General features: G+C 42.8%; 2 protein-coding genes across 2 annotated transcripts; both read left to right on the top strand.

The window, feature by feature from the left end:
- The first annotated feature begins 18,516 nt into the window (after window positions 1–18,516).
- Window positions 18,517–38,870, top strand: LOC120541052 (B-cell receptor CD22-like). Its single transcript, XM_039772317.1, has 12 exons — window positions 18,517–18,540; window positions 22,864–22,980; window positions 26,767–27,114; window positions 27,316–27,597; window positions 27,857–28,120; window positions 28,746–29,012; window positions 29,238–29,504; window positions 32,222–32,488; window positions 34,165–34,264; window positions 36,411–36,420; window positions 36,510–36,581; window positions 38,242–38,870. The coding sequence occupies exons 2-12, from the start codon at window positions 22,932–22,934 to the stop codon at window positions 38,293–38,295; spliced, it is 1,980 nt and encodes a 659-aa protein (XP_039628251.1). The 5' UTR covers window positions 18,517–18,540; window positions 22,864–22,931; the 3' UTR covers window positions 38,296–38,870.
- A 1,923-nt stretch (window positions 38,871–40,793) lies between these two features.
- Window positions 40,794–58,534, top strand: LOC120540141 (sialoadhesin-like). Its single transcript, XM_039770648.1, has 9 exons — window positions 40,794–40,859; window positions 44,084–44,282; window positions 46,633–46,980; window positions 51,257–51,544; window positions 53,980–54,264; window positions 54,416–54,497; window positions 55,598–55,607; window positions 55,686–55,787; window positions 56,666–58,534. Exons 2-9 carry the CDS (start codon window positions 44,237–44,239, stop codon window positions 56,738–56,740), a joined length of 1,236 nt encoding a protein of 411 aa, XP_039626582.1. The 5' UTR covers window positions 40,794–40,859; window positions 44,084–44,236; the 3' UTR covers window positions 56,741–58,534.
- The last annotated feature ends 8,875 nt before the right edge of the window (window positions 58,535–67,409 follow it).

Genomic DNA, 67,409 nt, shown 5'->3' on the forward strand with positions numbered 1-67,409 from the left:
GCTGCACATTCTGGCTGTGAATCTCCTCTTCTGTCAAATCCCAAAGGTGTTGTGTTGTGGCTGTGAAGGCCACTGAAGAGCACTGAGCTCATTGTCCCGGTCTTGTAATCAGCGTGCTTTGTGACATGCTGCATTATCAGGCCTGAAGTAGCCAATAGAAGATGGGTAAGCTGTGCCCAGAAAATGAAGGCACACGTTCAGCAGCAACACTCAGATGGGCCGTGGCATTCAGGCCATGACTGATTTGGATTAACAGGCCCAATGTGGGCCAAGAAGACACACCATTACTAGACCACCAAAGGCCTGGGCTGTTCACACAAGGCCGGTTGAGTGTGTGGATCCATGCTGTTGATTCCTCCATCTGTGAGCTTCATCACAAATTGAGATTCATCAGTCAGAGCAAACTTGGGTCCTTTAAGTGAACTTTATCACAATTGTAAACCATTACAGAGACACTGTACCCACTGTATGCCACTCTGCACAGGTACTGGCAGCCACCGTGACCCAGCTAGGCCTTCTCTATATACAGTGTGTAGTTTTGTCCTCATGTGTGCTCTACTGCCCTCTACAGGTCCACAACACTTATTTCCATTTTCAGCACAGGTGGCAATGCTGTTCAGTTGTGGTCAGCCGGTGCCCACTGCAGCCTCCGCTTTCTGGTTTTGGCTGACAGGACTGGCCCTTGTTGTGGTCATCTGCTGTAATTGTAGCCCATCCGCCTCAAGGTCTGACGTGGTAGGTTTGGAGATGCGTTTTGACTCACCACAGTGGTCATCTGAGATACCAGAGCCTTTCTGTCACCTTGTACCAGTCTGACCTTTCTCCTCTGACCGCTCTCATCCACACGGTGCTGCGGTTAGCAGAATTGACGCTCCTTGGATGTCTTTTTGTATCTCATACCATTCTGAGTCAACTCTACAGACTTCTGTGTGAGAAATACTCAAATCAGCCATCATGCCAAGGTCCGACTGAGATGCCGTTTTTTCCCCATTTTGGTGTCTGATGTGAACATTCACTGAAGCTCCTGGCCTTTGTCTGCAGGATTTTATGTACTGTGCTGCCGCCATGTGATTGGCTGATTAGACAATTGTATGGCCAAGGAGGCTCCTGATAAGATGCTCAGTCAGTGTCACTTACAGTATGTACAGTATAACCTTTTAGAGTATGTTGTCTGTATTTGTCTCCTGGGTCATGTTTGGGACAGTTTCTTCATTATTTATATTTGTCTCATTTATTAAACTGAATGTGTGTGTTTGTGTATTCGATATGCACATCCACTCCGTTCAGGTTTCCCTTCTGTGTTTTGTTTTGAGGTTTTTCCCCTTTCAGTGACCACACTTGCTCTTTATTATTGAAGAACTCCGAGGAGGCATCTCTGGCACTTGGCACAAGCAGGCAATCTTCTCTTCCACAGGCAGTTTAGTCAGTGAAGTTTTGATTTGGAACCACAGAGAGTCGATTAAGTGAGCACATCTGCACTTTAGTCCCCCCTGCTAGTGTTTGTATGAAGAGGATAACATGAAGTAGGTGCTGCAGAATATGGAGTCACCCTGAACACAATATGGAAAGTGTGGCATGGCACAGGGACAGGAACAGCCGCCATAAAAACCTCCAACTGTCCCATTCCATCTCAACTGGTGTGCTGCTGAGGTGTCACCCATTGCATGGCTGCACTCGGGTCCTAATCTGGATCCTGAGTTGGTTTGTCATGTGGTGGGTGCGGCAATGCGCCATATCAGTGCCCGCTCTCTATCGATGGTGTAAATCTTAGCTGGACTTTAGTCTGCTACTCTCTCTTGTGTTTCCTTTCAGATCAACCCTCAGTTCTAATAAACTTTTGTGCCTGCAGCAGGAGATGTAAGCTGACAATGCACTGAAGGTCACGTCTCTCCTTCCCTGTCTGTTTCCATAAGAGAGCCAGTGACACGGACCAAGATGGCCAGACGAGTTGAAACTGGACTTCTGATGTTATGGCTTCTTCAAGGTCAGGCCTCCTTAATTTTACTTTCACAATTCTGACACCCTCATATTTGTGATAAGGCGCTATATCAATAAAATGAATTATTATTATTTTGATGAGGTGAATCACTGAGATTATGAATTCTGTAACAGATCTCTGCAAACACAGATCTGCGTGACTGTAAATGGCCACCCAGAATCAGAAAGGACGAGACTCTAAAGTCAAGCTGAAGCCAATGCTGTGAATCTCTGCTCCCAACCAGCCCTTCTAATAAAGTGACTGCAACAGACGTGATCATAATCATTCAACAGACTTACAATCCACTAAAATAAATGTGGAATAAACAAACACAAAGACCAAAACTTTATTAACAGAGTCGTAAACAAGACCAGTGAAACAAAATCTGACGAACGGACGAGATGTAAGTAATGAATAACAGCAGATGATGGTGGGTTTGTCTTTCCTCTGCCAAAACAGCGTCACCAAAAATAAGAAAGTGACTGGCAAACCTGGATGTTTGCTTATGCTTTGGAGTCGCGTCTCCACTAAACGAAGGGCGGCAGGTAAAATGGCCTCCACTGTAGAACTGTAGACTTGTAGAACTTTGCATAAAGTCCTGCTTTCCTGGGTCTGGAGTCTTCCTTATTACTTTTTGATTAACAAGTTGAAACGTTGAACAAATAGTGAGCCCCAACAGCCCTCTGCATGAATAAGTACAGTATAGAGTTACAAGTAAAGTAACTCCAATACCCACAATTCCGCACTCCATCCCATAATTCCACTCTTAAAGACATCACCCCTAATCAGTTTGGAAGTCGACTTTAGTCACAGCTTAACAGAAAACACAAATCTTAATACAAGACATACTGAATACTTTCGATGTGCTTTCACTACAGAGCTATGAATAAAAAATGAAAGGAGTGTAGAAAAAGACTGCGGTGGGTTGGCACCCTGCCCAGGATTGGTTCCTGCCTTGTGCCCTGTGTTGGCTGGGATTGGCTCCAGCAGACCCCCGTGACCCTGTGTTCGGATTCAGCGAGTTAGAAAATGGATGGATGGATGGATGTAGAAAAAGACGGACATTGTGAAATGAAACAGGGCTTCATCGTGGAATATTTAATGAAACGTGAGATTCCTGTACCTAACATTAAATGCCCATTCAAATTCTGGTCCCACTTTAACCAGCATTAGAAATCAGAGCCACAGTTGATGCATCCCTGGGCAAGATGCCAGTCCCTCAAGGGCACACTCACTTACACACGCACACACACACACACACACATTAAGTCATCTCAGACCAGTTTATAGTCGGCAGTCGGCAGAGAAATAGGACTGTGAAATCTGCAGGCAAACTGGAACAGGTAGAGCCACAAAACCTGACAAAAGATACGACATGCAAGAAATGAAGAATGTGACACCAATGGAGGTCCAATGTGCTGCCAACCCCAGTGCCCTGTCAGACTCATGCATTTTATCCCCCATAAACTGACTCTTTCTGTATATCTCAGATCCTTCAGTCTTTTCTTTAATGGTATCGTTTTTGTAGGTACCACTGAGCTGTTGATTACCATTAGTCACATGATTACTCAATTGTCTCAATTTTGTGTGTCACATCTGTGCTCTTTATATGCCTTAGATGTGACCACACCATTAATGATCAAATGATCTTAAAAGGAATCCCCCATTAGGCCTGACAGCAGCTCGCCCTACTCCTATGGACAGTCAGATTTAGCGGACATCTAAACTGAGGGGCTCATTAAGAAGCTTCCTGTCTCCTGAAGCCATTTTGTTAGTCTGCAGTCAGACACACTTTTATTGTGATCTGTAAACCTAACTTGTGACAACACTCTACGTGGCTGGAAGTGACAGCTCAATATGTGCAATAAGCACACCTCTGCCTCCTGAACGATAAAGGAAATGAGAAGGTGACAATGTAGCTGGCGCCGACTGTCACATCAGAGTAGAAACTGAAAGTAAAACATAAAGGGCATCAATTCCAAATTCCTTTGGTCCTGTGTGTGAGGGTGAGTGTGAGGGTGAGGGTGTGAGCCACTCGGGGCCCAGTCAGTACAAAGTCTCGTGTCCACTGTAGTGTCATTACTGACAGTCATTCCGAGTGCCACTTATCACCCATCAGTTGCCAGGGCTGCTGTTTTCACACTGAGCTGCAGGCACATGGATGGCACAAACTCAATGAGTTCAGGGCTTCCTTGTGGAATATTTAATGAAAGGTGAGATTCTCATACCCAACATTGAGTGCCCATCCAAACTCTAGAAGTGCCTTAAACAGGAATAGAAATAAGAGCCACGGTGGATGTGGCCCGGGCACACTTACCCATAGATGCACACACTTAGTCATCTCAGACCAGCTCCTCAATCAGCAGCTGACAGAGAAACAGGACTAAGAAACGGGCTACAGGGAGTGCATGAAAACCAAACAAATGAAGAATGTGGCACCAATGAAGATCCAATGTACCATGTCTAATAACATGTGCCATGTCTAATAACAGGCCAATTTACATTTATTTATTTGGCCGACGCTTTTACCCCAGGCGACTTACAGCATCTGGGATACACCTGGTTAGATTTCTTTGGCTTTTCCAATTGGAACACTGGCGGGTGAAGTGACTTGCTCAGGGTCACACAGGGGCACAATGAGTCAAGTGGAAGAACATCAAGAAGCGATAGGGAGACGAGTGAAGATTGGCACACAAGTCTGCTTTGCCGTATGCAGTTCCTGCTCCTTCGTTGTGTTTACTCGGTTTGCACTTCTAAATCAGACGGCGTGGATCGGTGCAGACAGGACTGAGAGTGGATATCAAGGTTTGGGCTGAATTGTCCTAATGTTGTGTTTTCCAGGTGCACATTGTGAAAACATGAAGTATTTTGAAGCTCTGGATGGCTCCTGTGTGTTCTTTTCATGCTCCTTGCCACCTACTGTGCCACTTGGTGGTGAAGACCAGATTGGATCCTGGATACGTAACAATCCATGGAAAGGAAAGGAGGTGTTCAGAAAAGACACTTCGTTTGACGTCTGGGTCAACGTCAGCGTCACAATCGGTGATGTCAAAGACAGGAACTGCAGTACATGGCTGGACAGAGTTGGACCTCAGCAACAAGGGAGTTATTACTTTAGGACTGAAGGAAGATTTGGATACACGTTAAGTACACTCCGCTTCTTCATTAAAGTTCGAGGTAAGAGTGAGGTTTGACATACACGTCTCTTAAATGATAACGATGACTTCTCAGTCTGGTCTCCACCATCATGTCTAGTAAGGTCAGATATTATCACGTCCCTCATTTGTCGGCGCACACACCCACTCACTAAATGACCATCGACTGTTCTCTTTGGTTTCCATTAATTTACAGTTTGCTCCATTTTTTCAGATAAGCCTCTGATCTTTCCAGTTGTCCCAGTAATGTAGGGCACAGGCACCAGTCTTACCTGCTTGGCTCCATCTTCGTGTCCCATTGACTCTTTAGCCTTGACCTGGAGTGACACTCTGAATGGGAAAATAACTCAGAAGTCTAACAATAGAAATGGAGTCCAAGCCGTGTCTTCTGTCCTGCAATTTACTGCCTCACATGTCCACCACAACAAGGTGGTCACCTGCACAGCGAGCAGCCGAGGACAGCGCTGGACCAACTCGGTCACCCTGAATGTCACATGTAAGTCACTCTTCACATAACTCTGTTTTGCTATCAGACCTGATAAAAGTGAATGAAGTTGTTAAAATTAGAGCCAAACATCTAACCACAAATCTGTTGTTTCAAATGAGTAAGAGCTAATTAACTCAGACGATCAGCCATCGTCATGTTGTCCTACGTGGTCTCACAGGCCCGATGTCTTGTGCTGCCTCCTCTTTCCTCTTTCGCCTTCACTTTGTTTTCTGGGGTCTCCTGCTTTGTGCAAACTCAGTAGGGCTCAGCAGGGCCGACAGCCCATAAGGCCACCTGTCACATAGTCAGAAGTACGTCAATGGCACCCCCTCTAGTATGACCTGACCGGCTGTATTCTACATTCTTAAAAGCCTCACACACACACACACACACACACACACACGGTCAGTATAAATCAAACAGATGATATTACAGGAGCACAGAGAATGTCCTGTCTTTGGCTCTGCCATATGTAACAGTCCAGGTGCACACACAGCAGAAGAGGCCTGGGTGACAGCGAGCCTGATGTCACTCACACTCAAGTGCACCATTAAAATGTTCAGAATCTGTGCCACCTGCAAAGTGGTGAGAAGGTCAGTAAATGGTGTGCCACTGTGGCCGTTGTATGCATACAAATAACCTGCTCGTGAAATTTTACTAACTTTTGCTCCCCTTCTAGGATGGGTTGAAATCTAAATAATCAACGCAGACCTCAACATCACCATTTGCAGTGCACCATCTATTGGAATGTAGGTGGTAATGCATGTAGTGATCAAATGCATTTGCATTTGTCATTCCAACAGATGGTACATCATACACATTTGTAGTAATGAAAAGCGATGCATATGCCTCTGTTCTATGTCATTTGGTATGGGATTAGGAAAAGCAGTGTTAATGTGTATGATGTGCCATCTGTTGGAATGACAAATGAAATGCAATTTATTATAGCAAATGTTATTATTATTATTATTATTATTATTATGATTATCTCATGTCTTTTTTTTCATTCTTGTGCTTCATAAATCCATAAGAAAGTATTTCATATGCTCTGCTGGGAGGAAGGCTGAGAAGGTTGAAATATCCTAGCTAGAGGCTGCTTGGCCCATCATATTTTTATCATAAAGTTGTGTGGAAGCTGACATGTTCATTTTACCCACCACACGTTTATTTACACCTTTTACACAGTCCAGGGCACCACAAACCCCTCAAGTCCCCAAAGTCCTGGCCTCAACAATGCCTTTGCTTCAGACAGCCTCCTTCTCTCCTCTCCAGCTCAGTCCACTCCTCTCCCGACTCTCTCCATTGTCTGAAGTGAAGCGGCCCCTCTTATCCACACCCGGATGGGCTTCAGGTGTTTCCCAGCAATCTCCCACCGACACGCCCCAGTGTGGCGGAAGTGCTGGCTGCGTACCCGAAAGCACTCTAATTGACCCCCGTCCTTCTAGCTGTGGCAGAAGTGCCAAGGTCCAGGGTTCCAAAGGCACAGGGGTGCCCCCTGGCGGTGACCACAGGCCCCTACAGGGTTGATCATCTAAGCTCTGTACCTGTGGCCCCCAAAGGAACCAGGGCGGTCGCCCCCACATGGTCTGGGGAAGGTGTAAGTCCTCCTCCGGTCTTCCTAGGCGTCCCGGCTGGGTTGCCACCCCAGCCATCTCTGACAGTTGTAAAAAGTCTTAGCACACTCCGGCACTTTGAGATCCCACCACTGCTGGACCCCAGATGTGCTGGAGTCCCACAGTTGCATATTCCATGGACTTTGGTCCTCCATAGCCCCCCACACTCCAAACTTCTTCACAGTTTAATCAGATCATGGCTGGAGCAGCGAGAGCGCCTCAGCTAACGACCACGTTCATCTCTGCCGACTTTCATCTTGGTTCTCCTGGCAGGGCCTGACTATTCGATTTCTAAAAGCAGGATTGGCATGTGGGGTGAGGCGACAAGTCGATTGCTTCAGGTGGCACCTCAGTCTCTTATGAAATTGAAACGTGTTGTAATGCGCCCATAACTACGTGGGCCTGTCTTTCAGTATAATGTTACACACCGACTTTAGGGACCTCCAAAACTCAAGATGATGTTACTTTAAGTGGAGAAGACTGGTAAGCTTTGTTGGGCAGAAAGTTCTGTTCTCATTGAAATCTTTCTAATGCCCTAACGCGCAGCTTTTGCACCATACTGGGCTACTTTTAAAATCTGTTTGGCAGCATGTGGTTTGTTTGGGCTGTTTTTGAAATGGCTCCTCACACTGTAACTCCCTCAGACCAAGCTCTCTGACGTGAGATAAACATAAAACGAGTTCTCAGCCCTGCAACTGTTAAATATTGTGTTTAATGGTCAAATCAAATACAACATTAGTTAAACAACATTAGCTGAGACCTGCCAACCATAAGCACACAAAAGAAAAAGAACAACTGGCCCTTCTCCAGTACCACAGGTACAGGCCGGACCGTCCTTTAGCTGTTCATCCATCCCTTGATTCACAGGTCCCTCCATAGTCCAGTGTCTTAGTCCAGTGCAGGGTTACTGAGAGCCGCAGCTTTTTCTGCAAGCATTGAGCACAAGGCAGGAATCGGCCCTCAACAACCCACTGATAGCATTTATTTTACTGGTGCACTAAACTTCTTCTTCAATTGTTTTCCAGATGGCCCAAGGGACACACACATACAGTATGACCCTCACAAGTGGATTCTGGGAATGTCTGCGCATTTGACTTGCAGCTCCAATGCCAACCCACCCTCCACTTATACCTGGTATACGGTCAACGAATCTGTGGTCACCTACAGAGGCTCTGGTGCCACTCTGACTGTCGATGTGGTGACCCTCAGTGACAATGGCGTCTATTACTGCGAGGCAAAGAACAAACACAGAGTGGCGAAGTCTACGGCTGTGGCCATCAATGTGCAGTGTAGGTACTCCTGACAAGCTGGAAATTCAGGGAAGTAATCGAATTTATACACAAGGACCAGTCTGATGGTTACGGCGTTTGGCAGAACACATGGAGCATCACACAGGGAGCCATAGCGTGTTCTGGACTGGGTGGAAGGCTGTACTGGTTTCATGGTCTCCCTGTGGTCCCAAAAATAAACGTTAAAGTTTCAGTTGCTAACTGTGTGACTCTAAGCGAGTCACTTAAGAGAGATAGATAGATAGATAGATAGATAGATAGATAGATAGATAGATAGATAGATAGATAGATAGATAGATAGATAGATGTGAAAGGCACTATAAAATAGATAGATAGATAGATAGATAGATAGATAGATAGATAGATAGATAGATAGATAGATAGAGTGAAAGGTACTATATAATAGATAGATAGATAGATAGATAGATAGATAGATAGATAGATAGATAGATAGATGTGAAAGGCACTATATAATAGATAGATAGATAGATAGATAGATAGATAGATAGATAAAAGGCACTATATAATAGATAGATAGATAGATAGATAGATAGATAGATAGATAGATAGATAGATAGATAGATAGATAGATAGTACAAATGTACAAATGTTAAACTTGACTTAGTCTGATGGTCTGCGGTGGGTTGGCACCCTGCCTAGGATTGGTTCCTGCCCTGTGTTGGCTGGTATTGGCTCCAGCAGACCCCGTGACCCAGTGTTCAGATTCAGCGGGTTGGAAGATGGATGGATGAATGGATAGTCTGATGGTTGCTCTTTTTGTTTTTGCACTCTAAAATGTTAATCTGCTTTATGTATTTTCTACCGCACACCTGATGTTGGCTTCTTTTCTTATGTCCTCAGTCCAACGACGACGTCTCGCTTCGGTGCTCTTCGGAGGTCTGTTTTCCACCTTCATCATCTTGCTGATTCTTCTCTTGTTCCGCAATAAAAAAAGGTAACAAGACGAACAACTGAGAATAACGTAATTAAACCAAAGGCATCTTTAAGCCGTAGAGCGCCGCTCGTGATTACATAAATATTAATAAGTGGGAATGTTAAAGGCCTAAAGTCTCCTTGCTTTCCAGGTAGACGAGAGAAAGTCGAGATCTACAAAAGAAGACGGTGAATAAGCTGTCTAATCACTTTTTGTAACTGAGGAACAATTTAAATTTCTTTTTTAAATTCCCATTGTCACCAGTTTCCAGTCGTGTGCATAAAATCGCATTCCCAACTGTGAGAGTTTAGTAAACTTATGGAATTAGTGGATAGTAAAATATGAGCGTGGACTCTGTGTGGTTTGCTCCTGAAGGTCACATTTTGTTTCATTAGAATTTTGTGTGACGTCCTTATGTTGTATTCACCCTGAAGTCACCAACCTCTTGTAACGCGGCGTCCATTTGACCTGAAGGGTTGCAGCTGAGCGTTTTCCTTTCAATTCTGCTTCATTCTGGCTCTAAGGCTACAATGACGTATCCACCGTATTAAAAGGATCAGTACCTGTGAGTCAGTCTGTATTTCCAGCCAGTCGCTATGTCTCTGTCACTCCAACAGGTGGCTTTTACGAATCCCATCCCAAATGGCCTATGACAGAGACACCTGCCTTGCATGGTGCACTGCTAACGTTAACACTGAGGTCCACGTTGATTTCAGCCCGACTTAGAGGGGTCGCCCTGTTAGTAATCTTAATAGAAGATTAATCACACAGTCGGAAACTCGACTATCGAGCTGGTTGTGACGTCAGTGTAAAGTGTCACGCTGTCACCCTGTCACACACGCTAACTTTTAAACTCTTCTCTCTTTTTCTTTTGTGTTGTCCGTGTGCAAAGAATGGCAGAGGTAAGAGCCTGAATATTTTTTGGTTCTTTATTTGTTTCAATTCTTACAATTGTGATTGAGCTGACCCTGGTCATGTTTTACAGATGGAGTCCGGCACTGAGGAGAAAGACGTCTATACTAACGTTGACCAAACGAGGTGCTCAGAAGACTGTGACAAACTACAGGTGAGGAACTCTGATTAGCACTCATGATTTACATTCAGATATCTGATTTTTTATGACATTAGTGAAATGTGACATTTTAAAGGAAAGACAGCCTGGCACGTCTCTCTGGGAGCTCCAAGGCTGAGGTCTGCTCTCCATCTTTATGGAGTCTGCTTGTCTTCCTCACTCGTGTCTCTTTGCTTGTCTGTCTTTGTCTTCTGCTTGTCATCCTCCTACCTCCCAAAGGTGCCCGAGTTTACGGTAACTGAGGTCTCTAAAGTCACTGGCGTCAGAGTCAATGGTCTTTATGACAGACTGGCAATCTGTCCGGTCTTTGGTCCTGCCTATCAGTTTGAAAACCAAATCAATGAAATCTTTGATAACAATTTCACAAATTAAAGCCTGCGTCATCTCATGGTGGTCGTCAGGAAGCTGTAATTGAGTGAAAGGCAGGAAGTCGTCTTCAGTCCCACTCACTCCAAGCTGGCGGTGACAGACCTGTGACATTGGGACACCATGGAATTGGTTATCAAAAACGGAGCCGGCGGGCACTTGTGCCCCTCTGTATTCCTACATCATCCCGAGTGTTTTTGGTTTTTCCAGGTGCAGGAGTCCGCTTATGAGGCCCTGGACCTAACAGGGGAGTCGTCAGTGTATGAAACACTTGGCATGAAGGATTTTTAAAGCTAAATTACAATAAATCCATTTGTGACAAAGGACTGCAGGTTTGTGTCAAGTTTCATTTTATTTCCATGAATTACAACTTAAGGTTTTGTTTTTTTTTTTTTTGCATGTAATGAAAATTAAGATGAGTTGTAAGCACTGAAGAGTGAAACGACTCACATAAAATTGAATTTGCTGCAAGGCCGAGGGTCCTCCACCATCTCCTGCCATTCTTACTCATGTAATCCAAGTCCTCCTCGAGACGATGACGGCTGTTGAATGTCACAAGCTCTCAGACGTAAAGTCGTGTAGTGCGATGCCAGCTGCTACAACATTTCCTTAATCCTTAACACACAAAGTAATAAAAAGACAAGCTACCCTGTGTGAGAGATACCACTGGCAGAACAGAACTCGGTTCCTTACCTGGCAGAGATGCCTATAACGTGGAAGGATTAGCGAAGATATTCTGTGCCGAGCAGTTTCTTCCCCAAAACATCAGAAGGCGATCTCCCTGGCTTTGGTTACCCACTTGGACACCTGTAGGGCATGCTGGGTATTGTAGTCCCAAGGAGCAGCCCTGTCGGGTTCCAGGGGAGCCTCCAGGGGGAGCAGAGGGCAAACACAAGCCCTACTTTTCGGGATGTGCCGCAGTACCAGCAGTGTGAAAGGGGAAGCCTGACCCCAGCCAAGGAGAGGAGAAGGACAACGCTTCCCTAAGGAGGAGTCGGAGGGACGTTTATTGGCGTATTTGCAGCGTCATACTGGATGGAGGTATTGGAGGTATTATCTTTATTAAAAGGGTCTGATTTTACACACGTCTGTTTTGTGTGGTTTTGTCTCAGGTTTTCAGGGGTCTTTTGTGCCCCCTACTGGTCACACAACATTGTTCTGTTGTCAATAAGAGCCAGGAGATTTAATGTCAGACGAACTGGCGGACAAGACGTGGTCAGAAAATATGGGCCAGGGTTGAAAACCAGAAAGCCAAACCGAACTTTCAGCAATCGTAACCAGAAATTCAAAGTATGAAAAACAAGCGGCGAGTCAGTAAGAAAGAAGACTAAAGGATCTCCTGTAGAACTCAGATCTCGGGTGGAGACGGAGCTCAAGTGATTATCTAAAAACCGTTGGGCTGATTGCGACCTCCCGGTGGACCATGGGAGCGTTGCCATAGTGATGGGAATGCTTTTCTCTAAAGAAGGCGACAGAATACACCAAAACAAAAATGGCATCGTGGAACAATATGAAAATATATGCTGTATAAACTGTATCTAAAAATGGTATTGATAGCATTTTGAATTCTTTAAAATTAACAAATTCCTGGTATATTTTGCAGTGAAAGGCTATAGAAAGCTGGAGAACAATTCAAGGAAGAATCGCGTCATAACAGAATTACAATTACAGAGTAATTCAAATATAAACAAACCATGAAAAACATCCCATAAAACAACTTAATGAAATCATTTACATAGAATAACATCATAAAAAATATCAACATGAACAAGGCAAAACAGAGACAAGATGTTCACTGTGTGGAACAAGAGTGTGTGAGGTGCTGCGTGGCGTGATAGCACCTCTCCCCCGCGTTCTGGGGGTCCTGAAGAGGTGTATGATACCAGCGTCCGAGTGACTGCTCTTACAATAAATGGTACAAAACAAACAGCTCAGCCAGTTACCAGACCAACAAGCCAGCCATAACGTACAGCACCATCATATCTGCCAAAGCCAACTTGCCTCATAATAAATGAACCACAGGCTGACCCGGGCGACCGAGACACCATGTCTGTGAGTCTCATGTTGGCATGGCAGGTAACTCAATGGATGTCACTGCTCACGGTTAACAAAACCAGCGTCATGCTCGCTAGACTTCCTTCATTGTAATATGAGTGCAGCCAGTTGCTCCGTTTACGTTAGGAGAACCAGACATGGCGGCACATTGGCATTTTATGTTGGCGAAAACAGGTTCTGTTTCGTGTGTGTGTATCTACACCATTTGAAAACTGGACGCAGCACCTCACTGGTCGGTCAATGGCTTCCAGCACAGCCCACGTGATGGAGTGAAGCCTGGCTGAGATGTTCCTGACCTGTCGGCCAGCTCAATGAGAAATGACAACAAGTACCCGACATAAACTGACGAAACTCCAAAAACGTTCTTCATTGCAAATGCAGCTGGTCTTTGTCCTTAAAAGGCAACTAAACCACAGTGTGTGCGTCATACTCATCACTTTTGAGGTTTAATATGTTTGTCATGTCAACACGCATTATAACAACGGCGCCGAGATGTAAATTATTACACCTGTGAGCCGGCAGGTAGCTGCTTTGCCTGCATTTTCCAGCCTGATCGAGGGTGTCGCCATTTGCCATCTCCTCCAAAATGTTGCGTACGCTTGGGTCTTAGTGGCTGTAAATATTCACACACGTGTTCTCCTGTCGAGTCTTCTTTCATAAATCCTGACATCTGTGTGGGAAATTCCATTTGCACGTTTCAAGCCTTTTTACACATACGCACGTTTTATATTTGAGGCCCAGGGAAGGTAAAACTGTGACAAGTTGCACTGCTTGGCCTTTAGATGTCACACAGCAAAGGACTTTCTGACACTGGCGATACAGTAAACATAACATTTTAATTCCTATTAGAAAGACTTAGGAGTCACAGCGGACAGTCAAATCAGACACTGGACAGAAGGGAGTAAGAAGGCTATCAGGGGTTTGGTTTATATAGCGCCCTGTTTGTGGAGTACAAAGGGAGGTCAATACAGTTGACAGGCCTCGTCTGCCATATTCTGATTAACAAGAAGGACACAAGAGAAGAGCAATGAGGCTCACTCCAGGACTGTCATGTCATGAGCTACAAGGACAGAGGAGCCAAAGCACCATCGGAGATTCAGAGTCCTACAGTACTTTATAATCACCCTGCTATCACCACGGAAGAGGAATGTTGGATGCCACCTTCAAGGAACATCACAACATGTCACTTCCTGGCTTTATGAGATGGCAACAACCCTGTGTTACTATCAACAATATGGCCACCGATCCCCAAAATGGCAGCACTGCCTGAACTAAAAGAAATAAAACAAAAAAATATAGAAACTCATCAATAATATTTATTTAAAACAAGCAAAATGACCAAAAGAGGTTCATAGCAGGACCTGTCCTGTTAAGACCTGGAAAACTTGCTTTGGTCCATTAGAAATTCTATTTTTTTCAGTTTACATTTAGAAAGCCGACTTTTCAAATTATATTTTCATGTCTTCATTTTTATTTTATTTTCTTGGCTATTTTTTTTTTCCATTTAAATTTTCAGTTGTCCGAGATTACGGATCTGACTTGTGAACAAGTGCGGTTTAGTGGTTTAAGTTCTGTCATTCTGGTTTATGATTCCCAGGTTCCTCGTCTCGACTTGATTCTCTGTCTTATTCTGTTTCTGTCTTAGCGTTTTGTTAAATATCGGTGTGCTAGTAGACGACTCTTTACTATTCTTGCTTGAATCCAATAGCAGTTCTGCATGAATAAGACTTCAGTTCCCATCTGCCTTGGGATCCCTGCACCGCTAGGCGGCCTCAGCTGTTTCCCTACTGGGACAAAGAAGCTTTAAGAGGTTTTAGATTTTAAAGGAAGTGTGATGGGGATTGTGATCGTGTGTTACTTCATCGACGTCAAAGCTGCAGCAACGTATCCATTGGACTGCAATTACCACACCCTGTGGCATTACAGTGTTCTGTGACCTCCCAGCTACAGCTGCTGTCCCGTAAACAGCAAACAAGGAAACAAACCAATGGGACAGACCATGAACCTTACAAATGGCCATTAAGGTTACAGGGGAACCCACTGAACCCCAAAACTGTCTCAATCGGGCCAGTCCTTCCTTGTGACCTCTCATTCGTCTTCCATCCTTAGACTGGGGACACCACAGAGACATACGATATCCTGAAATAAGTGCGTCGGCTGGACGTCCAAAGTCTTTTACAACGATTATATTGCGATCGCCTCGTAATCCACTGGAGACAAGCTGTAATCTTGATGCCTTCTGTTTCTCCTTCCTATTTTGTTTCTCCTGTTTTTATTTCAAGTTGGCATAAAATGTTTCCAAGATGAGAAGTGCCACCTTACCCTTCAAGGCAATAATGCCAACACAAACCATTTCCCCATTTCCTAATTTGACAGAAACATTATAACATAAGTGACGTGAATGTGACCCTGTCACAACCCCAAACCCAGCGGTGTGATGAAGACCCCTGGGCTGAAATGGCTGCCAAAGGGGCTGAGTAAAGAGTCTGACTCCTTGTCTCAATGTGAGATTTCAGTTTTTTACTTTTAATCCATTTGTTAAAAATTCTGAAATGCTGTTTTCGCTTTGCCCATCTGCATTGAGTTTTGTTTAAAGAGGGAAACAACGAATTTAAACAATTTGAGCACAAAGCTGCAACACAACAAAATGTGCAAAAAGTGAAGGGTCTGAAGACTTTGTGACGGCGCCGTATTTATAACTTTAGTGCCTCGCTGAACTCATCACGCCTGCTTACTTCTGCATCAGACCCCTACAGCACATCGACAGATGACCTTAATACCTTCAGGTAACACAAACAAATGACAATGAAGCAATGAAAAGAGAGCTCAGCTGCTACCAACGTCACACACACCTAAGGGCGCCCGTTGGGGTAAACTCAGGAAGGGGCTTTCGCGGTCAAACACAAATAGAGCAGCCACGCCGCTGGTGGTCTCAAGTATGCAGGCCAAAATTAACTACGAGCCTTTTGCTTCTTCGTAATTAAAAAAGAATGCTGAAGAAAAAAAGAGTTCAGCTGCTCAAGGTAAAGCCAAACGTACGCCATACGTTATTTGACAATTAATTCAGATCTGTAATTGCAGCTCTCGATGGTCCACTGTCCATTTATTTTATTCTGTTACACACAGCTTTCATTAAAATACGATGAGGTGTATCTCAAATTATTAATAAACTGAGATGGTCAATTTGAAACTTTATTATCTCTGTGCGTCCGGTTAATTGGAATATTCCATCCATAAAACTGAGGAGCTCTGATCACAGAAGCCCAAAGATGAATCTGAGGAGGGAAGTGGAGATGTTGAGAGAAACAGCGAGTTCTTATGGTCACCGGCCATGTGAGTCTAATGGGGTACACCACAGCATTGAGAACTTAACATGGAGAGTTCACCGTGTCGTGCTGAAATAGACAAACCTCAGCTCAGCACAGAAAAGCAGAAATAAGCAGAGACAGATAAAGGCGCCATATACGCTGTGCCCTACGTGTAACTGCAGCTCGTCTTTGTCCTTTAATTCTGACGTCAGGTAACTGACTTCATTGTGCCTTTTTAATTCTTTTGAGGCTTTCTGCTCAGATTGCTCTTCTCTTACACAAGTACACGACTAGCGTTAAATTAAAACTTCACTCGTTAATATGCTGTCAGGGATGCCAGGGGAAACGACCCAGTCGGGATGCCGTGAGGGACCGGATGTGGGTCTGCGCCCACCCTGGATCACGTGGGGGCTGCCATCCTGGTTGCTTTAGGGGCCCGTGGTCACCACCAGGAGGCGCCCCAATGCCTTGGGGACCTGTTACCTCAGCACTTCCGCCACACCAGGAAGTGCTGGGGGGAAGATTAAGGAGGACACCTGGTGAGCTGCCGGGAGAACAGCCGGCACTTCCGCCACACTGGGGCGTGGCCAACGGGAGAGTGTCGGAAACCACCTGGAGCTCATCCGGGAGAGAATAAAAGGGGCCGTCTCCCTTCATTCAGGGCTGGAGTCGGGTGGAAGAGGACGAGGCAGGAGAGAGAGAGAGAGAGAGAGAGAGAGAGAGAGAGAGAGAGAGAGAGAGAGAGAGAGAGTGAGAGTGAGAGTGAGAGTGAGAGAGTGAGAGAGTGAGAGAGTGTGGAGGCGGCCCGAAGGAGAAGGCATTGTTGTTTGGCCAGGACTGTGGATTGGGGTTTGTTGTGCACTTTATGCTGAGTCTGAGTGACTTTAAATTGTACATACTGTATATAATAAACGTGTGGTGGTCCGCCTGTCTGTGTCCAGGTCAAGTCCACAATGCAAACAACATTTTAAATAAATACTTCTAAGGGTTACTTTAAAACTATGAGAGTAGCTGTGGATCTAAATGGCCTATTCTGCATTATAAAAATATAACTAAATGTTGATGAAAGCTAAAACATATATTTTGTGGCGGGCGGCCGGGTCCCATGCCCGGCTGGGATACCCCTTCTACACATGTTCAGGAGGAGCAACCGTGGACTACTCAATACCTCCTCCGGGACGCTTGGTGGCAGCCTCCCTGGCTGACGATGGTGCCTCAGTTTCCTGCAGGGCTTCATGGGAGATGGAGTCCTCCACAACCCTGTTGGGATCAGGGGTGGCCACCAGGGGGAGCTGCATGGGTCCTGGAGCACTGCTGGAAAACTCTACAGCCCCACCCGGAAGTGCAACTGGAACCAGGAGGTCAAACACCTGGAACACTTCGGGGTGGGCTATAAAAGGGGTCAGCCACCACTACTCAACGGCCAGCGTCGGGAGGAGAGGACGAAGCTTCAAGGGAGGAGTGGTGGCGTCAGAAGGGCGTGTTTTGGTTTGCTTGTGTTGAGCTTATTGTGGGACTGAGTTGTGGCTGGGGGTTCACGGGGAAAGACGTGCCCTCCAGCTGAAAAAAATAAAAGTCTTATTTTATACGTTAGTCTGTGTCGGGTCAGCACCAATATAGAGCCTTTGTTACAATATATTTAGAATTCCTCATTTGGCTGATGCTTTTACCCAAGGCGACTTGTGACCTTTGAGATACAATTGGTGACATTTCTTTGTTTTTCCAATTGGAGCCGCTGGGGGTCACACGTGGTGTCAGTAGTGGGATTTGAACCTACAACCTGAGGGACTGAAGTCCAAAGCCTTAACTTCTAGGTCACCCAACAGAAACATAAATGTATCTGTACATCTGATTTCTCCATATTACACTGTATGTAGATGTGTCCAGCATGTATACGTAGCGGTCCAAGTTCTGCTGTATTAGTGTCCACTATTCTGTGTAAGTCTTATTATGCAGTGTGTGTGACAATAAAGATGTGTAAAACGTGCACCGGCAGACTCCTCGTTCAGACATCAGAACTTATTTAGTTTAGATGGCAGAGGAGTGCCCAGCTCAGCCTTACTGTGGTCCCGTCAGCCACATTGTTCAGCTTTTTGTAGTCTGTGGGCAGATAGAAACTGCAGTGGCCTGCGAGACCACTGAAGAGGCGGAAACGGAACCCTCAGAGCGTGCAGATTCACCGCCTTTGATCGCCTCGTGGTCACCACAACGATGACTTCCTGACACCTCGGCACGGACCCCTCATTAACTCTAAATGCTGCCGGACCTTCTTCAACCTGTTAGGTGAGCTAATGGTTTGTTCGACTTCTTTTTAACATTATTTGTGTTTTTAGTGTCTTGACGATTGGATTCTTTTGTGATTGTGTCAAGCCGAGGAGTTTGAGTGTGTGTGTGCTGCGTAAACAGACTCTTCATATCATTTCTGTATGATTGTCAAGGTTTCTTTATTCTTTTAACTTTAAGAGTGATTCTTATGGTAAACGTTTTGCAAGCCGACATGATAATGATCTTCTTTAGGGATGTTTGCTCCGTCATTCTAAAGTGAGCCTCTTCCAGGTCGGCGCTTGTTGTAATTGTCCCCATAAGAATTCACGGTGACACTTGAGATTAGGTGCTGCAAAGACACTTCGATTACTCAAAGCCTGTCGTGTACCAAGACTTTAAAGGCGACGTTTGGCCCCAACAAGGGGAGCTTTTCACCTCTGTGCAGTGAGGCCTATTAGGAGCGTTAGATGTGCTCTTAAAGTTACTTGTGAATACGAAGAATTCAAACTTCTTATAGTGAAGTAGGTAACATCAAAAGAAATCCGTTTCCTGATAAAGCCACCACTGCCTGTCACCAAGTGAGGTGGTTTTATTAGGACGCCTCGCTTCATGAATGCTTTAGAAGTGTTCTTGGGGCCATAGGAAGCCATTGTGACCTGACAGTACGTGAGTCACAGATACGCTTTTATGTGTTTACTGAAATCATCAAAATGTTTTTACCCTACAGACAAATGTAGTTTTCATGGCAGAAGCTGCTCAACAGGAAAAGTGTGGCTGGGGTCAGGTTACCATGCCCTTTTTTTTCAGCACCAATCCGGGTGTCCAGGTGGCTTTTACAAAACTGTCCATACGTCCAGGTCTTTCACACTGCAGCCCATCATTCCAAACCTACTTTACTTGTTTTGTCATTTTTTTAATTTTCTACCTCTCATATAATTATTAACAAACATCAGACGAGCGATGCCATAGATGATGAGTGGCTCTCAAACGGTGCACCAAGTGTGGCGCAAACATCAGGAAAGTTAATAAGTAAATACCCTCACCCGGGCATCCACCAGCCAGCGGACTAACATGCAGACAGACTCCAAACACCACTCCACCGTCCTTATACGCACAGAGTCCTTTATATTTCTGTCCTCTGTGTGCTGTACAAACTCTAGACGGGGGACAGGAAGGAACAGAGGCAGCAATGGAGAAGAAGCCTCCACACAAGCAGAAGAAACCAGGGACTGGTAGAGGGATCTGTAACGTTCTCGAAGGCGAAAGGGGACACAGAGGTCAGGTAGAATTGGTCAGACAATTTAGTAGGAAATTTAAATCAAAAACTCTTGTAGCAAGTGATGTAGAAGTTATGGGACCTTTCTTAGAGTTAGAGGTGACTTCATTACAATTCTGGAAAATACAGGGAAACACACGACCCCAAATCAGGTGTCATCATTTCAAAGGCAGACCCCAAGGAGCGGTCAGAAGGCCAGTTGTTTCTCTGCTTATAAACTACAAATAAAAGAAATTTGTTATTCGATGTACGGTGACGTGGAAAAATGTTGAACACATTTGTATGTTCATCCTTATAAATTTGGTGGTCGTGTGAGGAATGGCAGTTCTACAGAGTAAATTTTGGGACACCAACTGAGTCGTCCTCAAGTCCTCAAAAATGAAATGCAAACAAAAAGGGCACTTGGTGGTGCGATTTGTGAACATAAATCAACAGGGAGCCCCGTTGGGTCTCTCAAAACAATGCCATCCCTCGGCCCTTTGTCTGCCCAGGGACCTCCGTCTCGTGGGTTCCTTGATAAGCGAAAGACGCCTCTCTCTGGTCGGCTCAGAATGTACGGGTCAGTGACTGGAAGGAGCCTCACTGGGCGTCTTCTCAGCCCTACGGACAGAAAGGGAGAGGCCATGATTAGTGCCAGCACCCCCTGTCATCCCGAAGGGGCGTCACATACCTCGGGCAAGCCTCTGACATGTATCAGTGACAATATATTCATTTATATACGTATATTTCACTTTTATTCTGGGTTTAGTTTCATTTGTCCCTATCGTTTTTTCTTGTATGGGTTTTGAATGTGTAGAATTCACATTTTTCATTATTTTTCTCAATAATGAGCATTTAAAACTGCTTTAAAGTAGTTTGCATCTTGTTTTGTTTAATTGTGACCACACACGTTTTTGGAAAATTTGTGTATCAGCAGCTCTCCTCATCGTTACGTGAGAAAGTCGCGACCCACAACATCACCCAAGTGGCAGCCTGAAGGTCAGCATTGTGCACTTCCAACATTTTGACAAATTGACAATTTTGACAAAAATATTTGGAGTTTAGTTACCAAATTCATTAGGATTTAGGGAAGAGGATGCTCACGTGTCTTTGGATTTGGTGTTAGTGAAACATTTAGTGGGATTATTATTATTATTATTATTTATTTATTATTAGTTAGTGGGTATCAGCAGGAGTGAAAGGGAAGGTCTACAGGACGGCAGTGAGACCAGCTATGTTATATGGGCTGGAGACGATGGCACAGGAGACAGAGCTGGAGGTGGCAGAGTTAAAGATGTGAAGATTGGCATTGAGTGTGACGAGGATGGACAGGATTAGAAATGAGGACATTAGAGGGTCAGCTCAGGTGGGATGGGTGGGAGACAAAGACAGAGAGGCGAGATGGTGTTGGTTTGGACGTGTACAGAGGAGAGATGCTGGGTATACTGGGAGAAGAGTGCTAAGGACTGAGCTGACAGGCAGGAGGAAAAGAGGAAGGTTTGTGGATGTGGTGAGAGAGGACATGCAGGTGATGGATGAGACAGAACAAGATGAGGAGGACAGAAAGATATGGAAGAAGATGACCTGCTGTGGTGACCGCTAACAGGAGCAGCTGAAAGAAGAAGAAGAAGGCCAGTAACGACAACCTCTGGGAAAAAAAGAATCTGGGCAGAATAAAGACATCTAGGAGAACCTACTAATGATTTATCTAAGACAATTGGAGGATATATATATATATATATACACAGTATATAGTTAATTGAATATATTATATATATTATATATATATATATATATAGAGAGAGAGAGAGAGAGAGAGAGAGAGTGACAAAAAAGATACTAACAAAATTTGGGGCACCTTCCAGTGATAATGGAAAACACAATAATTATAAATAATTTTATTAATAAATTATTAATAAAACAAAAGTCCTCAGCTAAATTGAGTTCATGATGGTGACAACCCCAGTTAGGAGGTGTGTGAGGTAGAAGTGGCAGGTCCAGTTGCACAGGAACCAGAAGTGATGTCACTAGGCAGCCCACCACCAATTGCTGGATCAGCAGGTCAAATGAGATGAGAGGCATTCAGTGACAGCGCCAAACCTCGCCATGGAGTGGTATTACCACTTAACAATATACATATATCTTATATATAAAACTAGGGGGCTTTGTCCCATGCTCGCTTCACTCGCCCACCCCCACGCTATGAAGGAGGAGGCTGAACGCACACGAAGGAGATTCGGTCCGATCAGCTGCTGGCTTACTGCTGCTGCTGTCACGTTGCTCGTCGATCATTTAAAGGCCCGTACAGCAGCTGTCCTTTTGTCACACTGCCTTGTCTAGCAGGACGTTAAAGTGTCTCAGAGAAAATCACGTATTGTCTCCTTCCAAGCCTTCCAAGATTTATTTTTATAATAGAGAGATGTATTAGGGTGGTCCTAAAAAATAAGCTAACCAATCCGAGTTCTCCACAAGACTAGTCTTATTTTTTGTCATATTTCTAACAAACACACCAAGTCTTAAACAACAAACAAATAAACAACATTTAGAGGTAACTCCATCTGTCAGAAGTGACTCCACTCCGTTGGGCCCGTGAGCGAGACCCTTAACCTGAAATTGCTCCGTTAACCTTCATCCAGCCCTGCAAGAAAGTCCTCCAACCTGCAGGGACCCTTGGGGGCTGGTGACAGGATTGGCCCTCCAGTCACCTCAAAAAAAACCAAACCTCACACTAGTGTGGCACTGATGTGTCACCCGCTGCACTCGGGTCCCAATCCAGGTGGGTCGTGGTGTGGTGGGTGCTATCAGTGCAAGCTCCCAACCTCTCTCTCTGTCTGTCTGTCTCTCACTTTTAATGTCAGTTCAGCAGGACTTCAGCATCCATCTTGTGTTCATCCGTTTGACTTGAAACTTTCTGTTCTTCCTTTCTCGACTCCTCTCTTGTATAATTTACAGGTTTGTGTTTTGAAGAAACCCCAGAATTGTATTACTTTTGACTCTAGTGCCATTGTTTATGGAGGTATTGATAAATCTGCACCCTTACGATGTAAAGTGAAGGTCACTTGTCTCCTCTCATCTTTCTCTTCCAGTTGCTGCATTCCTAAGGAAGCTCTGAAGGGCCGCCCGTCTGCACGAGCTTATCTTCAGAAGTAACAAGATGGCCAAACAAGTAGCCGTTCTAGTTCTGACTTTATGGCTTCTTCAAGGTCAGCCTTCCTTTATTTAACTCTCTCGATGCTGTCGATCTTCTTACACTTACACAACGGCTTCACCTACGTGACAAGATGAATTAGGCAAAAAATGGACACTAAAATGAAATGAAGCTTTTTTATGACATGACATACTGAAAGTGAGACTTATGACCATCATATGAATCATCCACTCAAGTTCTGTACTGGCTGCTACCTGATGGAGGGCACAGTGGGCACAGCTCTGGATGAGGTGACACCCACACACACACTCACTTTATCACATCTGTTCTTGCACCACAAAGGTGACAGAGAAACTCTTAAATAAAGGACTAGGAGTAGAGACATGAGCCAGGAAAACAAGTAAAGATTTCTAAGTGGGACTCCAAATAAACACTTTCATAAAATTAATATAAAAACCCTAAATCGTAATCAAACTTATGTAGAAAAGAAGCACTAGCTAAGTAAACCCACGTTATTCTTTTGTTATGTTTCTGCAAATGGTGATAGAATGGACGTGTTTGGGAAGAACTTTATACCTTTGACTCCAAAACTCATCAGCCGCCTAGCAACACCGTCACAAAACTCCACAAAATAGCAGCAGCACAGATCTTAATAAATGGAATAATTCATATTCTAGAATAACCTGCCAATCCCAGCCAGGAACTGCCCTAAAAATCCAGAGGTTCCTCCACAGCTCCTGCTGGCTCATTTCAGACATGTCTGGGAGTGTTGAGTTTGCTCAAGTGCTGACTGCATTTTTGAACCTGTGTTCTGTTTCTTGTCTCTGTCTTAGATATTGTACTGAGACTTTGTTTGTCTTGGACTGCCTTGCTGGCGTCTCTTTTATGTCTTTTGTGCTCTTCAGAGCTCCATTTTTATAAAGATCTGAAGCCTGCTCTTATTACGAGCTGGGCACTGACAGTGATTTCCCCCTCTAGTGGGCAGATTCTGGAAGTGCTTTTGGATCTTATATTTGCTAGTCTACGACTATTGCATTAGGAATGTTGTTATCTCCATTCTCCACATAATTAACCATTTTTGTTTGCCATCAGTACAAAACAACAGATGGAAAAATATCAGTTTGAGGAAAGGCTTTCATTTAAGCCACTGAATGCAGGACTGGTGATTTTTCTGATAGCCTGCAGCTGATTACAATTTCATTTTATTTTATTTGGAGCTACAAACCTAAAACTCGGCTTGTAACACCAATGCACAAGGCTGTAAGTGACATTTCAGTGCCAAGAATAAACTGTCGTCAGTGTTGTGATCAATAAAGGAAGTGATGGAGGTGACATGTGGCACTCTGAGTCTGTGCTGAGTGAAGAGCGCTACACAAAAATAAACTGACTTCCTTTGACTTGTCACATCAGAAAAGAAACCTCACATAAATAACAAAGTCACTCGGTTAGCAACTCATTCATTCCAGTGTGTGTGTGTGTGTGTGTGTGTGTGTGTGTGAGGGCAGCGGCCACAAGGGGGCAGTAAGCCCAGTCACCACATCGTTTTCACTGAGCTTAAGACAGACGTTAATATTCAATAAGTCAGCTGAAGACCACCATAACAGTTCTGAGGCTCCTGGTGATCCTCTGAAACACGGGGTTAAACAAACCAAACCTGAAACTGGACCGGGCCCCACTATGTATCAGTGTGAATGTTTGTGTATTTAATGTTGTATTGTTTTGTTTTAGTTCATTTCTTTGTCTTTTTATTTGTGTTGGTTTCAATTGTAATCCTGTAATCGTGTTCTGTCCCGTTAAATGTTCTTGTGTTCCCATGTGCTTTTGCGGGTGGTTCCCTAGGATGCAGGGCCACCCTGATGTCACATCTCTTGAGCCCACCCTCTGGCTATACAAGTCAGCTGAGAAGGCTCAGGAGCAGGAGATCATTCATTTAAAGTGGAGCTCTGTGAGTATTTGATTGAATTCTGTAGCCACGTTTATCAGAGTAGAAAAACAGTCCTCAAAGACGGCTCCAAAACCTCAGAGCGACGTAAATTTGGTGGAGTGGAAGTAATAGCATTTTATCAGTTTTACTAATTTAGGAAGCTACTTCTAGCTTCACCAGGATTTAGTGGAGCTTATGAATTGTCCTAACACACTAGGAACTGTGAGAAGACGTCATTCAGGCGAAGATCGGCACACACAACCCAGAAAAGGCACAAACGCTGGAAGACAATGGATCCATAAAAAAAATTGATCTGACAGTGATGGAATAACATTCATAACAAGTCTCGTACGTCACATGATCTCTCCATATATACATGAAGAAACCACACTCTGTCCACCAAAATGAAAGTGTTGGTAACTTTATGGTTTTTTGGTCCTGGTGAAAATGCAGCCTTGCAGTGATGATGCGTCACAACCACTCATTTCTCGAACGCCGTTACAGCACATGAGGTAATACGCGGGTTTGTACATCTCCCCATCATGTCACATGAGGTCATGGTAAAGCAAGCAGCATTCATTGTTGGTGCGATTGATGACACACACACATAAAGTTCACAGCTCCAAATGTGGATGAATCACAAGTGATACACGAGTATCAACACGCTGATGGTCATGGATGCAAACTTTGTTATTCTTGATGTTGTTGTCCGCGCAACATCCTGCATTAATATGATCTTCTTCTTCTTCCTCTTCTTCTTCTCCTCCTTCTGCTACTTTGAAAACTCCTATTATTATTGTTACTGTGTTTGTGGTGAAGCCTTAGTATCTAAAGACAACTTTGCAGGAAGACTACAAAACACCTTCACGAGTGCCATTTTGTGACGTGAGGTACCATAATTCATGACGTCATTCACTCTCAAATGTGGACTCCTACTCCTCGCTTAGCGCTAAGTGTAGGAAGCTTCACAAATACTTCTCATGTCCAGCTCTGAGGTGGGACAAATTCTCATCCTAGTCCGACTTTGAGTGTAACTCCTAAGAGTAACTTTGTGACGTTCGATACATGCGGCCTCTTGGCTTGTGTTATTCAACTTGTTTGCTGCCGATCGCCTTTTTAGGTAAGTCCTTTTGTCTCTTTCTGCTTATCGGAGCACTTTCCTGTATTTTCCAACCATGCATCCATTTTATGAGCCTGATAGTTTTGATAAATGAATCTTAACTTCACACATTTTCTATGTTTTCCCTCTTTAATACTTGCTGGGGATTTATGGTCATCCCTCCTCTTATGGGACTTGAATTGTTTTGCTGCCATTTCTGGAGCCTGCTCCGGTTAAAGCCAGCAGGGCGCGGCTGGATTAAGGTGAGCATCTTCTGGGTAGGATGGTGAAGAGCATGGCCTGCCTTAGGCCTCACCCCCATTTTGTCTTCATGGAAGACTCCACTTCATAACAAAGTTCAGATGATTTGAGGCAATGAAACCAGCAGCTGTGCCATCTGACTTCTGATTAGTTACACCATAAAAATAAAAGACAAATTCAAATCAGAAAGGCAAATCCTCAAAGCTCAGGTATTTTTCATTGAGTTGGTTTGACTACAATGAAGTCCGCTGGGCTGATCTGAACTCCTGAGTGCCTTCAGATGCTTTAGTTCACTTGTGTTGTCCTGATCTTCTCTGAAACCACAAGTCAAGTGAATCGAGAAATGATACTGACTCAAAACTTGCTGAATGATTACGTCTGTTCAATGCGCGTACTTTATGAATATTTATTCTCTTTTTTTCTCCCTTATTTGAACATTGGGATAATTTAATTTGCAATTTTGAAACAAATGAGCAGGACTGGAGCAGGTAGGACAGATGGTGGATGCCAAGTATTGGCTTGAATTTTGTTAATCTACCTGATGTTTCCATTTTCAGGCACACGTTGTTACAGGTCCACAGTTTCACTGCCCGAGAATATTGAAGCTCTGGACGGCTCCTGCGTCTTCATTCCCTGCTCATTTGAACCCAAAAAAGGACTCGGAGACGATCAGATTGGAGTGTGGATAGTTAATGACCCGTGGAAGGGAAACGAGGTGTTCAGAAAGGACACTTCCTATGGCGTCTGGGAAAACATCAGTGTCACAATCGGTGATGTGGAAGTGAGAAACTGCAGCACATGGCTGGACAGAGTTGGACTTCAGCAGGAAGGGGCGTATTACTTTAGAACTGAAGGAAAACTTAAATACACATTTACAGCAAGTCACGTTAACATTCAAGTACGAGGTAAGACATCCCTGCCCTGTAAATCCCAGTGATGACAGCCACCGAACAGCTCAGTATTAGCTTCTCCAACATGTCTACCAGCATCAGATGTCATCTCGTCATTCATTGCTCAGCTCACTCACACTCACTTGTACTCAACGGCCATCAACTGTCCACACTTGTCTTCATGAATTTACAGTTTGCTCCATTGTTTTTTTTCAGATAAGCCATTGATCACTCCGATTGTCCCAGTAAAGGAGGGCACAGCCACCAGTCTGACCTGCTCTGCTCCATCTGCATGTCCCAGTGACCCCCCAGTCCTGACCTGGAGTGACACACTGAATGGGATTGAATTTGAGGAGTCCAGCAAGGCAAACGGAATCAAAGTCGAGTCGGCTGTCCTGCATTTTAATGCGTCACATCTCCACCATGACAAGACGGTCACCTGCACAGCAAGCAGCCGAGGACAACACTGGAACAACACGGTCACTCTGAACGTCACCTGTAAGTCACTCTACACTTTAACAAAGTCAGACATGATGAAAGTGGAGGATGTTAGGAGAATTAACACCAAACCGCTTTGCTTTAACACGTCGCCCTCCAGTTATTCTGCGTCCTCACAAAGGCGAGGCTGTGGCCCACCTGCCTTCCATGCACATGTGTGTTAACACATAAATAAATATGTAGATATGTGAAAGGCACTATATCGCACATAGATTTTATTTTTATTTTCTAATCTTTAATTATACTTCTGATTTTTCAGATGGTCCTAAGAACACACACATGCTGTACAATCCTGTCAAGTGGACTCTGGGAATATTAGCAAATCTGACCTGCAACTCCAATGCAAACCCACCCAGCCACTACACCTGGTATCAGGTGAAGAAATCCGTGGTCACCAGCAGAGGAACTGGACAGACTCTAACAGTCAATGTGGTGACCCCTAGTGACAATGGCGTCTATTACTGCAATGCGGAAAATGAACACGGAGCTGCAAACTCCTCAGCCGTGACCATCGATGTGCAGTGTAGGTACTCCTGATGCAATGGATATCGAGAAAAGTACTCTTTTTAAAAATAACAATTTTTACTGATGAGGGGATGAATCTATCTATCTATCTATCTATCTATCTATCTATCTATCTATCTATCTATCTATCTATCTATCTATCTATCTATCTATATATTATATAGCGCCTTTCATGTCTATCTATCTATCTATCTATCTATTATATAGCGCCTTTCATGTCTATCTATCTATCTATCTATCTATCTATTATATAGCGCCTTTCATGTCTATCTATCTATCTATCTATCTATCTATCTATCTATTATATAGCGCCTTTCATATCTATCTATCAATCTATTTATCTAAAAATCTAAAGTTTCATGTCTATGTCTTGAGATTTGCAGCTCTTTGTGGAGTAAAATGTTCAGCCCACAGAATCATGACAAGTGTCTGAGTGGCTCTAGAGATGGTATTGGATTTGCCTTTTTAAATATTACCACTGGTGTAATCTCATTTGAATTAATACTTTATTCTAATTATACCGTTCCTTTAACAATATCTACAGAGAGCCCCATTAAAACAACACACTAAAAGTGTTCAGAGCTTGTAAATGAATGTCTGATGTAAATTATCGGATCTTTCAGATTCTCCAAGAAACACTTCAATTGCAGGACGTTCTGTTACCGGCGTTCCCGAGGGGGGCGCTGTGACACTCAGTTGCAGTTCGAATGCAAACCCCCCCAGCAGCTACAGCTGGTATCATGTGAGCAAATCGTCTGCGACCAAAAGAGGGTCTCGAGAGAAGCTGACCATCAAATCCGTGACCCTCAGTGACGGGGGGCTCTACTACTGTGAGGCGAAGAACGAACACGGAATGGAGAGATCTATGGAAGTGACAGTCGACGTGCAGTGTGGGTGCTCTTTACACAACAGGAACAGTCCGGAACTCCTAATTATGTTATATCTGGACAAATAGAATAGAAGTAAAAGATTGTATTTATGTGTCCATTTAATCATTTTACTGAGACGTGTTTTTGAACTCTTTATACTTGTGTCTTGTCACTATTAGCACTTTGGACAGCAGCCACTGCAAGCAATTTAAAATTGTCCGAATTTTGCACACTTTTATTTTTTAGACTCTCCAAGAAATACGTCAGTTAGAGGCCATCGTCTTCACAGCATTCCAGAAGGGGGCGCTGTGACTCTGAGCTGCACCTCTGATGCCAACCCCCCCAGCAGGTACACCTGGTATCACAGGAGCAAGTCCTCTGTTGTCCAAAGAGGACTGGAACAGAATCTGAACCTGAGAAACGTATCACTGAACGACGCTGAGAACTACTACTGTGAGGCGAGGAACCGACATGGAGGGGAAAACGCCACAGCTGTGACCCTCGATGTGCAGTGTAGGTGGTCTTTATACCACACAGCAGCATTAGTGGTGGGCACTTCACTTCACTTTACTGATTTGATTTGTTCAAGTAACCCATTTACCTGAATTGATTCATTTGATTCCTCAATAGGATTGGAAAGAGATGGGCATCTTCTGAATGAATCACATCATCAATAAATCATTACAAAAAATTCATACATAATCCATCCATCCATCCATTTTCTAACCCGCTGAATCCGAATACAGGGTCACGGGGGTCTGCAGGAGCCAATCCCAGCCAACACAGGGCACAAGGCAGGAACCAATCCTGGGCAGGGTGCCAACCCACCGCAGGACACACACAAACACACCAAGCACACACTAGGGCCAATTTAGAATCGCCAATCCACCTAACCTGCATGTCTTTGGATTGTGGGAGGAAACCGGAGCGCCCGGAGGAAACCCACGCAGACACGGGGAGAACATGCAAACTCCACGCAGGGAGGACCCGGGAAGCGAACCTGGGTCTCCTAACTGCGAGGCAGCAGCGCTACCACTGCACCACCGTGCCACCTCATACATAATTATATATTTAAAATGATATATTAAGCATGCTAATAACTCGTAGTTAAAATGTATATTTAAAATAAGGTAAAATATTCGAAAATCATAAGTGAATGAGAATTGTGCAAATTGTTTGTGGATAATAATTCAGTTTGTGAATCAAATGAATGAAAATCGTGTGACTCCTTCTCTGGGAATGACTCCGTTCACAACTTAAACAAGAATTAAGTGGCTTCTTCTTGTGTAATGAATCAATTTATGAACCGAGTGGATGAGAATCATACGCCTGGTTCCTGGGTAATGATTCAAATCAATCCTGAAATGAACAAGAACTGTGCGCCTTGCTCTTGAGTAAGTATGATACTGCATTGAGCGATCAAATACATGAGAATCGCATGCCTGGCTCCCATATGGTTCATGGTTCAAATGAATGAGAGTTATGCACCTCGTTCTTGGGTAATGATGCAGTTTGCTAACGAAATGAATGACAATCATGCGACTTGCTCATGGTGTTAAGACTTATAGGCAAGGCTGTTACGACCAAACGAGATGGCCAGGAGAGGAGATGTAAGATGTGCTTAGAATCAAAACCAGACAAGTCAAGAACCAGAAAGTCAGGATAGTAAAAGTAATGAGTGCACTAAGACATTAAGGAGAACGACGTGTCCGATGCACGGCTTTTTGTAAATTTGCTTAAATTACAGTAGTTATAGTATTTCCATAATTAACTTTATATTCTGATAAGGTTCCATCTTGTGTAATTTATGGAATGTACAAAGGGATATGACATTATTAGTTTAATATTAGGTTTACGTATCGTTTGTAAAATGTGTACATTCTAATATAACCGCGTTGTACGATGGATGAGAGAATCCTTAATGAATGACAGAATTCTCGTTCTCTATCAACGAGAGCAGTTAACATGAATCAGTCGGGCGGTCCTCACACATGCACTTTAAATGTCTGCCTGTGCAACGAGTGACGTGACAACGTGACAACGCGACAACGTGACAACGCGACACACACGCCACTGCACTTGTGACCCCTCGAGTTCTGCTAAATCAGTCCGCTCAGACGCACAAATCGATTTGTAAGACTCACTCAAAAGAGTCCATCAAAGAGAACAAATCAATCGCCCATCGCCCTCCACTATCCAGCACTCATAGTTCTAACATATGTAGAATGGTGATATTTCCAAATTTATTTTATATTGTAATTTTGCAATAGTAGATTCTGGAAAATGAATCATTCATTTGAATTACGACAGGTGTTAGCAATTTGGAACTTCGCGGTGGCGCCGCAGTCCTGTGATTCTTGTAAAATAATGTTCCTGTTTTAAGATGTCTGCACCGAGATTTAATATTGGACTCCCTGTTTTAAGATGAGCTGACTTGTTTCAAGTAACAGGACCGTCGTTCTCCACTGGCATTAAGAAGGTTCTCTTGTTCCTTGGCCTTCATCTATCATCCATCCATCCATCCATCTATTATCCAACCCGCTAAATCCTAACTACAGGGTCATGGGGGTCTGCTGGAGCCAATCCCAGCCAACACAGGGCACAAGCAGGAAACAAATCCCCGGGCAGGGCGCCAGCCCACCACAGGGCACACACACACCAAGCACACACACGTGACAATTTCAGATCGCCAGTACACCCCACCTGCATGTCTTTGGACTGTGGGAGGAAACCCACGCAGACACGGGGAGGACATGCAAACTCCACACAGGGAGGACCCAGGAAACAAACCCACAGGTCTCCTAACTACGAGGCAGCAGCAATACCCACTGTGCCACCGTGCCACCCCCTTCATTTATCAGTGTGCTAAAATTAAGAATGCAAAATAATTGAATTAAAAATTGTTATCTAATACTCAGTGTATTTCCACTGTAGAAAGTCTAATCTCAAGTAATTTGTTCTCAAAAACAGCATTTCCTACTTATTTCAAACCCCTGAACACCTATCAGAGCTTTCTTATTTCTTTCTTATTTTAAGATATCTTGGCAAATAAAATTATCTTGCTGCATGGACTGATAACTTCACTAATATTAAGTCAGTTTCTCCTGAAATTCAGTGTTTATATCTTATTTTTTAAGAGCTAAGCTTTTTGCAGAGATAAGTTTCACTTTGGACAGCAGTCACTGCAAGTAATTTAAAAGTCTCATATTTTGTACATTTTATTTGTCCAGATTCTCCAAAAAACACGTCAATTAAAGGCCATCGAGTTCATACCATACGTAAAGGGGGCGCTGTGACTCTGAGCTGCAGCTCCAATGCAAACCCCCCCAGTAGCTACACGTGGTATCAAGTGGGCAACTCGTCTGTGAGCAGAAGAGGATCTGAACAGAATCTGACCATCCAATATGTGACCGTCAGTGATGGGGGGCTCTACTACTGTGAGGCCAAGAACAAACACGGAGCGGGGAACACGACCACGGTGGTCCTGGTGGTAAAGAGTAGGTGTCTGTTGTTGATTGAATCTCATTAATTGGCTAAAGAAAGTTCACTCAATAAGACTCACTTGGATTGATCCTCATTGTGTGATTTGATTTGTGGCCCATCTTGTCATCTGTTACAGTCATGTGAGTCATATACACAGACACAAATAGGAGTGGACATTGACAAGAGACGAGCAAAAAACAAACCCTATTGGGGACCAGCAGAGTCATTTTGTGAACATTTACTTGTAAGGTTTATGTCAGGGCTGGCTTTGTGAGTCATTGACTATGACGGAGCACTCTGGGAACCAAATCTTGCTGTGTTTGTGGAGTTGGTTTATCATTTCCAAATCTGTGTGGCCTTCTCTTTAGCTGCCAAACCAGCACATCACAAGAGCATACATGTCAGCTTAATTGTCCAATTTAAATCTTCCCCAATCACATCACTAAGTAACCTAAGAGGCACATGGTTGGGATGCAGGAAGAAACTAACAGAACAGGAGGAATATCCACATAGACAGGGACTAGGCCAAGATTTGAACCTGGGAGCAATGAGGCAATCAGCACTGGACCACCATGACATACAGATCATGACGTGTAGATAGATAGATAGATAGATAGATAGATAGATAGATAGATAGATAGATAGATAGATAGATAGATAGATAGATAGATAGATAGATAGATAGATAGATAGATAGATAGATTATGACAAACAACCCCCCTCACAAATCCAGACCAAAATGACTATACAAAAATAAAACCTCTGACTTGTCTAGAGATACAAAGTGCAGTCCCACTGGGGCGCTATAAAGGTGTATTTGTGTTGGTATGAAGGAGACCCGTCACATTTCCTGACACACTTCTGCTAAATGACTTGTTACCTGAAAGTCCTCAGTGTTGTTTTCTCACACAGAGGATGTGCAGCTTTGTTCAGAATGGCACTAAGTTTTCTGTTCATTCTCTGCTCCACTAAGACCTCCAGCAGGTCCAGAGGGCATCCCATACCTTCTTAATCAGCTTGATGAGGTGATGTGACCAGCACAGTACACCACACTGGCCATTACAGAGTATGTGAAGACTATCACTACCTACTGTACAATAAAGGATTATGGTAAACTAAGAAGTAAATAGCTTCTTCTCTAGTTCCTCTGTATTATGAGACCAGTCCAGCCTGTCACTGAGTGAACCCCCAAGTACTTGCAGCAGTGCTCCACCTTTACCTCCACTCCCTGAGCTGTGACCAGATGTGGTGTGGTGAAAGTCACTAAGCTTTTCTTTGGTTTTGCTGATGTTCAGTTGCAGACAATTCTCAAAGTTCTCCCCCTGACTCCTCTCCTTTGTCTGATCCCCCTTATTGATACCCCCAGTCCACGAGTCTCACAAGCTGCGGTCCATCATCCAGGACACCATAGGCTTATCTTACTATGTATTTCTGAGTTAACCCCTTAACAATTGACGTGAGTTTACTGATAAATCAGTTGCTACTCCTTGATAAGTTACAAATGCTAAGCCTGACTTACTCGACTGAAGACTCAAACACCAGAATCAAACAAATGTTGTTTTTCTCTGCTCCTTTCTCCTTTGTCCATGTGAAATGTGCCTACTTGTGTAGTTTCCAGTTGTTTTTCTTGTACTATTAATTCCATTTTTATGTTCAGACCTGACTATGTTTTTGATTTTTGTGTCCTCAGCACAGCCAAGTCCAAGTTCTTTTGTTTCTATCCTCACCGGATGTCTGTTCCTCATATTCATCTTCCTGCTCCTCCTCCTACTGTGCTGCTGTAAAAAAAGGTAAAGTGGAGGCCAAGCGAGAATTTGATAAAACGTAATGGAAATGTAGACGTCTGGAGTTCTGACAGCCCTGCTTGTTTACTGATATCGATGTTGTTGTTTTTTATTTGCCTTATTATATGTTGTACCATTTTAACATATCTTATAAATGGAATATGAGGGCTAATGCCTAATGGGATATGATTTTCTTATCTGTTTCTTGGCTTTTGCAATATTTAAAAGGTTGAATTTTATTATAACACCATTTTGTTGATGAGCTGGGCCTTCACTATTTTTAATGGTTTGTGTTGACCATTGTTTCGGCGATCCTTCCCAGTGTCACTCAGGAGTATGTGATGTGTGACATTATCTGGAGCACCAGCATGAAGGTCAGCACTTTCATTTGTGGAGGATCTGATATTAGGATTCCTGTGTTAGTGTGCAGTGCTTTATCCTGATCTTTCTATTCCTAGTTATGTAGAAGTATTTTTCCAGTTTTATAGACTTTGATTGTTGGATTACGGTTTAAACTTTGTGTTTCATCATCTGCCTTTTTTTTCAATCATGTCTCATCTCCTGTTCATGTCTACATAAAATCTCTGCTGTTTTGTGCTGAGTCAGTACACCGAGAATTTTAAAGGCCTGAAATTACCCAGCAGTCCAGAAATCCACTGTACAGTAGAACTGCCTACCAGTGAAAACCGGTCTTGAGACAGTCATGTGTTAAGTCGAGATAAAAGGGATCCTGCTGCTGAGACTGTCCTCTGCCTATATATTCAGGTGAAGGAAATGGACCCAGCAGAGGTTCATTGATTGTCTTAGAGTGGATTTCTTGTCAGAATGTTCTTTGGTTTTCCCAGGATTTTTGATTATTTCTTTGGATTGTTTAACTTGTCTTGGATTACAGGTTGAATTTGTTAGCTTTGGGTTGTGTCATTTTAGGCAAACGCTTTGTTGACTCCCTTTTCTCCTGTTTGACTTTATTGTTTCTGCTTCTTTTTTGCTCATTTAAATAAATTATATATAAAGATGAATTGTTTGCCTTGTCTGTCAGGCTCACTCTTTGGTATTTTTGTGAACATTTAAAGAAAAGACCAGCCCCCCATTTTGGGCCTATGCAGGCCAAAGCCAGTGGAGTTTGGAAACAGGCTGCCTGCGGAGAGGCCTATCTTTAAGTAGGCCAGTAAAGGTCCTGGCCTGGTTTGTGGGTCATTTTGTGTTATGTCTGTGTCACCATTTCACAACAATTAGCACTGTTGTTGAGAATGTTAAAAGCAAATGAGGCAACAGACAAATGTACCTGTATATTATAATTTAAAAAAAGAAAAAAAGAAAAAATAGTAAATAAAAATGAATGACTACAAGTTTTCCTGGAGAATTCCCAGACATTCTCAAGCCAGCTCAGAGATATAATCCCTCCAGCATGTCCTGGGTGGTCCAGAGGGTCTTCGCCCAGTGGGATTTGCCTGAAGCAGCTCTAGGGGGAGTCACCCAAGGGGACATCCTTATGACATGCCCAAGCCACCTCAACTGGCTCTACTTAATCTGGAGGAGCAGCAACTCTACTCTGTCATTGTTACATATTTAACATTTCCGTTATTACGTTATGGTGCTGGTGGTATGCGCCATCAGTTAGAATGAATAGTGCAGTGCATTTTATTAGCATACATGATAATCACGTTGAGTTGGATACTTTGAGAATGATGCCCTTGACTGGGAATGTCAGAAAGTGACGTTGTAGGTATGGTGGACTGATGAGTTCACTTCAGTCAGATGAGGCCTCCACAGTTCGATTCAGGCACTTGAGCAACACGTAGACTAAGCCAGCTCGTGGAAAATGTGAACCCAGAGAGACGGCTTGGACTGACGATCTTCTGTATGGTTCTGTTTTGAGGCCTCATTATAGTTCATCACATTTTTTGTTTGGTGTTCATTTGCTTTATCCTTGCATTTCATTCTGAAGTTACTGACCTTCTCTAACACAACAATGCTTTTGTACAGAAGCTAAAATTCAATATAATTTTAATGAAAATTTAATGGTGTAGTTAGAAAACCTTCTTAGTTTACAAAGCTGGTCGACCTGCTGCTGTAAAGCGTCAACTGTCCTTCACATGCACTAACATCTCAACTTTTGTCTCCTTTTCTTTTGTGTTGTCTGTCCCTAAAGAATGAAAACGGTAGGAGCCTGAATGGTTTTACTTTTTAATTATTTCTCTGTGTTAACTGTCACCATAATTAACAACTCGGCCCTGTTTGGGGTTTACAGGTGGAGTTTAACAATGAAGACTCCGATATGAGGCCTGCAGAAACGACTTTCCGTGCAGACGTTTCACCGATGGTAAGGAGCAGTGGATTCATTTGTTTGTACGTTCAAATTTCTGTTTTCAGTACGATGTTTTAGTATTCATTCATGAAAATGAAGATTGTGACCAGAAACACCTCCGAGCTCAAGGGGCAGCACCCAAGCTGCTGTGTGTGTGACGTTTGCGTGTTCTTCTTGCTGCCTTACTGTTGTTAAGTAACAACAGTTAAGTTTTGTGTTTCTAAGTTCAAGTACTCCACTACTTCATTTACGCACAGTTGTTCTAATTGTGGACTGATGAACGTTTTAACTCTTTGAGATTACCTTGTAACCTTTTACCAGATTTATGCAAATCACCAATTCTTGACTGTAGATCTTCAGAGATCGTTTTTTAGCGAGGCTTACTTTACATCAGTAGATGCTTCTTGTGAATAGCAATTTCAAATTGTTTGAGTCTGTTGGTCAGAGTAGCTCTAAACCACATCTCCAATCTCGCTTCATTTTTGCCAACTCCTAGGGGTTTCAGATACTGTGAATGTCTGAATGATGTGTTATTGTGACCACAATGGGGCGTCCAAAGCCCCGACTCGAGACACAACTGCTCAAACACAGTCAATAGTTCAGTAAATCCTATTTTATTATGTGAAAGTATCTCCGACAAGTTCTTCCTCCAAAAGCACAAGTACAATCATAAGCACAATGGTCTCCCTCAGCACTCCCTGAATGAACGTGTCGCAGCTTATTTAATGCAGGAACCTCCTCTGCATGGAGGAACCACAACCATTCCTGGCAGCAACCCCTGGCAACACCCATGGAGCCCAGCAGGGCTACCCTGTGGGACTACAATTCCCATTATGCCCTACGGGTATGCAAACAGGTACTGAGGCCCAGACAATTGGCCACCTAGCACACCGGTGGTGCATGTAGTCTTGGTAGGCCTTATCAAGCACATTGACTTCCAGTCCGGGCAAGGATCATCTGTGAGATCTCACTGGGGTGCCAGTGTGTCCGTGTTGGCATGGCATGTCTGCCTCCAGCTTAAGACAGGGCAACTTATGTCGGCCTCCTGCCAGGCAGAGGAGCAGGGTGCATCCTAGCTGGGACACCACTCCATACTGGCTGTCCACCAAAATGTACAAGAACAATAGAAGAATTGGTGTGTTATGAGCTAAAATCAGGTTGTGTTGGCTCATTATTGTAACTCAGATGAAGATCACAGCATACAGTATATTTAGACAAGTTTATACGTTAAGGAGTTTATTTCTAAAGTGTTCACAGATGTTTTTCTTGTCATTATATCTTTGTATTCTGCATTCCTTTCCACATCTCAAAGACGTCCAGATTAGGACGCGTGACGCTAAACAGTACGGTGTGAGCGTCGGTGGGCCCGCTGATGTCAGTCCAGCTGTAGGTCCTGCTGACATTTTCAGACTTAACTCATTCAGTCACTCTGTCATCATGCATTCACTTTTTAACACCTGAAGTGTCTGCTGGAGGTCACTGGTAAGCTCTGGTTGAACTGGGAAGACGCTGGTGAGAGGCTGGGAGTTATCTTTAGTTCTGCACACACCAACCCAGAAGCGACAGACCTGGGACATCATGAAACATTCACTTCATTAAACTGGATATCTAGGGGAGAAATACTGAATACCTGACGAGAACAGACTTTATTCAGAGTTTAATTTGACCTTTTCAGGTCCAGGAGTCCACTAATGGGAAAATGAACAGCACGGAGGAGTCTGCAATGTGACGACAGTCAACGAGGAATGACTTCACGTCTGGAACTGAGGTTCATTATTGTTCATGAATCGCTACCTGACATGTTTTAGAATTGAGACAATTAATTAAAATAAAAATTATTGCAGCAGTAAATTCAACCAGAATATACCCGATTTATGTGCCCAATATTTACATTAATGTGAGAAAGGATTAGGAGGATAAAGAAACGAGACCACCCTGGCATACTAGTGAAAGCTCAGCCTGAGAACCTCAGAATTGGGCCAGAAATAGATTGTAGGGACTCGGATCAGAAAGAAAATGTGGAAATGTGAAAACTGAGCCTTAATCTGGGGGGGCGTCAGCTACAGGACCACATCTGGTGGAGGGCCGCACTGGGAATGGACCTTTGGAACTGTCTGTTTTTAGTGTTTTACATTTGGAAATATCTAATTGAAAATTTATATATTTAGTCGTAGTGACGTGACATTTTATAACCCACTTAATCCACACCAGGGTGGAAAGAGCTTATATTGCAATTATGTGCTATGGATATAAAAAGAAGTTCTACAGCAGCTGAGAAGGGCGTTAGAAAGCAGGGGGGTCTGAACATTTGGGCAAAAAAAAAAAAAATCTTATATAAATAGAAGGAAATTTAAAAAATTGAGCAACAGTCTTGAAGATAGGAAGGAAGATCTGAATCTCTGTCTCCATTGCTGAACTGTCGTCAGAATTTTATTTTTATTATTGCTTATATTTTGCATTTGAACCATTTCTCTTTGTATTTGATTTCTGTGCTTTAATAAATAAGATAAACTTTCTTCATGCTACTTTGGTCTGGATTCTTACATGTTTCTGGTCTCAGGGGTTCAGGTGGTGTCATCTTAGGGGGTTTAATTGAAGGTCTAATCAGGATTACAGATTTTAAATAAAATAACAACAACAACAATAATAATAAAATAATAATAATAACAACAATAATAATAATAATGTAGCAACCTCCACGTCAGGTTTGAAAAGAACAAAAAACAGAAGGATGAAGTAGGGATCACAGAACAGCTTACTGGAACAGCAAAAATGAACGTCTTTGAATCTGAACTATTTACACCAATCCTTTACCCAACCCACTATATCCTAACACAGGGTCACGGGGGTCTGCTGGAGCCAATCCCAGCCAACACAGGGTGCAAGGCAGGAAACAAACCCCGGGCAGGGTGCCAGCCCACCGCAGGGCACACACACCAAGCACACACTAGGCACAATTTAGGATCACCAATCCACCTCACCTGCATGTCTTTGGACGGTGGGAGGAAACCCACGCAGACACGGGGAGAACATGCAAACTCCACACAAGGAGGCCCTGGGAAGTGAACCCTTAAGGGTCTCCTAACTGTGAGGCAGCAGCGCTACCACTGCACCACTGTGCCGCCCTGAACTATGAAACAGCCGCCGTTACCTGGGAGGAAAATAATATATTTTTTTAACTGTTTAAGAAAAATATAATAAAAAACACAACTTTAAAAATAAAATAAACTAACAAACAATGAAGACTCACTAATGTGCTTGTCTTGCGGTCTTGTATGTACAGTATTGTTATGATGCAGTTGACACTTGGAACCTGCCAACTCAATTTAATTTCAAAAGCAACAGGCGGGCGCGGTGGTGGCGTTCAAACATAAAGAATGCTGGCAGTCACCTCCAGTTCGCCCTCTGGTGGTTGTTCTGAGTGTCAGCTGGATGCCAACATACATACAAGACTGCAAGATCACCTCCCACCTTACCCAGAAGGGGTTGATTTCACCCTACGGTATTTTTAGTCGACCAATGAGAAACATGTGTGCCAAGTCTCATGAAAATTGCTCCAGCCGTTCTGAAGTGATGCAGTAACACACACACACACACACACACATACATTGACTTTTATATACAGTATAGAGACTGCCTGTAAGTCTCTCATTGTTCTGGCCCTGAGAGACGCTTTTGAAAAAAAAAGAAACGGCGACTTTGTAATACAACAACACTTTCCTTCTCAAACCCTCTCCCTCGATAACACTGCCCCCCTTTCAGCATCAATCATACCCCCACTGTCAGTCCTGCACCCTCCCTCAATCAGACCCAACAGCCACACCCAAGTGCCTTCAAACTGGCCAGACCATTGTAACTAAAATAATAATAATAATAAGAAGAAGAAGAAGAAGAAGAAGAATTAATTTTATTTACATAACACCTTGAGCTCTGTGGGACAACCAAACCTGGTCAGGTGTCAACACCTGGTGTTAGGACCAGAGATCTGGGCCTGCAGGATGAACCTCAAGGTCCCCTTTGTCATCACTTTCTCCATCGTACACCGTAGACTAAAAGAAGTAAGCACAACACGAATAGTAGATATATAATCAACATGGAAATGACTTGTTCCAGTAGACGTGCACACTCTGTGATTTATCTAACACTTCTACTAACTACGAGCAGAATGTGGAACAATTCATGTAAATGAGCCAGGAGTGACATGTGAGATCAGCCGATATCGAAGTCCATCGGGTTAGAAAGAAGAACACCAGGAGCGTCCGGCAGTTTCAGAAGACGGAGTGAAGCCATCAGGTAAGTGTTTTAAACAGTACTTAGTTTATTAATATAAAGCATGGATTTAAAATGTATAAAAATGTTTTAGCGTTGAGTGCTTGGCAAAGAGAAGTTAAAAAGATGAACGATCGCACACTAAGGAAGTAACAGATGACTTGTAGCAGACATTGAAACTCTTGAATTCAGACTGAACTAAAAGAGTTACTGCTGGACCAGGTGGGGGGCACAAAGTGAGTCCGAACTTGGCTTTGGACCGACAGCCTTGTGCTTTAAGGTTCAGGGCCTTGACCTCCAAGCCACACTGTCTGCCATGTCAGCCTCACAGTAAGCTGTGGAAGTCTTACAGGCTCAAAGTCCAGACGTTATGTTACTCCTCCTCAGCGTTAAATTTCACTTTATGCATTAAGCGAGCAAAGGTGACAGTGAATAGTAAACCCTCAGAGAAGTCATTCTTCATAGTTGTGTCCGGTAGGGAGTGCTGGCTACTCAGGGTCTGACGCTGGGAATCGCCCTGTGGAAGGCTGTTATGTGGACAGCCCTGAATTTCCTGTATGAGCACTTGGAAGGAGCAATAAACTACCAGGCTGCTGTTTAGATCTCTCGCTAGCCCGACGTGTCAACTGACAAACTGATCGATCAGTTCTGCTTGGACCCGAATTGGACTTTTTAGCTAACTGAAGACAAAGAGGGATTGTTAATGGCTACTCTTCTGATAGCCTCATGACATCAATGGCTGCTGCTTGTCACCTGAGTTGCTTATCTTAAACTGAAATGACTGCAGGAGAGACGTTCACACAAGGACTGACATATCCTGAGGTTTGCCTTATAGTAGCGGATGTCGCATTAACCCTTATTCTGGTTAGAGACGTCGGGTTGTTATTGATCTCTGAGAAAGTAGGCTAACAGAAGGAGATTTCACTGCCAGTAACCCAGTCGTGTCAACACTTCACCGGGTTACAGCTGGTGATTTTGTAGTCTCACTCTGTTTGCTTCGCACACTTTTAGCAGCCACAGGTAGATGCGTCCAGAAGATCAATTTGAGGCAAATGCTGAGATGATCGCATTATTCCTTGTTCTGGTTGAAGTAATTTGTCTGAATATTTGAGAAATAAATGTATTTCTTTTGGGATCAATTATTTATTGAATAATTCCAATATAGTAAATAACACAAATGAACATAACATGGTGATAAACTGAACATACGGTGTTAAGTTAGTAGCACAATTTAGGGAGCGGAAGGGTAACAAAAAGCAATGTGCGTTACATTGTCTGATGACTTTTTAAAGTATCGAGTAATCCAACCCAATACGTGTTTTATTGAAGTGACAGTAGTGTTTCTGTCCCAGCAGCACTGGGTGAGAGGCAGGAAACACCTGCACTGGTTTGGCGCTCCTTTGCAGGGCTCAGTTGCACAGCCAAGCAGATGAGAGTGAGACGTGTGCAGCGCGGTAAAAGAAACCCATCCATCCATCCATTATTCAACCCACTATATCCTAACTACAGGGTCACGGGGATCTGCTGGAGCCAATCCCAGCCAACACGGGGCACAAGGCAGGAAAGAAACCCCAGGCAGGGTGCCAACCCACCACAGTAACTGAAACCTACTCGATAAATATCGTTTTATTCAGCTACATATTGTAGATCTGATAAAACTGAAGACACAAAGGCCAATGTTCATGGGGGGGCTCAGGTTGGAGATGTAAAATGGGAAGAACGTGATTTACTTCACAGCACATGAAGGGCTAAATGTATTTATAAAACACAAGAAAATGACTGCAGGCTTTATGCGTGTTTTCAGATTGACGGTGGTCGATGATGACGTTTAACTCTTTTTGTGCCGTTTAATGATGTTGGAGTGTTTGGCCAACTCCAGAAGATTACACTGCAGGTTTTTACAAACCCTAACTGGGTTACTCACCCTCTCCTGGTTATGTCTGCACATGTAAACCCACCGATTGTGCGCCTTTTACAAGACAAAGGAGACAGCCATGGGCCTCTTCTTGACGGGTTTGCTCAATGGTGCGATTGTTCCCTTTTTACAGCTAAATATCTCTGAGACGATGGATGAGGTTGTAGATCTCAGGTGCTGTGCTGCCATCCTTCCAACTTTAATCAAAGGGGAGATGGTGGCGACGCTAGAGCACTACGAATATCTCGGGACAATCACTGATAACAGGCTAAACGTTTAGCTTAGCACAGAACAAAATTGTTGGAAGGGCAGACGCGGCTTGACTGACTTAGGAAACTCAATTGCTTTAAAGTGGACAAAGCCATAATGACACTTTTTAAATATATTTTTATTGAATGTGTTGTTTATATGTTTTGAGATTGGAGATGAGAGATCTTTATTGTCACATACGCTATGCTGTGACAGTAGAGTGAAGTCCTTGTGCCGCAGTTGCAATGAGAAGGGATGGGCACAGGGAAGTATGTACAGGCAATAATATACAGTAAGACAATAAAATGATGATGTAGCAGAAGATACATAAGAATAGTAAACCAGAGTAAAACAGCAATGTAGATGGCAGTCCAGATATAACGCCTGATAGAATTACCCGTAAACCAGCAGGTGGGTACAGCACAGGGCAGACAGGATCAGGTTACCGGGAGTTCATGGACCTTATGGCCTGGGGGTGAAGCTGTCGGTGAAGCAGATGATGCGGGTGCTGAGGCTCCTGGTAACGTTTACAAGAAGGCAGAAGTGAAAACCGGGCCTGAGCAGGACGGTGGATTCAGCTCTCCTTGGACATCTGCCTGAGTGAATAGTATGAAGCTGTGGAAGGTCAGCCCCAGTGAGTTTAGAAGATACACAACAACCTCAGCATGAAGAACATAAACCATCTTAACAACGCTATCAAAATCAGCAGTCAAATGTTTGGTTTGCAGCAGCCCTCCGTTATCACAAACCGATGAGAAAGGAGGCCGACTTGATTCTGTCAGACCGATGCCAGTCTCCTTGATTCCAGCTGTCGCCATCAGGGTGCAGATTTAGGTTTCTGAGGGTAATGAGCCCCGGATTTCAGAGCTTTTTTATTCCGAGAGCTAAAAGCCTTTTAAATTCTGTTGCCTGTGAGGATGCTGCTGAATTCTTTGTCATTATGTTGTGTACAGTTTAAGGTAATTACTCTTCTTTATGCTACTTCTGAGCGTGTTTACCGATGACAAGTCTATTATCAGTTGTCGTGTCTTTGCTTGTTTTTCTTGTATCTGTGTAACAATGTCTTATGTTTTTGTGTCTTCAGGGACCATAAAGTTCACCTGCCTACCTAAATCAAGTAAGTAAGTACAACAAGGCTCAAGAGTCCTCACGTTGCACGGCTCATTGTAAGTTTGTGGATTTACTGCGCCTGCTGTTGTTTTTTACTTGGTCAGACTGTCTGTCTGCTATGTGAAGGATGTTGATGTTGGGATGTCTGCTGCTCATTCTCAGCTCTTTCAATGGTGAGTATCGCTATCATTATTAATGAAGTTTCCAACCAAAAGACTTTTATTTTATTCCTCCTCCTTAACGCCTCCGTCCATCCTGTATGATAAGAACTCCTACATCATTTTTGACACCTTCTCTGATGATTCTTTGGAACATTTGTAATAATAAATAGTTTAGCATGGGGGTGGCCAAACTCCCTCAGGTCAGTGGTGGGCCGTAGTTCGTCATTCTGCTAAAATGATGATCAGACCCTAAACTTCACCTGTAAAATTTAAATTAACAGAAGCAAATGTGTGATGAGCCCACAAAACATCAAGTGATGAATTCAAAATTCGATTGATAATCAGAACTGCTCTGCCTTTCACAAGGATGTGACAGTCCACTTGAAACCCTCACGGCTCATTCTAATGCCTTTATTTCATTATTAAAGTAGTACTAGGGTGTCGTATGGTGTTAGCCATTTATGGAAATGTAGTCAGAATATACGTTTAATATGTCACTGTGCTCTGTACAAAAAACTATTTTATAAATCCACTCACATGTACCGCTAACACAGAGCCAGATTTAGCACACAGGAGTCCACCATGTAAGAACTGCTAGGTAAGCTGGTTAAGACAAGACAAGTTAAGTACAAACCGCGACATGGGCATTGTACTGTTTCTGTGTGTCAGAGTCAGCATGACATTGGATCTTCTTTACCTTGTTTGGAATGGCAAGATTTACCTAAGTGGGCACCTGAACATGGAGAAAGAGTATAAAGCCTTGGCACATTGCCCGGCACACCTTTGGGAGATACCGTCCTGAAAATCCTTCCAGCGCAGCGACAATAATGGGAGACTTTATACATCGGGCTCCCACTTTGGTAATGGTCTTGTCATGGCGTCCTCGTCGGTTATGCAATGTAAGCCATCTTTAAAGAAAGCTAAGTTATTCCTCCTATGTCATTTCTTACCGCCGTATCACTAAGGGAGGGGTATCGCCTTTTTATATCATATCTATATAGTTTCGGGTTATGTAACACGTCGCAATTACAAAAGAACTTATTCCAACAAGGGAGCTAGCGCCCCCTGCTGGATAGAGGATGTAGTGAGAAGTCAAGCAAAAGAACACCTAGAAACTAGGTAAACTAGAAAGATTACAATCTGCAAGCTTTTGAGGCAACTCAGGCCCCTTCTTCATCTTCAGCTGGTCTAGAATTCTTCTGGCCTCATCATCACTCGGACCCCCGTTTATTCACCATATTACTTCGGTCTTGCAGCAGCTTCATTGGCTCCCCATTAAGTTTCAAATTGATTTTAAAATTCTGCTGTTAACATTTAAGGCCATTCATAACCTCGCCCGACCTTCTTCATGTTGCCATTCTCTCCTGTAATCTTAGATCCTCCTCTTCCTCCATCCATCCACCTGACTGTCCCTCTCGCCCATCTAACCACCATGAGGAGTGGAGCATTCAGCCGCTCTGGAACTCACTGCCTACTGAGCTTAGAGATACTGAATCATTCGCAACTTTCAAATGGAAACTTAAAACCCATCTGCTCAAAATGGCTTTTTCTCTGTGATTACAGTGGCTTTGTTTGGTTTTAACTTTGTATATTTTCTGTTTTTTTTGGTGCTTTTAGTTCTGTTTATAATGTACTTTTCATTTTATTGTTTGTTCGGTGTCCTTGAGTGCTTAGAATGGCGCCTTTGTATAAAGAGAATGAATTATTATTATTATCATTGTTTCATGATGGCGCAAAGGTCAAGCAATTACGACAACTGTAACGTGAGTGAATCCTCTCCTAAATGCTAAGCATAGCAGCCTCACTGAAGTTCTCACCACATGCGGACTCTCCAGCTTCCTTCTCTCGAGGTGCTCTGTGAGTCAAAGCAGCTTTTCGTGTTTCTTTCACAGAACCTGCTTATTTGTAGGCCTCATCTAACCGTAATAAAATATACAGTCGTTTCCTGGCTTTAGCAAGCTAAGCAACTACTTGTAGACCTGAAATGGTGGAAGGCCCCCGATCCACAAAGAAAAGAGGGCTGAACGAGGATAGGGGCTCCTAAAATTGCTACACAGCTTAGCGACGGTCTTAGGGGTTTGAACTGAGCGCAGTCCAGTAATGGCTGTCCACATAACTCTACACGATGGTGCCAACTCCACACCACGGTAACCACTGCGCTGTAACAAGTGCAGATGCCTGGCTAGGATGAGCTACTGTTACGACATTTAGGTAATAACTTGACCTGTCACCCTTGTTCCCCCCACACTGATGTCCACTCTGTTATGTGGACCTCTTTTGTAAGTCATTTTGGATAAAAGCATTTGCTATTCTAATAAATGTAAATGTATACCGTAATAACTGCAGTTGTTCTCCTTTCTAGGGTCACTTTGCCTGTTTTCTGCCAACCTGTCCTCGGAGGTGAAAGCTCTAAACGGCTCCTGCCTGTTGATTCCTTGTGTCTTCGGACCCACTTTGTTGATCTCACAGCCCATTGTTGTCTGGAGAATAAATGAATCATCTGGTGTTGAAGTCTTTAGAGGGAGCCAACCATTAGCTAACTGGAGCAACCTTAACGTCAGTGTTATTGGAAACCTGACACAGGGGAATTGCACAGTGTTGATGACAAATATCACATTTCAGCACCAAGGATTGTTTTATTTCAGCATTGAAGACAATGGAAACCACCAGAGATACAACGCCACTAATCCAGTTAGAATTTCTGTAACAGGTAAGAGGAAAACACTTCTGCAATAATGGGGGGTGTACAAGAGACAGAGTAAATATTTTAGATGCATGAAGAACATAAGAACAGGCTGGACAAGAGCTGGCCATTAAGCCGAACAGCTTGACAGGCGTCTAAAATGAGAAGCTGAATTATGAAGGAACCCAAGGTGTTGGATTTCACTGCCCTGCTTTAGTAAACTTCTCCTTGGTGTGCCATTTGTATGAAGCAGAACTTCCTACCATTAGTGTGAAACTTCCACCTGTGGCCGCAGGGCCTTCATTATTTAAAAAGGACACACCTGAATTAGCCAATCAGACTGCTAGAATATTGTGTGAGGACCCACAGGGGAACAATAAGAGCCTATTGTGCAAACTTTGGCTTATTTTAGTTCATTATTTGTGTTACGTTTAAGGCTGGCTTCCCTCCCTGACTTATGTTCAGATTCCTTTTTAACTCTTTATTTATGTATTTTTGTTTATTTTGATGTTGTTTTAGATTTTAGGTATGACAATTTGTTCTAGCAAGTGACTTGTATTTTGTGTGTGGTACCCCAAGGGGCGAGTCCATCTGTCCATCTCCCTCTAGGGACCCCCCACCGCCCCTGGTCCTACACACTATAGGTGGTGCACTGCATGCGCTGGGCGTTGGTGAGTTCTCTTGGGTTTTTGTGTTTAGTTCTGACCGCTCTTTATAGATTGTGCATATTGGGCCTCTGCTTGACCCGAATTGCCTTTTTTTAGGTAACTCTTTTTGTGCCTTTCTGCTCTTTGGGATTTCTTTTGTTACACAGAGAAGTTTAGAGGTGAATATTTTATTTAGAAAGATTCTTCATTTGACCTTTTTGTCTCCTAGCTAAGGGTTTACGGGCATCCCATCCCCAGTTGGGCATGTATTTTTATATCATTGGGACATTTATGAATATATTTTTGGGTTTAGAACTTTGATTTGCAAGCAGAGCCCCTCTCACTGATTCTCCTGCTGCTCTTGTGTATCCCACTCTGGTAAGACTGGTGGAGATTCCGGCCTGCTTTCCTGGCCATTTTAAATAAGTGTTTCATTACAGTTTCTCTCATTACTTTCCATTTTATTCTGTTTTTATCTCACTTTCTCTTGGTTGCGTAGTGAACACTAAAAAGGATAACAATGAAGAATTTAGACTCTGGGCTCCTGCCTGCTTTTTTGACTGCAATTCAGTTTTCTGCTTGATCTTTCACATTCTGGTTCTCTTTGCTCTCGTCTACTTTTGACTCACGCCTATTGTCAGCTCTCTGCTGTTCCCTTCTCAGTACTTCATCTCTTGGTTTTTCCTGATCTGTTTTATTCAGGGCACTCTCCGTTTCCTAATGTACTCTTAACACTGGCTTTTTCATGTGGAGCCCTAGCTCATCATCAGTCACACATCCATACACAGTCACGACTGGTCAATTTAAAGACTACGATGCACCATCCCTGAACATCTCTGAAATGTCGAAATCACATTGGAGTCCCCAACACAAGCATTACAAACATTTTGATGAGAACAGGCCATTCAGCACAACAAAGCTGGTCAGTCCTACCACTGAATCGCTCCAAAATAACATCAAGTGGAGTTTTGATGGTCCCTAAAGTCCTCCTGCCTGCCACTCTACTTGATCTCTTATGTCTGTGGCTCTCTGTGTGAAGAAACACTTCCTAAGGTTTACATAACATTTACCTTTAACAAAAGTCCATGTGTTCCTGCTGAGCTCATATTAGAGTCACCGTCTCGATCCACTGCACTAATTCCCTTTATAATTATATAATCATTCTATAATCATACAATCAGCCTGGTTGCTCTTCTCTAGACTTTGGCTATCATGTGAAGTAAAGGCCAAAACTGCCTATGCTATAAATTGACCTCTGCCAATGTTCAGATGGTGTAAAGTAGTGATTAAAAATGGCTGATAGGATGTTGGTTATGTGTGGGCTACAACTCCAGGAGGTTAACACTCCATTTCATCAATAAAGTTACATTTCAAAAAGACAACTTAATAACAGTAGAAAACGTACAATGAATCCAAAACAACTACAGAGTGTGATTGATTGATAAGGCCAACTATGAAGAAACCCAAAGCATCTTCCAAATGCAGTGCTGCTAAACACCAAGTGTGACCTACTAGGACACTAGAGAAGGTCACAAACCAGACTTAGGGTGGACTTTGTATTTCACGCGTACACAGATGCTCATGTCCAGTTCTCTCTTAGGATTACTTGTGTGTTTTTGACTGCTATTTCTCTGTTACTTGTTAATACGCTCAAATGTCATCTTCAGCGCATCACCAGTTCTAATGACTCGCTGAATGCAGTGGGCCACTGGACTCCAGTCTGACTAGGACACTTACTGGGGTGCATCCCACTGCTGCACTGGCCTGGCATCCACACAACAACAACATTGATTTCTACGGCACGTTTTCATACAAATGATGCAGCTCAAAGGGCTTTACAAGATGAAGAAAGGAATGTTTATAAAGATATAAAAATAAGATTAGGCAATACTATATAACAAAGAATAAAGTAGGGTGGTCCAATGGCCAGGAGGACAGAAACAACAAGCAAAAAAAGAAAACTCAAGATGGGCTGCAGAAAAAAAATGAACAAAATCTGCAGGGGACTCAAGGCCACGAGACCACCCAGCCAGGCCCCTCTAGGCATTCTACCTACCATATAAATGATCTCAGCCAGTCCTTATGACTTTCAGGGTTCACTTCAAACAATTTGTTGATGATGTGGACATGTGGACATCTGGACTTCAATGTAGGGACTGCATGGTGCCCTGATCAGGAGGTGGGGGGGCGCAGATCACCACCACAGAAAACCAGAAAAAGAACAGCAGAGAACGTAGAGGTTAACACGGATCGCAGAGCCACGACAAAAACGATAATTAAATGCATATGCAGAATATCAGGGTTACGCTAAAATGAAGCTCTAAGAAAGCCGTGTTAAAATAATTTAGCAGTTTTTTAAAGTGCTCCACCATATCAGCCTGTTGAAATTCTATCGGTAAACTCATATTCCAGATTTTAGGTGCATAACGGCAGAAGGCCACCTGCCTCACCACTTCTTTTTGGTTTAGCTCTTGGAATTCTAAGATTTGGAGTGTAAGGTGAGAGGCATTCTGGGATATAAGATGGAGTAGATTATTGAAGGCTTTGTAAACCATCAGCAGGATTTTCAAGTCAATTCTGAATGACACGGGTAACCAGTGTAGTGACATCAGTACTGGTGTGATGTGCTCAGATTTTCTTTTCCTAGTTAGGATTCTAGCAGCTGCATTCTGCACTCGTTGCAAGTGATTGATGTCTTTTTTGGGTGGTCCTGAGAGGAGTGCGTTACAGTAATCTAGTCTACTGAACACAAAGTAAATACTGTGATAGGTCGGGATGGCAATGCACACCCTGACTTTGAACACCACAGCACAAGACTGGGATTTTACAATAGTGTCACCATTATTAGCCCCTTACAGACCATGGCCTTCCTTTAAAACCTCACTCTTTACCTCCTCGTCCTCCTCCTCAGCCTTACACCAGGAGAGATCCCACCAACACTACTCTCCAGAATCTGAACTTGGTACGCCATGGAGGACCAACCTTGTAGCACTCCCAGGACACTATGAGCTTAGACAAGAGCCTCCGACAGACAATAAGACCACTTGTCACGTTTGCGATGTCACTGGACTTCCAGTATAACTGTGACAGACGTTCAATTTGGAATTATCTTTTGGTTAGATAAACGGAAGACCTTGACGGGTAGTTAGTTGAGACCAAGTAGGCCAAGTGTTGAGTTTCATTTTAGTGCTGACGTGTTTTTGCCTTTGACTTCGAGTTTTGGTTGCCCCTACACTTTGTTGGCTCCGATACATTTTTCATTTTCATATTTTTACTTTTTTCTGACCTCCTCTATGATTTTAGCCTTACTTTTGTACTTTCCTGGTCATTCTGTTTATTCACAATAATCCCTGAAGACACCATCTTTTAACACCCATGTCCTCCATTTTAATATATTGAAAAAAAAGACAAAACTTTACAGCATTCTGTGTTTATATAATAAATACGTACAATCAACTCAATCAACCAATCAAATTCCTTCAATCCAGCATGTCTAAGATAACACTTTACCATAAGGACCTATGTGATGGTCCCAGGAACCAATGCTTTAATTTTTGTCACTGATATTGCCACTCCATCAAAGCCTGATTATTTTTAGGTCTGATAAAAGAAAAATGTGTAATCATTAAAACATTTTGCTTTTGTTGACTTCCCAGACAGGCCGACGCTGACCCAAGGGGATACAATAAGGGAGAACTCAACGGGCATTCTGACCTGCAAGGCTCCATTGATGTGTGGCTATCAGCCTCCGACTCTGACGTGGAGCAACACACTGAACGGGACGTTACAACAATATGTGGAAAATGGAACAAAATCAGTCATTTCAAATCTGTCTTTCACGGCTCTGTATTTGCACAACGGGATGAACGTCACCTGCACGCTGCAGTACTTGGCGGGAGCCGATAACCGAAGTGCTGGGCAGAGCCTGACACTCAGCGTCTACTGTAAGATCTTTGTGATTTTTGATTAACCAAATGTCATTATTAATTGATGTTACTCTGATCAGCTGGCATTACACTACCTTGACGACAAGATGTGAATGGGAGACTTTAGAGCGGACACTTAAAGATAACTGATATGGTACTGATTTGGGACAAACGTTCATATGGATATCAGCCTAGCAAGAGCGCCTGGAGTGAGCATGGAGTCTCATAGAGGAGCTTCATTTAGATCACTAGTCAGTTTTCCTTCCTCAAAAACTTTTGGTGACTAAGCTAGACAGCTTAAGGCTGAATGTAAATATCATTTCAGACTGTCCATATTATGTGGGAACTCGGAGAAATGTGAAATGAACTTTTCTTGAATTTAGTGTGTTTATTCACTTAATGGTGCCGACACACTGCATTTGTTCAACTGACATAAACTGATTTGCTGCTGCTTTTCATTTGTACTTGGCATCCGATATTTCTCGTTTCAGTGTCCTACAATAGTCGTTCAGTATTGATGGATCCCACTTGCCCTGATCCCGCTTTTCCATCATTGTAATGCCCTGCTGAAAACCGACTGCACTAAGATTAGCAGGGAGGAAGTCCAAGTGTGAATGTTGCACTTCATGGCTTTGTATGTTTCAAGCATGTTGTTAGCCAGCTTTGGTGCTCTCTAGTTGCCATGAAAATTCCCTACAACATCCTTGAATGCCTTTCATTAAAATTCATCCAGCCCCACTAGCAGATCTTCAAACCGCTTGTCACTGATGACGTGTCTGATTGGTGGACGTCCTTATTATTGGCATGAGTTCTTCATGGAAAAATCTGCCTCAGATATTGAAATCTTTCACCTTCCTTGTTAATCACTTTCAGTAAATTGTTCCTCAGTTTTTAAGTTTCATATGAAGATCTCCGGGCCAATAAGAGGCTCTTTACTGCTCACGGAGTGGCCAGTCCTTTTTAATGTAATGAGACTCTCAGGCACGGCTCTTCCATTTGCTGTACTTGGAATATCTGAGCTGCAAGGCCAGGACCTTTTGATCAGGGGTCACCGACTCGGGTCCTGGAGGACCACCATGGCTGCAGGTTTTCATTCTAACCCTTTTTTTAATGAGTACCCTGTTTGTGCTGCTAATTAACTTCTTGTGAATTCATTTGAATTGAATTGCTTTTTTAAGATTTGTCCCCCTGAATTTCGTCAATGTTCCTCTTTATTGCTTCATTTCTCTCCTTAAATGGCACCCAAACAGAAATGAAATGTGAGGTGAAGTCGCCAACAGAAGACCAACTAAGTCAGGGCCACAAACTCCAACCAATTTCATTCCACCCAGTTGCCCAATTAAGCTCTGATTCTTGTTGTTAATCTTTTATTCAATGGCTTGTTTGCTGCTCTTGTTGTGCAATAGCAGACATTTCTGAAATTGTGGATTTTCTCCTTTCTAAGACCTCCATTAAAATGTTTTGTGGACCTGAGCAGATCAGCATTCCTGAGACCTTCCTCTTTCTTTATGTTCAGATATTGTACGATGGACACCATTTGTGGTGGCTCATTTTGTATCTCATTATTGTTTGGCTGCTAATTAAGGAAAAAGAAACAACTAAGGGGTCTGAGTCTTCAGGAGCATCCATCCATCCATCATCCAGCCCGCTATATCCTAACTACAGGGTCACGGGGGTCTGCAGGGTGCGCACACACACACACACCGAGACCACACTAGGGACAATTTAGGAGTGCCAATGCACCTAACCTGCATGTGTTTGGACTGTGGGAGGAAACCCACGCAGACACGGGGAGAACATGCAAACTCCACGCAGGGAGGACCCGGGAAGTGAACCCTTAAGGGTCTCCTAACTGTGAGGCAGCAGCGCCACCCACTGTGCCACCGTGCCGCCCTCTTCAGGAGCAAGTCAGTTAAAATGAATTCAAAAGAAGTTAATTAGTGCAAAAACAGGTCACTCATTATGAAAAGGGTTAGAATGAAAACCTGCAGCCACGGTGGTCGTCAAGGACCGGAGCTGAGGACCCCTGCTTTAGATCACCACAGATGCTCCAATTGTGGTTGTCACACGCGTATATTTATAATATGAGAGGGAAGAATAAGCAATTGCAATAAAATGGTATGTGATAGGGAAATGTCAATGCAGAGGAGAGCTTTGTGGTCAAAATATTTAAGGTACCCCCAAAAGTGTTGAGGAAGGAAACCCCTCACTGACTGGTGCAAGAACTGGAGGCCAAGCCAACTGACGCCTCCCCAGCATTGTTTCCTGCCTTGTTCTCAATGCCACTGGGTGGGCTCCAAAAGCTTCTCATTGAGAACGTAATATTTAAAAAAAAATTTAAGAAGTCAACAAATATCGCTTTAAATATAGTCAAGCAAAATAAACACGTAAAATACATTCATACTTTTAGAATGTCTTGAAGTGTAAAAACGTGAACATTTTGTTCCTTTCAGATCATCCAAGGGGCACCACGGCTTCAATTAATCCTTCTGGTAAAATACTGCTGACCATGTCTGTGACACTGACCTGCACCTCCAGGGCAAACCCGGCCAGCAACTACACCTGGTATAAAGTGAACGGGACCACCGTCTCCACGTTAGGCTCTGAGCAGAATCTGACCTTGCCAGCAGTGACTCTGCAGGACCGAGGGGTCTACTTCTGCAAAGGCGACAATGGTTGGGGCAAAGAGAACTCCCCAGCTGTCAATCTGGAGGTGGATTGTCTTCCCATTACCGACAGTAAGTCTTTTAAAACATAATAAAATAATCGTCATTTCCAATAGCAGAGACATTTTAAGATTAGACGCATGGGGTTCGTCGTGTGGTGGGTGCGGCAATGGGCTGTGTCAGCGCAGACTCCTAACCTCTGCTCCGTCTTGTGTGTCTGCAGCGCCAGCTCCGTACATCATCATTGGAATTGAAGCCCTCCTGATAGCAGCGCTCACAAGTGTGCTCGTCTATACGCTGACAAGGTGGGAGTTGAAAATATCTATGATATAGCGCCTTTACTATCTGCTCATCTGTCCAACATGTAGTGCCTTTTATATCTGTCTCTTACAGTATATACTGTCTTCTCTATGGTAACATGACCAGGCACAAACTGTCGTAGGCAGGCTAAAAGTCGTGGCGCCAGCCTGGTCACCCCATGTAATCTTAGCAGGCAGCAAAACAATTGAAAATTAACTGGCTCTGGTTAGCTTCATTCGGTCTGACGTTTGCATGGCTTAGGCTTCAGATACACAGTCCTGCTCTTTCGCTGGTCAGGGTCTGACACCTGGCTCTCTGGTGCCAGCCAGATTGGGGCAGAGTCTTTTTGTGGGCACAGGGTGGATCTAAGTGTCTCTCTTCAGTGATTCATGAATGCCTTTAGCATCAGCACCCCCAATCGTCCCAAGGTGGAACTTCTTACCTAACAAGAGCCTGGAAGGCGGCTCCCTGTCTGTCTGTCTGTCTGTCTGTCTGATAAAGCACCTTTTCCATCTCCTGTCCATGTAAATCAATAGAAGAGCTTGATCTAAGAGTAAAGTAAACTCCACAAAGTGTCAGTAAGCTAAACTTAACTAACTAATTCATTATTTGGCATTACGTGTGCCAGCACTGTGTATAGCAATTCCTTATCACCATTCACTTTACATATTATTGATTTATTTTCATGTTGACAAAGACTTCATCAGATGAAAACGTCAAGGTGGGTATTTGTTCTCGTAAACGTGCTTGTGTGCTTTTGTGTTGTACTTGGAATGGGAAGTGCAGAGCGTAAGAATGAAAGGACCTGACCTGAAGAGGAGGAACTGGCTGAGCGGAACACAATAGAAGAGACGCGATTCCCAAAAAGCACACTCTCTCGTTCTCAGATTATTTTCAGTGTAATCAAGAGATAAGAAATTAATTTTAAATAAAGAGAGAGAGAGAGAGAGAGAGTGCTTTAGTTATGGTGGTCCTGTCAAACCTTCATGCTCAGTCAAAGGTAGAACATCAGCTTTTTGAATTCCCAGCCTGTCGCTGTCTCTAACTTTTCTTTTTTTTTTATTTCTTTCTCTTTCTTCCTCTTCATGCTCTTGGTGTCCTCAAGGCAATACAAGGTAAGTCGTGATGTGTTTATGTCTTCTAAATGACAGAAAGGAAACAGGAAATGAAAAGCAGCCGGTTTTATTTTCCAGAAAAAACAGCTGAAGAAACAAGAAGAGAGGACTCCTCAGCCAGTCTACTCCAACCACAAGGTCTGCAGCGAACAACGTCGTGTGGCGGCCACAAACCCGCAGGTGGGCTTCATGTGGCTGACTAGAGTTGGTGCTGCTTGGCTTACGGTCCTGTAAATCTTCAAGGTTTCATTTACCGTATATACTCGCGTATAAGTAAATCGATCATAAAATCAGACCCTGACTTATACGCCCGTTCAAAAATACGACACTTATTATTAATATTATTTTTTTCCATCTTCTCACCTCCTCCAATCTCTCATCGGTTTCTCAGACACATCGAATTTTGTGGCAGCAGCGCAGTTACCGATTTCTTTCACCACTTCAACGACATTTAATTTAAAACCAGCTTCATATTTTCTTCTGATCGCATGCTCCGTCGTAGATAAAGGATGTTCTTACGATAAAGGTGTATGAGGTTGTGAGACACAAAAAAACACAAATAGTGCCAATGTCGCTTCGGAATAGTGTGGGTATTAAATACTGTGTGGTCACGTAGGCACAATAGAAAACAAAGACCGTGTGCCCCGTGGTTACTCTCTCAGGTGGGCACTCGTTAGCATATCATACTATCTTGGACCAATAGTGTGAGTCTTCTGCATTCGACTTATACGACTGACATTATAAAATACCGGAAATTATACAATAAAATCAAGGCCCGACTTATCTGTGGGAGAATGTAAAAGCGAGTGTATACAGTACATTTAGGTTTGACTTTATTAATTATAAAACGACAAGTAAATGATAAAATTCCGAGTCAAAGGTCAGTTGTGCTGAAGCTTCATAGCGCAGTAGTGAGGCCTCACCCGGGGTGCTCTGTTCAGCTTTGTTTTAAGTGGGACGTAGCAGAGGTGACTTATTATGGTGGCAGCTTGACGTGGGGTGACGTTAGCTGTGTTACTGTGAACAGATGCGTTATTGCTCTTATTCTTTTTAAACAGATATTTCAAGATGAAAATAATTATGAAGACTTAAATGGAGCAAAGTTATCTTCAATCTATGAAACGCTGCCATAGACAAGAGAATGGACTGCCACACTACGCCTGTCTGTCATGAAAGCACATTTGGCCTCCACTGAGTCTCCTTTGCTCCTCTTCTCTCTTCCATACATAACACCAGGCCAGGGCAGCGCACTTGAGGATGAAGCCATTTTAGAGTTGCCAGGCTGAAGATAAGCCCACCATAATCACGGGGAGACTGACTGAAAAATGTGACTCTGGTGAAAAACAATGCCATAAGCACTCAAGATGGACCTTGGGGGGTCGAAACAAACCACCGAGTGAGTCAAGGAACTCAAGTGAAAACCCTGATGACTTTTAATAAAGACCACCTGGATGAGACTTTGGGCGAGTTAGCCAACCAAGCGGGCGGCACATGAGCTGAGCGGCCACCTCTTGTTTGTCAAACTTCTCGTGTTTGTTTCACAAAAGTGCCTCTATTTCATTTATTTTTGTTTTTTAAATCAATAATTTTCAACAATATGCTTGACATTTTTGTGAATAACAGTATCTGAAATAATGAAGTTCATTATGATTAATGCCATACCTTCTATGGCCATTTATCAATTAAAATAATAAAGTTACAATCAGAAATAAGCATTTTGGCATGAGGGTTTGGTTTTATTGAAAAATATTTTACTTTTCTTCTACACCATCAACACAAAGTTGATGAGGTTCCCCAGTCTGTTAACAATGGCTTAATGGGGATAAAAAAATCGTGCGGTTCACAGCTCCTCAAATACGACTGGAAATGTTTAATTTGAGTAATTTTTATGTTAGCAGCAGGAGCCGAGCTCTGGTGAAGCCTCCTGGCCCTGCTAAGGCTCTCCAAGGTTCAGTCCTTACTCCGAAGGTAACTGAGGTCGCCAGCCGCGGCCATGATTAGCGTATTGCAGAGTGAAGGTTAAGGTAGCCAACCCTTATTAAGGACACAAGTGATGATGGAATGGCACATAGGACATTACTGTGGGGCGTCCAGGTAAACCACAGTGAATACTACAGACATTCCCAGGACTAGCTTATCTACCACTATAGTCCCATTTGTGGACTGAACTGGAAATTCAGAGGAGTACTTTTAGTGAGGAAAGAAGACGGCAATGACATGGTCAGCTGATCAGCATGCTTTGTTGCCATTATGAAACAGTGATATATTATCATTTATTCTCCTTGACTATAAAATAAAGTGCAGCAGTCCGTCAGGTAACAGTGGGAGTTGACACAAAGTCTAAATATAAGAGTTTGAAGGCAGAAATGTGGGCAAAGCTCACCTAAAAGTGTCTTGTTTGATTTTATCCACTAGATGGCAGCAATGACTGCAATATGGACCGAGAAAGTTCCGTTCGCAGCGCAGCATTTTCAAATTCAAATCCTTGTTTGATGCCCTTTTCGTTAAGTTTTGAATCATTTACTTATGTTAATGTTTCTTTTGTTTATTATCTGCTGTATTTTCTTTGCCTTGTTTATGTTCCATCTGTTTTGTGGGTGATTCCCCCGAGAACTGGGGTCACTGGGAGGGACTGCCATAAATCCGGTGGGTTTCCCACAGTTCTTGGCTGTTCACTTTGAATGCGTAAGGTAGTCAGTGAGTTTCTTTGTATTTTTTTCTGTTCTTGTGCCTTTGAATAATTCTGGATATTTTTAACCTTCTGCTTTGCTCTTTTTGATTACATCTTTGGATTTTGTATTGTGACTCTGCTTACTTGCTATGTATGCTGTGACTTCATGAAACTTCATTATGCCTTTTGTGTTCTTTGAAGCTTTGTGTATTACAGAGCATTTTTGGTGGAAAATAAATCTTTAATTTTATAGAGATTCTGTGTTTGCCTTTATTACTAGCCAGGGTTTGACAGTGATGGTTCCCTCTAGCGTGCATATGTGGAACTGCTTTTCGACTCCAAACCATCAAATATCGACTGTTGCTGTCATCAAAATAAATAGTCCTGGCTTATTGTTGGTGACTCAGATTCTGTACTGTCAAGTGAAGATTTGAAAAACAAAGAATACAAACCAGTGTGAGTAGTTTTAACACAGAATGGTGCAAGATAAGCTATGTTGAAAACAGTCTACAACGAAGGAACAAATTGGTATTCCAAACAAACACAACAATCACAAATCGTCACTTACACAGGCCACAGCCAAAAACAAGAGGAAGTTGAAAAACAGAAATACTAACTAATAAAATAACAGCAGTCACCCTTTGACTTCTGTAGGCTTCTATGGCTCTGGGGGCGGGATCACAGCTACAACACCAGGAGGCCCCACCCCCTCGGGCTCAACACAAAGTGGAAAAAATATAAGGAGCACACAACTAGTGCGACAAAAAACTAAAACACAATAATAAAGAGCAACTGGGGGGTCCTATATACTAACAACTTTACAGCTATATAGCGCCTTACTGGGTCTGCAAAGTCCAGACCTTTCTTTTTAATTTTCTTCATGTTTAGTCATTCTGGTGTGTGTGTGTGTGTGTGTGTGTCTATCTATCTATCTATTATATAGTACCTTTCCTATCTATCTATCTATCTATCTATCTATCTATCTATCTATCTATCTATCTATCTATTATATAGTGTCTTTCGCTCTATGTATCTATCTCTCTATTATATAGCTCCTTTCACACCTATCTGTCTGTCTGTATTAAATGATGTCTTCCTGATATATATCTGCTTACTTTAGAGTGGTTTTCAATGTATATGGGCAGGGACTCATAAGAGAGAGAATTGCAACCTGGTAGGAAACCTGCAAAATGAGACACTTGGTGGAGTCAAGTGACTCTTCTGAAGATGGAAGATGAAGCCATAAAGGAAATTAAAACATTTTATGAAAGATGGACATGAGCACTAGGTCACATATTTGAAAAGAGAGAAAGCAAAATGCAGACTTTCCGCAAAGTGAGGACCTTGAAGGCTAGCAGGAACAGAAGCAAAAATCCTCCACCCAAGGTAGTGACAGCCTGGCTGCTTTCTGTGTGACAGTTGGGACCAAAAATACTGTAGGAAAGAGAAAGGCAGGCCAGCAGGTGACATTGGAACATCAGAACTATCTAGACGAGAACAGGCAGATCAGCCCAACAAAGCTCTCCAGAAATGGGAAATGGAAACCCTGGTTCTTTAAAGAGTGATAAGGACTCAGAGGTAAAGTGGTCCTGGAGGCCACCTGAGGCAGTAAGACAGGGACTGAAAAGCTGAGCGTCAGGCCTTGGCATATGTGAGCCAGAGATGAGGGATTAAAGGCCAGGACATCGGTAAGTGAAGAATAAACACCTTCAGCAACAACTAAATAGAATAACTAAAGGGAAACCAAGTGAAAAAGAGGACAGGAGGAAAGTGAGAAGGCTGTCAAACAATATGGAAAGTGTAAGAGCAGAAATGCCAGACTATCTGACAGAGAAGGAGAAGGGTTCATTGTTGGTGACAGTTCACTTAATGCACAGAAAACTCGCATTGCTCATGATTCAGTTAGATGTCATTTTTAAATAAACTTTGCATTTGTATCATTTGGGGCTCAAGTGACATCTCGTCAAGGTTGAAGTGGCCACTAGGTGGCAGTGCTTAATTACAGTATGAAAAATGTGTCTTATTAAAATATGTTATGTGAAAGAGGAAAATGGTTTTCATTTTTAAATAATGTGCCAAAAAATTTATGACACTCACATGAAGTAATCCACAGCTTTTCGAAAATTAGTGTGAAGAGGCACCACAATCAGCGCCTAGATGAGTGGGCAGTGCCCAGGTTAGAGAGACCACTACACTGACAGATACTGAAGTAAAGAATTGCTTGGCCTGCCACTAGGGGGCGACAGAGCAACAGGCAGAGCCACCGATACCTGAGGGCAGAGAAGCTGAGGAGACAACATTGGGATGGCAGAAGGAAGGCAGAAAGCCAGCAGCTGCCAGGGCTGTGTGGCCATGTCTGACCCTAAGATCATCTTACTTGTCACTTCTGTTGCTTTTTACTTCATTTATTAACTTGGTACCATCTTTATATTTGTGTGTTTGTTCTTTACGACTTTATTATTATGTTGTGCCCTACACAGAGCTGGCTATTAAGTTCCTGCTGCGATCAAACAGGATAAAGTCCAGTCAGATAACGAAAGTCTCAGGAGGGCTTGGTCAGCGAACATCAGAAAAATGACAGAAAAACACAAACAGTACTGACCAGAAAACTGAAACAAAAAGGTAGCTCCTTTTATTTTCATTTAAAAGTAATGTTGAAACGCTGTGAAAGGGTGAAAAAATAAAAGAGAATACGAGCACTAAAATGACTGGTCAGCCATCTTGTAACTCATATGAGAGTCCTAAAGATGGCTGCCAGATGTTAGGCAATGGGAGGAGGAGGCCTCATGTCCTCTGCCCAGCAGCCATTGCAGCTTTTGCACTAATTTGTTTTTTATTTTTTTAACATTTTATTCAATTTACTAAAATCAAATAACATTCCATACAAGCAAGTCAAATTTTACAAAGATTGGTTTGAATCAAATCAGCCCCCACTGATGAGAAAGAGAGCAAAGCCAACAGAGTAAGAGTTTAATAATAAATAAATAAAATAAAAAAGGGTAGAGAATGCGCTTCCTCAATTTAAATGCTTATTCTAAAATGTCATTGATCAGATCCTGCCAGGTTGTAAAAAGTTCTGCGCAGATCCTCTACGTGACAATTAGAATTTTTTTCCAATTTCAAACAGTAGATAACATCAGTTACCTGCTGACTTAACAGAGGAGAGTTAGGATTCTTCTAGTTGGGTAAGACAAGTCTGTGTGCTAATAGTGAAGTGAAGGCCATGACAGTTTGTTTGTCCTACTCTACTTTAAGCCCCTCTGTGAGCCCACCAGACACAGCTGTTATTGGATTAGGAGGGATTGGCACACCAAGTCTGAAAGACATTTAAAGATTTTGGTCCAGCATGATGTGAATTTGTTGCACTCCCAGAACATGTGGCCCAGCGAGGCTGGAGCTCGATTGTAACGTTCGCAGGTTGTATCTCGTCCTGGAAACATTTTGGACAATTTTAAACGAGACAGATGTGCTCAGTATATAATTTTGAGTTGAATAATTGTATGCTTTGCGCATATGGAGCTCGAGTGAATTCTGTGCATGGCTGCCTTCCACTCCTTTTCTGAGATGTTGAGTGACAGATCCTTTTTCCACTGAACTCTGGGATCTTTGAAAGGGAGGGACTTTAAAATGTTTTATATATTATAGAAGTGCTGCTGTGGTGGGCTGGCACCCTGCCCGGGGTTTGTTTCCTGCCTTGCGCCCTGTGTTGACTGGGATTGGCTCCAGCAGACCCCCATGACCCTGTAGTTAGGATATAGTGGGCTGGATAATGGATGGATGGATAGAAGTGCTGACTGAGTTCTCAAGACTGATCAATATTTTTTCCAGTATAGAGGAAAGAGGGAAGTGAAGGTAGTGAAAAAAATGGAAAGTTCTCTGGAAAGTTAGATTTGGAGTGTAATTGTTCATAGGATGCGAAGACGTCATAAATATACAGATCTCTAAGTGATTTAATTCCAAATGTATTCCGGTCATTAAAAACTGCGTATGTGTGAGAGTGTGGAAAAAGGTGGTTATCATGTAGAGGAGCCACAGATAAAAGCTTCTTCATCTTGAAGTACTTCTTACATTGATTCCATATTCTCAGTGAGTGAAGCACAATTGGATTGTTAGTATATTGACGAAGACTTGTACTTACTGGGGTACAAAGCAAGGAATATAAAGAAATACTGCAGGATTTTATTTCTATTGTGGACCAGGCCTGTGTCTGTTCATCCTTTTGTGTCCATGTCCAGGTTTTTATAGCTTGAATGTTTGCCGCCCAGTAATAAAACTGAAAGTTAGGTAGAGCCATGCCACCTTCTGCCTTAGGTCTTTGTAGAGTCGCCATTTGGATATTTGGATGTTTTGTATTTCAAATAAATGAGGTTATGATAGAGTCTAACTTCTTCAACTCACATTGATGTATATTGGAATGCTTTGAAATACAACAAAAAGCTTAGAAAGAATATTCATCTTAACAATGTTAATTCTTCCAGCTAAAGTGAGATGAAGGGTAGGCCATCTATGCAAGTCTTGCTGAAATGTTTCCATGCAGACAAAAAGGTTTTGTTGATAAAGATCTTTTAGTTTACTTGTGACATTTACCCCTCAGTATTTAAACTGATCTGCGATGATAAAAGGGAAGGTGTCCAATCTAATATCATGTGTTGGAGAGTTCACCGGAAAGAGCACACTGTTATTCAGATTCATCCTGAGACCAGAAATCTTTGGAAATTCTGCTAGTGGTGTTAGAATTACATGCTCAGTATTTTGTGGATCTGATATATAAAGTACCATGTCATCTGCATATAGTGAAATGTTCTGTTCCAGTCTTTCTCTGATTATCCCTTTTATCTCATACGCATTTTGACAGTGAACTGCCAGTGGCTCAATGGCAATTGCAAAAAGCAGTGGTGATAAGAGAAATCCTTGTCTAGTACCACATTCTAGTTTGAAGTAGTCTGAATTAATGTTGTTAATACAAACTGAAGCTTCTGGACTGCTATGCAGTAGTTTGATCCATGCACATATGTTCGGGCCAAACCCAAATTTCTCCAATGTAGTGAAAAGATAGTTGCATTCAGCCACATCAAATGCTTTTTCTGCATCCAAAAATAATAACATCTCCAGGGTGTTAGACTCTGTGGGTGAATATATTACATTAAACAGATTGGAAGCTAAGTGTCTGCCTTTAATAAATCCAGTTTGGTCTTGTGATATCACAGAAGGAAGCACTTTCTCAATAACTTTCTAGCTAGGACTTTGGAAAGTATATTAACACCATTCTTCAGAAGTGAGATTGGTCTGTACGATGCACATTGTAATAAGTCTTTATTTTGCCTAGGAAAGACAGTAATTCATGACCCAGCCATTATAATTTTACGAATGTTCACATTTGGGATGAATGCAAATACGTTTTGGATGAAGTCTCTGTCATCCACATTGGGTGCATGGATATTTACAAAATCACTTTACAGTTAAATAAATTACCCCTGACGATCACATATCTCCCTTCATTATCATATACAGGTACTGTACTACATCTGATACTACAAATGAGATTGTTCTATGTATAAGAATTCCCACTCCTCTAGTTTTCCTTGTAAAGCAGGAATGGAATATTTGGCCAGTCCAGTCTCTGTGCAGCCGAAACTCATCCTTGCTTACTAAGTGGGTCTCCTGTAAAAATACTATTTTAGCATTTAGACCTGTCAGGTGGGAGAATACTTGCTTTCTCTTTAATTCATGATTGAGACCTTTAACATTCCAGCTCACAAAGTTAACTATTTGGCCATGGAGACATTGCTTCTGAACTTTAGTTGTCATTTTGTAGTCTTAATTTAAGATGGTTCATTATTACATGAGACAGCTTTGACCTTAATTTCCAATTTTTCCAGGAGTTATTGCCATGAAGCGTATTGTTATGTTGGCACTTACAATTATAAGGATTAAAAAGATACATTAGACATAGCTGGATCTCTTTCTGTGCACCCCTACTCCGACTGCCACCCCCTCCATTTTGCATCCTCCTCACATGAGGCTGGACCCCACGTCACAAAGTCTCAATCTTCTGACATGCCTACAGACAGAGCACGTCCAAAAGAAAACAAGCCCCCCAGCAGCGGCGGATAAGGATTAAAACAGAGCGAGTAAATCCAGATTTTACTTTACAACTTTACTATTATGTTGCTGTGCCCTGCACAGAGCTGGTTATTAAGTTCCTATTGGGATCAAAGAATACAGTTTACAATACAATACAGTTTATTTTTGTATAGCCCAAAATCACACAGGAAGTGCCGCAATGGGCTTTAACAGGCCCTGCCTTTTGACAGCCCCCCAGCCTTGACTCTCTGAGAAGACAAGGAAAACTCCCAATAAAAACCTTGGAGAAAAATGGAAGAAACCTCGGGAAAGGCAGTTCAAAGAGAGACCCCTTTCCAGGTAGGTTGGGCGTGCAGTAGGTGTCAAAAGTAGGGGGTCAATACAATACAATATACACAACAGAACAATTCCTTAAGACAGCATAATAAAAATTTTAGAATTACGGTTTAACAGTAGATGATATGACATAATTAGGTTTCGATATTTTTAGAGTCCTGGAGACCTCATCCATCTAGCTGCATCTCCATTTGGCCATGCCACGGCTGAAACATTGCTCCGATGAAAGGACCTCTCTTTCCCATGATTCCTGTGATCCTCCATCAGGGATGACTTTACCATAGGCAGGCAAACAACTTGGCAGGTGGGCCGTGGCACCAATGGCCACATTTGGGTACCGAGAAAAGAAACAGAATAGGTGAGGGTTAGTATTCAAATATATATATATTTGAATATTTGAATCAAAGAAGATAAAGTACTGTCAGGTAACAAGAGTCTGAGGAGGGCTTGGTCAGCGAACATCTGAAAAATGAAAGTTTATTTATTTATTTATTTATAAAATATTTTAAAAAAACATCAAGGCTGACCAAAGTGCTGTACTATAAAAAAAAAGAAAACCCAACCTATCAGACACACAAAACCAAAGGGTAAATGAAACAGAAACCCATAAACACATAAGACTGACCAGAAAAGTAAAACAAAAAAAAGGTGTAGCTCCTTTTATTTTTATTTGAAAATTAACCTATGAAACCCAATGAAAGGATGGAAAAATAAAACAGAATACGGGAATGACAGGGTTTGCCTGGACACATTCACTAAAATGACCGGTCATTTCTTTCTTTGTTGCTCACATGAGAGTCCTAAAGATGGCCGCCAGATGTCAGCCATAGGGAGGAGGCCCCGTGTCCTCTGTCTGAGTGAAATTCCAGGCTCTTTAATACAACATGGGCATCTTCCGCCAAGGGGGAATAACTCTACTCTAAACTGTCAACTCTGTTAGGAGACCCCATGAGTGAAACTGTCAACGCGTCCTCCTTTGTCCTCCTTTCCTGTCTTCAGTGTCCTCCTTCGGCTACTCTGCTGTCTGGCAGCCCTAGTTGTGAAGGCCTCAGTGCTGATCCTCTCATGACGTTCATCAGACACAACTGGACCTTCAGAGCTCCCTGTGAACAGCTGAGAACATCTCTTCACTCTCAGAGGGCACACAGGGCCTGAGAAACAAGAAGAATTAGCAAAGAGAAATGTAGAAGACTGTCAGTAAGATAACAGAAAAAGGGGAAGACTGAAATTAGTAAAGAGAAATCTTAGCATTTAAAAATGACTCCAAGGGTAGGAAGAGGTTTTTATATTTAGCACAGAATAACATCCTGCTCTTTTTATGTCTTTTGCAGATACAGAGCTGCTGTGGCCCAGAAAGCAGATGGCACTTTCTCATTAGTAACTTTTACAAACTGATCAAAGGAGCACTCAAAAAATTAAAAGAGGAAGGAAATGGCAGACGACTTGTATCTAATGGTACAGATAAAAAAGATGGCCTTCTTTCTTTCTTTCTTTCTTTCTTTCTTGTTCTTCTCCTTTTGTGCTCCTGCACGTCCAGTGGTTTGGTGTGATAACCTTTTTTTTTTTTTATTTGCATGTAACAGTGTTTTCATTAAGCCATATTGATTACAATAATATTAATATAATAAAACAATCAGTGCTTAACGAGGAGCTCAAGGCTATCAGTGAACAAAGGAGTTTATCATCAATGCTTCTGGGAGATGTGCAAGAAAAACACAAACTGATAGAAGAAAAAGATGAAAACAAAGGCAAGAACACACAATAAAAACGAAAAGCAATGTAATAATAATAATACTAATACTAATCAGTAATCAATATGTCTGTGGTACATGACAATGCTGGACTGTGTGTGAGTGTAAAGCCTGTTGAATGTGCAGACCACTCTGATGGACTGAATGTTGATTGAACTTCATGGCCGCCTACAGACTCTGACACGACAAACTGTGGCTTTTCATTTATAAATGTTCATTTTAATTTAACCATCACAAATGATTGTGAATTATCCCACTTGTGTTACTTGAAGTAGGAAGTCAGCAGCCACAAATGTCCTTCACTCCAAACTACACCCATTTTAGTTAATACAGGAAATAACTTTCTGGCACCACACAAAGAGAGAAGCAAAGCCATTGGTGGTCTCATAGAGGACATGAGCTAACATTAAAACACGACCTCTTCTCTTTTCTACCATTAAGATGAGAAGCTGAGGAACAGAGTTGAGTGGTGAACTGCGTGCTCAGCACTGAGGTAACGTCAAACGCTCGCCGTCCTCATCTTTCACTTTTCTTCCTTTATCATTAATTCAGGTCTTTAATGGTGGCTCCTTAGTGTCTGCTATCGCCTTATTGTTTTCTGCAGTCATGTCTTATATTTGTGTTTCTGAGACTCGATGAGATTGTCATTTCAAATATCAAATAATGCAAAGATTTGTAAAGAGTCATCTGAAGAGTCGTTTGAAGGGTAGGCCTTGTGCAGCCCTGGCCCAGATTTACTACTCCATGTCAGCCTGGACATCTCAACTCAATGTGTGTGCCATTGTGTCTCAGTGACGCCCGCTTTATTTCATCTTTACGTCGGTGGAGATTAGATATCTGAAAACCATTTAACTCAAACTTACATAACAAACAAAATAAAAACTAAAAGATAAAGTCACGGTGTAATATCTCACTCACCGCCTCTTTGAGTTTGTCTTGTGCTCTGCTCAGGTTTGTGAT

Source organism: Polypterus senegalus, chromosome 12 (assembly GCF_016835505.1).
Source record: "Polypterus senegalus isolate Bchr_013 chromosome 12, ASM1683550v1, whole genome shotgun sequence".
Classification (NCBI taxonomy): Eukaryota; Metazoa; Chordata; class Cladistia; order Polypteriformes; family Polypteridae; genus Polypterus; species Polypterus senegalus.

Coding starts and splice junctions, on each gene's coding strand:
- LOC120540141 (XM_039770648.1), top strand. CDS start 44,237: ATGTTGATGTTGGGATGTCTGCTGCTCATTCTCAGCTCTTTCAATG. Junction 44,283..46,632: donor CATTCTCAGCTCTTTCAATG/GTGAGTATCGCT, acceptor TCTCCTTTCTAG/GGTCACTTTGCCTGTTTTCT. Junction 54,265..54,415: donor TTGTCTTCCCATTACCGACA/GTAAGTCTTTTA, acceptor GTGTGTCTGCAG/CGCCAGCTCCGTACATCATC.
- LOC120541052 (XM_039772317.1), top strand. CDS start 22,932: ATGGCCAAACAAGTAGCCGTTCTAGTTCTGACTTTATGGCTTCTTCAA. Junction 27,598..27,856: donor GGTCACTCTGAACGTCACCT/GTAAGTCACTCT, acceptor CTGATTTTTCAG/ATGGTCCTAAGAACACACAC. Junction 29,505..32,221: donor TGTGACCCTCGATGTGCAGT/GTAGGTGGTCTT, acceptor TTATTTGTCCAG/ATTCTCCAAAAAACACGTCA.